This window comes from Cyprinus carpio, chromosome A18, assembly GCF_018340385.1.
Source record: "Cyprinus carpio isolate SPL01 chromosome A18, ASM1834038v1, whole genome shotgun sequence".
Lineage (NCBI taxonomy): Eukaryota > Metazoa > Chordata > Actinopteri > Cypriniformes > Cyprinidae > Cyprinus > Cyprinus carpio.
Window position 1 is genome coordinate 7,442,385 of NC_056589.1, and position 61,298 is coordinate 7,503,682.

Consider the following 61,298-nt stretch of genomic DNA (forward strand, 5'->3'; position numbering starts at 1 on the left):
GATATGTATAAATCACAGCTCATACAGAAGTTACTTTCAAACCAAGCCGGTTTCTATTGGTCAACATGGCAAATCCGTATGACTAACTTAAAACCCGTCACAAAATATGTGTGGGAAAATATTCTTAAATGACTGGATTGTGCCAATGAAAATTTATCAAACAATGATAAAACTATGTGACTGAACCTTTACTCTTTTGTCTTTTTTTTTCACTTATGCATTTTAATCCTGTATTATTATTATTCTATGGAACACAACATGAATTAATAAGATGAAATTCAATGAAAGTCATGTGGTCTATTGTTGTTCTGACTTTGAATCTGTCAGATAGAAAGGATCCTCTTCTTCTCATCAAACTATCCACTGGAGTTCTACAGGGTTCAGTACTTGGACCTCTTTTATTCTCTCTGTACTAAGCAACATCAACTCTCAAAAATGTCATAATCCTTATGCAGATATTACTTAGCTCAATCATTTAAAAATGAATTCGTTTAAAAAATCATGTTGTTGGTAATTCCAACCAAAGAACCTGAAATTGCAACACACAATCAAACCAATAAAAAACTCAACAATCCCACAACTGAAAACTGACAATTAAACCAACATGCACCCCACATGCTAACCAGGAGACCTGTTCTTACTGCTACAACTGATTCCTGGGCCAGTCTCCCAGCATATGAGGAGACCTGTGCATCTTACCCAAATACTACAGACTGGCTGTTCAAGTTTCCCATGTACTTCCCCACCACAATGCATGTCTGTTTCACGTCAATGGCTCCCTATCACTGCTAGAATCAGGTTCAAACACTTCTAGAGTACAAGGCAGTCAATGGCCAAGCACTGTCTTACATTTGTAGCCCTATTATGATACCTAGGACTATAACTAAGGTTGCCAGCCATCACAGAATAATTATTTCTGTATTTGTATAATACAGAATAATCTTGTATGTAAATATTAAATGCTATGTCCCTAATTGAATCGTGTGGGACTCAATTTGTAGCCAAAGTGAGTTTTTTCAAAAGTATTTTAGGCCATGCACCCCTCAATTCACTGACATATCTTTTGGATTGGTCCAAAAGAGATTGTCCATGAACTGATACAAATTTTTATTACACTTTTATTATACAATACACCAATTTTTAAACTTAAAAACTATTCCAACAATTACACATCAACTAAGTATTACAAAATTTCTTCATTTGTGTCATACAGGTTTGGAATAAACATGAGTAAATAAACGACAGAATTTCCCCCCATTTTTATGAACCAATCCTAGTGAACCAGTCAGTGGTTGCATCTTAGTAATACTCAAACTTGCATTTTCCCAATTAATGAATTGCATTAGTGACTTCATCTATGAGCTCAAGGCTGTTCAGACATTATAAACAAGGGCTTCTTTGTTGATACAATGTCAAATATTATTAATGGGTTCACAGCAGGAAAAAGAACACAATAAAATCAGCCTGACAGTGAGAAGTAAACCGCAAATGTGTTACCAAAACATCTCTTTTCCATATGTGAACTTGGATGGTCTGTGAAACTTTCCACAACTCCTGCAGTTACCCTGCTGGAGACTTGGACTATGAGTATAGCTACAGTGTGTCACCTCTCATAAGTTGATGGCCATGAAGAAGTTTTGCATCCAAAGTGATTGGATCTTCCAATTAGTTATCAGCATGATGTTGAGGAGAGGGTAGGTTATGTGTTCCACAACACATAAGGATCTCATGATCCTTGAAATATTTTGGTTTCAGACTTCCCCTTCATATTTTCTTGTCATTTAAGCTGGAAAAAAAACATCATAATTATTTTCTCTTTTTTTTCATAGTATTTTGCATCATTTGTTTCTCTTTTTTTTCATGTTTCTTTCTCATTTTACATTCACGTCTGTCTACTGATTGCAGTTGGCGTTTGGATCATTCTTGGGCAACGAGTTTCTTGGACTTGCCTGGAGGAAAACCCGCCAAGCAGCTGGTAGATATCACAATGTAACATTTCAGTAGGGTTTGTCTTCCTGTTTTATGATCCTGATCAGCATGATACCTTGTCATCCTGCCATGGTCATTTCTAGTTATGGTTTACAAAATATGTACTTTTTTTTATTTACATTTTTCTTTGGTCTGATTAAGAAAACATTCTAATCACACGCTTCCAATGTGCAAATATGTGAAGCACAAGTATTTAAAAAACACATATTCCTGTTTTTTATACCACAGATCCGCCAAATGAATGTTCAGGGATTTTCATAAATTGGTTTTAAAACATTCATAATTTTTATTGACTTGTGTTTAAATGTTTTAAATATATGGAATTTTAAAAAGACACAAACTCTATGCAAAATAATCAGAAAGGAGACTTCTGTGTATGTCATTTACAGTATATAGCTAAGAGTACGTACAGAAATTTCACACTGGTTTCAAATGTTTGATAAGACCAGACCTGCCTCTAACCCTTAACCCTCACACAAACCTATAGCAGACTTAATGAAAAAACAGAATTTGTCCAATTTATGAGGACCTATTAAATAGTGTGGACACTTTAAATGTCCTCGCAGTTGAGTTTCTGACATGTTTCTATCTTTGTGAGAGCATATCGCAAAAAAATTGGCCCTCACAAGTAATCAAACCTGCAACACACACGCACACACACACATCGGGATTTGGTGGATACTTTCCATTGACTTTTATTGTTTTACACTTAGCTTAGATGTTTTCCCTCACCTAACCCAACCCAAGAATGCTGCTGGGTTAATTAAAAAAAAAAATTTTCAACTGCTTACACACAAAATCTTTACTTGTCACACACAATTTCTGAAACCTGACCAGAACCACACACCAAATCTGCAAAACCATACACTATTTCTCGCACTTTGATTGAGTTTTCAATTTCATAAAACACACTTTGCAAAACACAAACACACAATTCTCTGTGTAACACACAAAAATATAACAGGAATTAATATTATGGCAAGGTGTTTGCAAAATGTTTGCTTTTGCAGATGTGTTGTGATATTTTGAAAATGCAGTGCTTCATTTTGCAAGAAATGTGAGCCATTGTGCATTTACCTGTGTTCACGAATTCTTGGATTTGTTTTTGTTAAAGTTTTTTAAAAAAATAGGCCATTTGAAAAATTTTTTTTAATAAGCAAAAAAAAAAAATAATATTTCATAATACCATCATAAAAAAACCATTTTTTCATATCAAATACAGGTGGAATCTGATTTTAATGTTGTCATTGTCTAATGTGTTTACTGTACATTTTACATGGCATGAGAAAGTGATCATAGGCAAAAAGCTACACAAAATCAGATTTCACATACTTTTGCTGTTCACAGTCACTAGATAAATATTATCAGACTTACCAGTCAGATTATTCACAAAAAAAAAAAAAAAAAAAACCTGAATGGACAGTAACATCTGTGTACAAAATAAAAATCATTGATATCAAGGTCTACATTAGATCTGCCTTGAGAGGTATAAAGGAATAGTTCACCTAAAAATCAAAATTGGCAAAAAAATTTAATAACCCTCAGGCCGTCCAAGATGTAGATGAGTTTTTGTTTAATTCATGTGAACAGATTTTGAAAAATCAGCATTACATCAAGTACTCACTAAATGGATCTTATGCAGTGAATGGGTGCCGTCAGAATAGGAGTGCAAAACAGTGGATAAAAGTAATCCACCCGAACCCCAGACATTAAAAGGACATTAATTGGTTGACTGTAGTCATGTGGGTTGCTTGTGGATTATTGTGATGCTTTTATCATCTGTCCCGGACCTGTCATTCTGACGGCACCCTTCACTGCAGAGGATCCATTGGTGGGCAAGTTGGTGTAATGCTGCATTTCTCAAGTCTGTTTGATGAAGAAACAAATTCATCTACATTTGGAAGCCTGAGGTGAGTAAATTCTTTCAGCAAATTTTCACATTTAAAATATTTCTAAAATATCATTTGCTCTCACATGACACACTACAGTTAAAATTTGTAAACCACATCAAAAAATAAGTGTATGTCTTTAAAGTATTATTAAAACAATGAAGCCCATTAATTAAATGTTGCATAAAACAATGTCTATTGTTTGTGCTAAAAAATGTTTCCAAATTTTCCCTTTTCCAGCAGGATGAATTTAGTTAGTGTTGATGATCCCATAGACTTTCCACTGTACGTTTACTGTACAATGTTTTTTTGCTTGTTTTTACAAATTGATGGACCACAATTATTGTCTGTGATACATCATTTCAGCAGCATTTCAGAGGTGTGCCGTTGATAGACGCATAACCAGAACATAGAGGGTTCCTTATATGATTCACAGATGCATACTGTTTTGCAATGTAACACAATCCATTTTATTATTGACCAAAATATTTTTGCATGCATTAACAGAAAACAATAATGATGTTTAGGAAAATACACCAAATTAAGCAGAACCACCCCTATGTTTAATGCATGGTACATTGCTACCACCCGAGAACAGTGTATCTTTTGTAGCTGTGGGTAAGGTTTTACATATTTCACTAACCCATTTTTATCAGAACATTTAAATTTCCTACTTAAAAAACAATGTTTCACAGGGTGTGTAGTGGGACAGATACGTATCCAAAGCCACAGGATTTTCTCCAGATTGGTGTTCAGCAGGCCAAATTTGAGAATCTTGCAACTGTACTTTTGAAAATTGCCAGAACCATCTCTTCTTGTACTTGGGGGGAAAAAAAAGGGGGTGCACCCCGTAATAAACGGAGTGCAGACAAAGCATGAGCTGATTTCCTGCCCAGTGTTTATGGGCCTGGTGTCAGTCTGTCTACTCAGCTCAAGCATAAACTACATTTTACATCACTGACAGATTTACTGGGGTCACAGGAAAGACTTGATTTGTACTACAGAGAAACTAGATATTTAATATTTTTTGAGTGCTGCTTGCCCATGTTAAATGCCACCGTTCTAGGGCATTGCTGTGCAGTACTACTAGTTGGATGGTAGCTTCTTCTGGGTGGAGGAGGCATGAGAATTGACTGGAAAACTTCCAGGAGAGCCAGAAGGTCTGTCTCTGTACATTGTGTCCAGCTTCAGTAGCATACTGAACATATCTGGAAAAGATGCTACGAACATAAAAAACCCCCCCCCCCCCCCCCATTAAAGGATCGTTCACCCAAAACTATTCAAATTTCATGTTTATCATGCTTACCCAATTTGACCATTGATACTCCTAATTGTTAGATTGTAGGATAGCATGTGTCAAATGGTCCCACTTGAGAGACACGGTGGTGGTAATAGCACTTTATAAGTCTGCAAATCCGCCATAAAGCAAGAAGAAGAAAAGAAGACAACGTCAGCGCTGGCTGTTGAGAACACGCTCAGGACAGTTCGCCGACATTATGGTGTGAATCAGAGGTAAAAAACTATATAAATACTGTTCAGTTTCTTGCACAGACTGATTGTTTTTGTGTCTTTACACGTCAATGTATCATCACGAGCCGCAGGGTTTTATTTTGGTTTTGTTTTGTGTATATTTTTTTGACTCTCAAAGCCATGATGACCATCCCTTAACTTATATGACTGACCAGACTGCAACAGTTTGAGTTAAAAATTTTTGTTTTGTGTTTAACTACTGAAGAAACAAAAGTCATTCCTACATCTTGCATGCCCTGGGGGTAAGCAGATAAACATCAAATTTTCTTTTTTTTATTGGTGAAACTATCCCATTTAAACAAGATATGGACTGTTACATGTCTGTGAAAGAGGAAAACTAACTGCAGGGTGAGGTGGAGAAAGAACATTTGTGCACAGCATGAGTTGTCCAGACAGATGAGAAGAATGTTTCAGCGACAGGACAGATGGGAATTCATATAGCCGATTAATTCCAATGTATTGATGAAAAAGAAGATTTATAGTCCAGAACAAACATTTGTTATCCCAGGGAGAGTGTATTTAGTCTTTTAAAAAAGGCTATAGACTATCCTATGCCACAAGAGTGTTTCCTCTGGGACAGGCAAAAACCTGGGTTTTTTTGAAAAAAAAGCTGTTGAGATACTGCAGTTTATGAAGAACAGATAATAGGATCCATTAAATCTGTCATTCCTATTTATGGCACCCGTTCATGTTGTTTCATAGACTTTCTCTTTCTGCGGAACACAAAAGTGGCATATTTTGAAAAGTGTTAGTAACTAAAGCTGTGGTGACTATTGACTGCCATTGTTTGGGCGTAAAGGCACTGAGGCATTTCTCAGAATATCTTCTTTTATGTTTTACTGAAAGAAAGAAAGTCATAATGTTTTTAAGGATCAGAAATATTTGGACAAGGTTTCTAATGAGGACAATGGCTGGTGGTAGATGCAAAATAAGATTTTTTGATCTTTTACATTTCTATCAATTTCATGCTCCTGTATCCCCAGTACCAACTTATTTGTCTTTAAAAATGCATCATATTTAAATGTAAAAATAATCACTGCCCCCCACAGACAGTTCATTTGCAAAATGCTGTTCCACACTGAGCTGGATCTTTTTTGGCATAATTGTTTTCCTTTAGTTGCCTGATGACCATAACTGAATCGCATATAATTGCACTTCCATGTCCACCACTACTGTAAATAATGTTCATAGGGTAGAATACAATTATTCATTAGTGTTCCCGCCCAAATAACTACTCCTAAGTATACGAAAGGCTATATTGGAATCGCTATTTATTTATTATCATTATGTTCGCCAACCATAAGAGATAGAGAGAGAGAGATCAGAGAGAGAGAACAATATTCGTAGCCTAAGTGTATTTTGCTAAAAACAGATGTTGTGAGGTCTAAAAAAACTAACTGTCCCACTCCTGGCTACAAACTTGTATGGTTATTATTGAGTTTTGTTTCATTTGCTCCTGGGTTTGAAAATAACTTGAGTTCAGAGCTTGGATCACTGTAAGTTTGCTGGCAACCACACACACACCTTAGTTCTCATCTTAAATGAATATACACTCCTTAACAATAAATTCGGTTGTAATTCCTCATGCTTTCGGATCAAATGATGGGATAACATTTGATATCCACCAATAAACTTTTGTTTGTCCGACTGCCAAGAATTTGTTTTGGGAGACCATATGTAAGAAATCACATAATCAAAAACAAATGACACATTTGTAGCTCTAAATGACAAATATCCTTCTGCCCTGAAGAAATCTTAACCCTGACAGACATTAAAACAAGCCTAATGTTGTGATAATGTAAAAACTCCTAGGGAAATATTGCATGTAGTCCTTCATAAGTTCGGTGGCAGTTATAGAACAAAAACAGTTGACATTTTTACAATGATGCTTTCAGTGGTTGTCCATTATAGAAAAAAAAAAAGTTTTAAATGGCCATCTGAACAGTTCTCCTTTGAGGCAGGTTGGTTTTTGCTGTGGCCTGCCGTACTTTTAAGAGCGACAACCATAAAAGGTTAAAAAATTCAAGATTTAAACAATAAAAGCAAGTTTTGAGATAGGAAAAATTTTTAATGAAAATGAAATGCCTCATCCTCAAAGCAATCGTTTGGTGTTTCTTTAGACAATGTTATGTTTCCGGATTTAAATTCAACAATCAAATTAATCAAATTCAAATTTGCTTTTTGTTCAGATATTTATTGTATGAAAATGATTTAATGTTCATATTCAATTTCCACCATTTCCACATTTGCTCCTACAACAATAAAGTATAACATATTATAATATTTTGAAGAGAAATATGGTGCATCTGATATGCGAAGACAACAAACGTTAAATATCACTTTAGAGCAGACAATTTTTTTATTGCATGGCGCAGTAAAATTCTTTTTGTATCAGCAGCCAATGAGCTCACTGCTCAACATTCAAATACTTCTTGCTAGTGCTTGCTGTAGCACGTGCTTAAGAAACCCTACACCTTCCCCAGCTCCACCTGTATAGATCTGTTACGGGGGGGGTGAATCATATATTCTATATATGGGGATACTTTATGTAGGTAAGTATACAAATATCAGGGACTAGTTAGTATAACTTTGTAAGTGTACTATTTCCAAGTACTCATTGGGACTAAACTGGCTAAACTAACAATCGTATCTGTGTGTATTAGGAATCAAGACAGGTATAAAAAAAAAAAAAAAAAATATTTATATAATACATTCATATAGATAGATCATTGGAGCTACATTCATAGGGTAGAATGTCCTCTATATAGATCATTGGAACCGTATCCGGTCGGCAATTTAGCAAATTTCAGCGCGTACTTCTGGCCTCTTTTGAATAAAAACCAAAGTCTAAAGGCCCGTTCACACAAGGACGATAACTATAAAGTAACGATAAAGATATAGTTCTAAAAATCGTTTCCAGTATTTAAGACAACAGCAGCGGCCACACAACAACTATAACCGATAAAGCCAAAGAAAAACAATATCGTTGGAATCACTTTCAAAAAAAAATTTTTCCAGCTGGTGACGATTTAAAAAAACTTGACAGCCAATCAGAATATTCCGTGAACGCCTCGAGAATTTAAAAGAGCCAGACGAGCGTGCGGCTTAGAATAAACAGAAGAAGCGTTCCTGGTGTGGGACGAATCGCGGTATCTGTAAGTAATCGTTCTTGTGTGAACGGGCCTTACATCTTTCATTGTCATTCTATATGGATCTTTCAGATTTAGGTCGGGATTCCATGCTTATGATGTTGCAATGCGTCAAAAATATTTATCAAAAGCGACAGTGCCCCCCGCCGATGATCCAATGACTCCAGTAGATCTGCTCTGGACGCCGCTCTGTATAAAAGTATCACAAATAGTGACTTTTGAGTACACTACTAGTTACATATATGTTTAAATTGGACTGCAACTATACTAACACGTGAAACTATATAGGTAGGCCTATTACTGATAGCTTTATAATAATCATAATTATAGTAATAATAAATCATTTTGTATACTTTGAAGTATTAGTCTCAGTAAAAACTACGAGTGTAGTAGTTTAATCTGAGGTATACTCATAAGTTTCTTTACGGAACTGACATCATACTTAAATATACAACTATGTCCATATTTAGGTATTAATTTGATAACTATTTGTTAAGTATATCTGACATACAAAAACATCAAAGCACAGGCTATCGGCTTATCAAACAAAAATTTACGCTAGCTTCATGAATTGTTTTTTTTTTTTTTTATACACACTGAATGTAGTGTAAATTTTATAAAATAAAAAAGTAAGAAATAAAACCGCATTTTGAACAAAAAGCAGAAAAAGACTCGTCGCTCAACACCCAAAGCAGATTGATCAGTCATATTACACTCTTCATTGGTCGACATTTGATTCCATAACATTACACACAGTTTTGATGCTGTTTTATGTCAAGTGATCATGTTAGGAGAATACATGTGAAGGCAATTGTTGTTTAGGTTTCTTCTTCACTTTTCACTCTTTTTGGAAATTATGTACAGAAGATGTGCTTAATAAAGGCCCCTAGCATTATAAACAATGAAAACACAGATTCTCTAGCAGGCATTTTATGTGCATCTGAAACACATTTATACCTTTTCTTAGTATAACTAAAAGAAATATTGCATCTGTCTCTCTTGGCTGTCTGTCTTTGATCAGTTGAGAAGAGATGTGTCCCTGTGGATATCACAATGCATGTTAAAATAAATACACTATGACATTTGGTTGAGTTACTGTCAGTAATATGTAATTTATGGTTCGTTTCAAAGCAAGATAAGTTTCTATTGTGCCCCAAGGAATCACATAAAATGTATTGGATTTTGGACAAGGACAAAGACTGTGTGTATGTGCACATATATGAATAGTACATTTACTAGGAAAGGTATTTACTACAGTAGATTTCATGTCAAATAAAGCTGTTTTAAGTAATATTAGGCCTGTCATGATTATTTAAGATGACTATGATCATTACCATGTAATAATATATTTCTTGTGGTGCAGTAGTGCCTTATGTGAGAGCTGCATAACTCATTTGGTATTCAGTTGAAGCAATAATGTGTTATAAATGTGATATGTTATATATATATATTGTAAATGCATTATTATCATTGTATATTGTATTATATTATGTATATTGAAAAATATTATTCATGTAATTCTATCCAGTTTGTTTATAAGGGGTACACATTTCACTGTATGACAGAAATAGAAAGTGAATAAATTACTTCTTAAGGTGTATGCGTATTAAGCTTTTTAAAGCGATAGTTCACCCAAAAATTAAAATTTGATGTTTATCTGTTTACCCCCAGGGCATCCAAGATTTCGGTGATTTTGTTTCTTCAGTAGAACACCAAATATGATTTTTAGCTTCAGGCGTTGCAGTCTCTCAGCAGTACAGTGCGTGACAATGGTCACAGAATCTATGAGAGAAAAAAAAAAAACATCCACAGAAAAATCCAAATTAAACCCTGCAGCTCGCAATGATACATTGATGTGTAAAGACACAAAACGATCGGCATGTGCCAGAAACTTAACAGTATTTATATAGTTTTTTTACCTCGCAGACTTATAAGTGCATTACTGCCACCTATCTCTCAAATGGACCATTGACACTCCTGATTGAGATTATAGATAGGTAATGCACATATAAGTCTGCGATCCGCCATAAAGCCACAAGAAAAAGATGATGCAGGCTGCTGTGAAGTGCGTTCACAAGAGTTCTAACAGTTCGGACATTGCGTGAATCAGAGGTAAAAAAAAAAAACTATATAAATACTGTTCAGTTTCTTGCACACACCGATCGTTTTGTGTCTTTACACATCAATTTATCATCACGAGCCACAGGGTTTAATTTGGATTTTCTGTGCATGTTTTTTCTCTCTCATAGATTCTGTGACCATTGCCAAGCATTGTACAGCTGAGAGACTGCAACGCCTGGAGATAAAAATCATAATTAGTGTTCTACTGAAGAAACAAAGTCACCGAAATCTTGGATGCCCTGGGGGTAAACAGATAAACATCAAATTTTCATTTTTGGGTGAACTATCGCTTTAAAAAGCTTAATACGCATACACCTTAAGAAGTAATTTATTCACTTTCTATTTCTGTCATACAGTGAAATGTGTACCCCTTATAAACAAACTGGATAGAATTACATGAATAATATTTTTCAATATACATAATATAATACAATATACAATGATAATAATGCATATATCACATTTATAACACTATATATATATATATCTCTATAACATATAGATATTGCTATATATATATAAATATTTTATAAAACATTATTGCTATTTATTGTAACAATTTTTATTATTTATTATATTGTTTTATTTTGTATTATTTATATTTTATTATTTATTATTACATTATTTATTTTTTAATCAAAAGGAAAAAAAATATTCCAGGTAATTAATATCATTACATATACTCATAAACTGTAATCCATTTTTCTTTTTCTGTCCAGCTGATTGCTGCCATTGTGTTCCTGAGTTTTGGTATAATTTCCAGTTTCCTGTGTCTTGTGATTGATGGCGTTTTCATCCTACTCAACATGGTGAGTACAGTAACCATGAAACATTTTTACATAGAAACAACCTTAGCAACTGCCTAGCCACCATTCAGAGCATCTTATCAATGCAATAGCAACCAAACTGAATACCCGAGCAACCACTTTGATACTACTGTACATTGGAGGTCTAAATTAGTCTTACAATTTAGTCATCACTTTTCTTTTTTTTTTTTTTTTTTTTTTACTTTAAGACTGGTTACATACATAATGTAGATTGGTCTAATTTGATACTGAAAAGTATGATACATTTTACCCCTTGGCTAACTGTTATTTGGTCATACAAATTCCTAAGACACAGTGTTGTTAACCTAATGACTATGTTTATGCAGCTGGCAACATAACATGTTCAGTTTTCAGTGTCAAAATCCAAGAGCTGCATTTGAAGGGATGTGGAGGTCACTGAATTGTGGATGCTGGCACTGACTCATTTAGTAATTGTGTAAAAAGTCAGTGGTCAGATCATCTATCTTGACAGCACGAATGTGACCCATGAAGTTTGAGGGAAAACCCTAGGTGTGATCTGTCCTTTTTGAGCATTTACATTTATGAACTTTGTAGAAGCTAGAATCTAGAGCACCAAAAAGGTGTGCCTTTAGCTGAAAGTTGTGGAGGTTTCAGCAGTTCAGATGAAGGTTGGCAGCTCACTTCACCAGAGAGGAACAGAGAGGGTGAAGGTCTTGGAAAATGACTATCAAGCCTGGTTGTATAGGAACATCAAGGCTCACACATTCCGTGATAACAAGGAGTGCTGTCTTCATAAGATTGAGCTGGAGATGGTGTTAGTTTGTCCAAACAGAGATGTGTAAAAGGCAGGCAGAGATACAAACTGAGACAGTGGGACAGATTGAAATGACAGATGGTAAGAGAAGCCTCTCCAAACAAAAGGTATTCTATTGTATCTCTATCTTTTGTAATAAAGAAAAAACGTTGCAACACAATTCCAAGGAAAAAGCCAAGCTGAGGACATTTCTTACACTCTGCCAACAGGATATGCGTCCAGTGAAGGCTGGAAGATGTCAATTCTACACAAGCGGAAATGGTTACATCTATGAGAACTACTACGCAACAGTGAGTCAAGTCAGCTTTGTAAAATTTGTATGCCTACCTTTAATTACTTAATATATTAATAAAACATGCACACTTTAATAGATTAAATAACAAGGACAAAAGTCCTAATTTTAGGCTGATTTAGGTCCTTGATGGATGAACTGATGCAGTTATTTATGGATGGATGAATTGATACATTTATTTGGCATTGTAATCTATTATTATAATAGTAATTAATGTGAAGAGAGTTGAATGAAGAAGAGATAGGTGGATGAAAATGTGTGCACAAAAGTTTGTTTTTATATAAAAAAGAGAGAGCTTTGTGCATAATGTTTTATTTCTAAAATACACTCAATTGTTTTGTAGGTTCCCTGTCAAGGACTAACAGAGTCCTGTAATATGAAAGTTCGCAGTGGAACGTGTTACTGTTGTGATTTGTATGATTGTGCCAAGTAAGTAATTCATATTTGTGAAGACGTGTGCAGATACTTTAAGTAAACACTCAACAATAATGCAATAAAAGTTATTTGTCCACTGCATTGCATAAAAGAGATCAAAAAACATTTCACTCTTAGTGGCATTTTTGCTAGTTTTTGCAAGTATCTCTTACTATTACTCATACTTTGATTTAACAGTTCAAAAAGGAAAGTTTTACAAATAGCACATAACTCATTTCATACCATTTGCACTACAGTCAGTGAGTTTTACACAGGCATGAACCACTTAGCACTTTTTTCAGAATGTCAATAAGTTATTAATATGAAATAGCATATAAACCAACCTGTAGAGTAGACATAAACGTAATATCATGACAATAATTTGCCTGCTTGCTTTCTTTTCCAGTGGAGGATATCTGAATAATTACTATGAGTTTGTTGGTGTGCAGAGCTGTCAGGAGGTCTTCTCTCTATATGTTCTCCTCTGGGTCTTAACCACGCTTAACCTGCTGGCCTTCGTGTGTGGAATCTTGACCACTGCTGTACTGGGCAGTATCAAATACATGGTAAGTCACTGAGAGAGTGAGAGAAAAATGACTACTCCACTCTAACATTGTGAGCCATTCAGAATTTGTTTTTAAACTTCTACATTTTAAGAGTTAACAAACAAAGTGCAAATAAAGAGCAGTAATTAGAATTTTGGTCCATTGCTCCAAATCAGAATTTTGTCCATCACTGCTTTGCACATATCTGATACTTGCCGGATTGTATGATATTTTGACAAATTTACACTTTCCAAAATCCAAAAAGATCACCAATGATTTAATAAGCTGTTTTCATACTATAAAAATCTATAACACCCTGACGAAGGCTTGCTTGGGCTGATACGTGTTGGTGTCTTTTTAATATGTAGCCCTGTCTTAGAATAAAGGCTTTTTACCTTGCTGACTATGTGAGATCCACCTATTATTTTGGACATTTTGTTCCCTTTCTGGAGCACCCATAGTTCTGCCTGCAAGTACAGTACCTGATTTGCTCTTGGTCAAGATTTTTTTCTTTGATTATAAAAATCTGTTTGGCAGATATTGAGTTTTATTTTCAATTATGATTTTGGCTTCCAAAAATTATGACAAGAAGACAATAGAGATAAATCATTGTTTCCCATTTGCAATGATGCTCTTGTTTTGTCTTGTGTTTTAAATCCAGAGCATCCTTTTCATTTATAGCAGTGCACTTTTGCTCCTCCATAAAACCCTAAACTTAGTGCCCAAATTTCAGCACAGAGTCTGTCTTTCTGTGGACACACACAGGAGTGCAACAGAGTTAAAAGTTACCACACATTTACATTTACGCATTTAGCAGATGCTTTTATGGAAAGCAATTTACAACAGAAGAGGAACAAAGCAATTTGTCAACAAGCTGAGTGTGTAAGTGCATTGTTTTAAGTGTGTGGGGAAGTTAAGTTCTTGCAGAAGAGATGTGTCTTAAGCTGATTTTTGAAAGATGTGATGGTCTCAGAAGTTCAGATGGAGGTTTGAAGGTTTTGCAAAGTGACTTTTTGCATCATTATAAAGGAACAACAAGGTGTCACTTATTCTGTGACTTGAGCTGGAGGAGTGAAAATAAACTTGTAAGAGTGAATTGATATACTGCAGGGAGGTGCTGTTCCAGTGGTAGTCCTGACATCCAGCTTCAAAGCCTTAAATTTGATTCTGGCCAGTGGAGTGGGATCAGGAGGGGTGTGATGTGGGTCCTCTTTGGCTGATTAAAGACTATCACTTCGATAGACCAATCTTACTTCAGAGTGGAAACTAAATGAGCCAAATACACATTGGGATGCATTATTGCAGTCCAGCTGCCTCCTGATCACAGCATTATTATAAGTAATGCAGCAGGTGCATGCATACCCGCTTTTCCGCTTTGTGCTGAACGTTAGTATCGTTCATCCTCAAACTGTGTCTAGCTGTGAACTCGCGTTCCAGTCACGCTCTCGGAAGCTTCGTGTGTTGGCAAGACGGTGCTTCAGCGGTGGTCATTCCTGAGTCAAGTGGGTTGCGCACTTCAGGCTGCACTACCCCCTGTCGTGTAAAAGAGCATTTCCTAAAGAGCAAATTTGAATTGCCTAGAGTTGTTAATTGCCTAGAGTTGTTCTCCAAAAGAGCTTCTCACAGGTGCGTCTTTTGAAAAGATGATGGATCGTCCTTATAAAGGATGCCGTTTCACCCATGCGTTTCTGAGTGCGGTTGTTACCTGGCAACGGGTGATGGTCACGATCCTGCCTCACGTGTCTGGGCAAGTACGCTGAGGTGGCTTTCGTGGATGAATCATGTTCCCACTGCGGGAAGATGACCATCTCAAGGCTGTGAACCAGGCTCCGCTACCTTCATAGGGGCAGAGTCCGTTGCGCTGCGCTGATCTGGGGCCCGTTCTGGCTGCAGACAGATGAGAACCACTTCCAGCAGTAGCTGCGAGTGGTTTGAGGGGTTACAGTGGTGGCAAACCCCGCAGGGAACCCAGCCCTCTGGGGACCATCACTCCTGCTTACACCTCTGATCCAGTGGAGCAACCTATGGAACGTGCTGGGCCCTCTTCAAAGAGCATACCAGCTGGCATCCAGTGGTGCAATGCCCCCCTGACCAAGATGTCGATCTCAGCATTGGAGGGAGAGCTGTCCCGATGAAGATTTCGGCTGCGCACTTCCACGCCTCCGGGACGTGGCAAAAGCCTGAATCGACTGGAGATGACAGCTATGCTTTTCCCAGGCCCCCGAGAGGGTGGCTCGAGTGGAAACTCTCCACCGTTCCCCCTCAAGGCTGGATGACTGGTTTCTCAAAGTGGCTCCGCGCTGGTTCTCAGCCCCCCGGCCTTTCTTCCCGGAAGTGCAAGATGAACTCACCAGGTCGTGGGACCGGCACCTTTACTGCCAGAAACCGGCGGTGGGCTCTTCCTCCCCTTGACACCTTGGACGGCGGTGAAGCGAAAGGGGTGACCGGCGATCCCCCCAGTGGAGTGCTTGCGCGTAGTGACCTTAATTGTGTCCTTAGTCTGCCTCCTCATGGCGGGGGGACCGGTGCTTCCTTCCCGGGCCTGTAGGTAGTTGTCTGGTTTAACTGGCAGTGCCTGCCTTATAGCTTGCAGGAAGCTGTTTCATGCCTTACATACTATGGCGTTGCACTGCAAGGCACTGAAAGGACCTGCACGAGGGTTGTCACAATCTGGAAGTTCTGAAAGAACTCTGAACTGCCACTGACCTTGCGCTCCGGCGGCCGAAGGTCATCGCGAGTTCTCTGGGTTTTCGCGATATCCGCGCTTGTGGTCCAGGAGTGCCAACTCTGGCTGTGTCTGGTTGATATTGGGGCGCCGACAAAGCTGGGTTCCTTAATGCCCCTGTGTCCCAGACTGGCCTCTTCCGGCTGACACAGTGAGAACCTGGGCCCAGCAGGTTCTTGGCTGCGCAGGGGAGCAGACTGAGGTGGTCCGACCTTCTGCCCGGTCAGGCGGCTGCTGCGCTCCACCCATCCCACGGCCGCAGTGCCCCAGCCTGCTCGTCACCGAGGGTGGCACCCTCCATCCGCCCCGCACCCGCATCCGCACAGCAGCCTCCAGCAAAGTAGCACCGTAAGGGGAAGCTGGGGCGTAGGCAGCCCCGCCCCACCTGTCCTAGCCACTGTCAAACCTGGCGGTGAGCAGAAGAGCAAGAGAAAGGTGGTGAGGTTACGGCCAATCTTGGATCTCGCGAGTTTTGAACCGGGCCTGGCCATCGGTACCGGTCAAGATGTTGACACAGAAAAGCAGCTTCCAGGTGCGTCCGTCCCCAGAGATTGGTTTGCAAGAGTTCAGCCTGAAAGGCGCTTATGCTTTTCCATGTGTTGATCCTTCACGCACCACAGACCTTTTTCTGCGGTTTGCGTTCAAGGGCCGGCCATATCAGTACAAGTCCCTGTCTCACCCGTGTCTTGCCCAGAAAGTATGCGGAGGTGGCTCTTGTTTACCCTCAGAGAACAAGGTGTTTCTCATCCTCACCTATCTAGATGATTGGATTATACTAGCACAGTTTCGGGATCAGTTGTGCAGTCACAGGACCTGGGGCTCCGGCGCACCTCAGCCTGATGTTGCTGAGAAAAGAGCAAACTCTCCCAGACAGTGCCCCTCACAGAGGAACGTGCTAGCCTGCTTGAATACATTCAAGGGTAGGACAAGCGGTTCCACTGAAAGGCTCCTGGGGCATATGGCAGCAGGCAGGCAGCACTTACACCGCTCAGCGCGTTACATATGAGACCCGCTCCAGCACTGGCATTTATGGCCGAGTCCCAAGGTCGCCCAAGGCATGGAAGCACAGCACTCACGGGTCCAAGTTACACCAGCCTGTCCGCCAAACATCACCCCGTGGTCAGTTCTTGCATTCCTCCGGGCAGGGGTGCCTCTAGAACATTTCTCCAGGCATGCTGTGGTTTACACGGATGCCTCCACCCACTGGCTAGGGGGCCCATGTACAATGGGCTTCGCAGTCTCAGGGGTTTGACAGGCCTGCAGCTCCATTGGCACATCAAGTGCCTATAGTTTGTTAGCAGTGCGCCTTGCTTTGAACCGTCTCAAATGGCGGATAACACAATGACCTTTGCATACATCAACAGACAAGGTGGTCTGCACTCCCATCACAGGTCGCAACTCGCCCGGCATCTCCTCCTTTGGAGTTGGAAGGTTCTGAGGTCACTTCATGCTGTTTACATTCCGGGCCTGCTCAACCGTACAGCCGACGAGCTGTCTCGAGCAATGCCCCGGGAGAATGGCAACTCCATCCCCAGGCGGTCCAGCTGATTTGCTCAGGTAGACCTATTTGCTTCTCCAGAGACCTCTAACTGCCAGTTGTACTCCCCTGACCGAGGGAACACTCAGCTGCGGATGCACTGGCACACAGCTGGCCGTGGGGCCTACGCAAATATGCATTTCCCCCAGTGAGCCTTCCTCGCACAGACACTGTGCAAAGTCTGGGAGGACGAGGAGCAAGTCTTGCTAGTGGCACCGTATTGGCCCACTCGGACCTGGTTCCCCGAACTAGTGCTCCTCGTGACAGCCCCTCATTGGCCGATTCCTCTGGGGAAGTATCTACTGACTCAGAGACGGGGCACCGTTTGGCACCCGTGTCCAAACCTTGGAAACTCCATGTCTGATCCCTGGATGGGACGCGGAGGTTCCTAGGTGACCTACCCCAGGAGGTAGCGAACACCATCACTTTGGTGAGAGCACCGTCTATGAGATATGCTTACGCCTTGAAGTGGAACCTGTTCGTTGAGTGGTGTTCTTCTCGCCAAGAAGACCCACGAAGATGCCCGATTGTGGTCATGGTTTCCTTTCTGCAGCAAGGGCTGGAGCGAAAGCTGACTCCCTCCACCCTAAAAATCCAGGTTGCTGCTATTGCTGCTTACCATGACCCCGTGAATGGGAAGTCTTTAGGTAAGCATGACCTCATCATCAGTTTCCTTAGAGGGGACAGGAGGTTAAATCCTTCCTGCCCCCCCTCTAAACACTCTTGGGACCTGACTCTAGTGCTAAAATCACTATAGCAGGGCTCATTCGAACCTTTGCATTCAGTTGAGCTAAAGTTTCTTTTTGTTGAAAATTCTGCTCCTGCTTGCACTGGCCTCCCATTAAGAGGGTAGGGGACCTGCACGCATTTTCAGTCGACGATTCGTGTCTAGAGTTTGGGCCGGCTGACTCCCAGGTAATCCTGGCTATGTGCCCAAGGTTCCAGCTACACCCTTCAAAGACCAAGTGGTGAACCTGCAACCGCTGCCACCGGAGAAGGCAGACCCAGCCCTTGCATTGCTTTGTCTCGTCCGAGCATTGAGATGCTACATTGACCGGACACAAAGCTTCAGGACCTCAGACCAGCTCTTTATCTGTTACGGAGGCCAGCAGAAGGGGAATGCCGTCTCTAAGCAGAGGATGGCCCACTGGATTGTGGATGCCATCACCCTGGCTTATCAGGCAGAGGGTTTGCCCTTCCCATTCAGGTTGCGAGCTCACTCAACTAGGAGTGCATCCTCCTGGGTGCTGGCTCATGGCGCCTTGCTGACAGATATTTGTAGACCTGTGGACTGGGCGACCCCTAACTCATTCGCTAGATTCTATAGCCTTCATGTAGAACAGGATGGGGCTTCTGCAGCGTCCCTGTTCCAAGTGGAACGGGTATGTTTTCCCAGTGTTATCCAGTCTCACCCAGTGAGGTATTGCTTTGACAATGGTGAGTGGAACTACTTGTTCCGAGGCCCGGCCTACACCAAAAAGGGGCACAGGCGGCTCGCACAGGGCACTGGAAGGAGTAGCACCCATGGCGCTTTGGTAAGGATCCCAATTCGTCGGTCCACTGTGGTGACGTCGAGAGTGACTGACTGAAAGGGAACGTCTCGGTTATGTATTGTAACCCTCGTTCCCTGAAGGAGGTCACGTCCTGTCGCCACGGTTGCTGTACCAACGCTGAGCGGCCAGGTCACCAGCTCGGCTCCTCAGTGAAAACCTGGTATGCATTGCACCTGCTGCCTTATACTCACACTGTGATCAGCGGCAGCTGGATGCAATAATTGCATGCCAATGTGCATTGGCTCGGTTAGTTTAAACTCAAAGTAGAATTGGTCTATCGAGCGATATCCCAATTCGCAGTCACCAACGTGACATCTCCGTTCCCTCCTTCAGGGAACGAGGGACCATACGATACGTAACCGAGACGTTCCTCCTACAAAAAGAAACTGTCATCCTTTTATATTTTATAAAATTATTTGAAATAAATAAATGAAAAAGTAATTATTAGTGATATTTATTAGTAATGGTAACACTTTATTTTGATGCTCCCTTTTGAACACATATCTGCTAAATCTTCTTGTGATGGACTCCCAACAGACTTTCTAAAGACTATAAGTAACTTTGCAAGTACATGCTAACTTATTCTAACTCTAACCCTACCAGTCTAATACTCAGCAAATAAAGGGACCATCAAAATAAAGTGAAACCCATGTAATAATTACAAGTGTCAGAATAAAAATTTAAAACAAAAACAAAGAGTGTTTTTAATAATTCCTTACATTTATATAGCGCTTTTCTGGGCACTCAAAGCGCTTTACATAGAAGTGGGTAAATCTCCTCAACCACCACCAGTGTGCAGCATCCACCTGGATGATGAGATGGCAGCAATATTGCGCCAGAACGCCCACCGGACACCAGCTTATTGGTGGAGAGGAGACAGAGTGATGAAGCCAATCAGTAGATATGGGGATGGTTAGGAGGCCATGATGGTCAGAGGGCAATGGGCGAATTTTGGCCAGGATGCCGGGGTTACACCCCTACTCTTTTTCAAAGGACATCCTGGGATTTTTAATGACCACAGAGAGTCAGGACCTCGGTTTAACGTCTCATCCGAAAGACAGTGCTTTTTGTCAGTATAATGTCCCCATCACTATACTGGGGGCATTAGGACCCACACAGACCACAGGGTGAGCAAACCCCCTGCTGGCCTCACTAACTCCTCTTCCAGCAGCAACCTAGTTTTCCCAGGAGGTCTCACATCCAGGTACTGACCAGGCTCAGCCCTGCTTAGCTTCAGTGGGCAACCAGTCTTGGGCTGCAGGGTGACATGGCTGTTGTTGACATGGCTGTTGTTTTAATAATTCAGCCATCACGGCTCTGTTTTCTGGTTCCAGTATTGCTGTGGCAAATCTTGCATTACATTTTTGGCATTTGCATGTACACTGCAAGACTTAATGCAGAGATCTATTTTGACATGTGATTTTCTGTCCAATCTGTTGCTATGATTATCACTCTCAATCATCCCAATTTTGGGAGTGACACAAGAAACGATAATTCATTGCTGCTGATTCTGTTAAACATTACAAGGGCTCCCTTTATAATCACTAAAGCTGTCAATCACTTCACTTAAGAGTTAGCTCAGTTCCGGATTTCCAGTTAGTCCTGTCACCTGTCAATTGCAAATTCATGTCTTACAAAAAAAAAATACTTTTTTGGATTCTGACTAACTGAATAACCTGACTTGCCAGTTCATGTCTGGTCATAATAAGCTCTAAAGTGGAACAGACTTCATGGGAAATTTGTGTTTTACAAACAAATTTTGTGATTTTTAATCCTATTCAAATTAAAATTGTTTTGCCTCACACAACCTTGGCATTCATCGAAGACTAACTTAAGCTAAAGACATTTTGCTAACCTAAACTGAGTAAAATAACAATTGGTTGTTCAAGGTAATTATATTATTCAGATTTATTAATATTATAAATCTTATTTCAGTAAATTATGTTTTGCACACATCCTGAGCACATGACCCTCTGTAACACCCACATCCAGACACGTCCACCCTGGTAATAACTACAAAGATTCCAATCTTTCAGAATCCATACATGAAATGAAGATGACAGATGAAGTCCAAGTTTGTTTTAAAGGCTACTCTCATTGGATTAGTACTGAAGGCACAGATGTTCTTCTGGAAATGCTTCTGAAAAGAAAGGAAAACAGTTACCTTATTGGTCCAATTTTTCACAAAGGTCAAAATAGAGTTGCTTTGAAGACTATAAATGGGACAAAATTGGACAGCATATCACATAAATCAATACAAATCTGTCGGACCACTGGAAAGGCTTTTTGAAATCTGACAGCAAAGTACAATGAAGAGAAACTTCTGGGCTTATTTTTGGCATAATTTATCAACTGGAAAATCTGTGTGAAGACATTGTAAATGTTTGGACATTTTCTGCTGATTTAGCTAAATATCTCTGACACTTTCAGTGTTGTCTTTCATCACTCAGATCTTTGCTCTTCGTGACCAGTTAATCCATTTGTGTGTCCGGCCTTAAAGTTACTAGTTGACATGTTTATTCTGTTTTCTCAATAGCCAATACACAACAAACTATGACACTATAAACACAAAAACCACAACTGTAAACAGAAAATTCCTGATATTTATATGGTCTTGTAGAAATGGTATACATTGAACATGATATTGCAGATTCAAGATATATACATATTTCTTTGACCAACCCTATATTCATTTCAGTGTCCTTAACCATTGTAACTGTTTCGTTTAAACAGATCTCACTGTGTTTAATTTGCGTTCAGTGTATTTGATGGTTTGTGTTTGAATTGAACATTTTTTAACACAGTGTTTAATTTTGTCTTAATAGTTTGAGGTTCCCCGTCCAAAATCCCACAGCATTCCTTTGTAAAACTGTGCCTAAGTACACTGATCCTTGGGCTTGACCTGATCACACCCCTGAGCATTCCTTTGTAAAACTGTGCCTAAGTACACTGATCCTTGGGCTTGACCTGATCACACCCCTGCCGTGCCGAGAATGCCAGCCAGAAGTCCAACCAATCCCAGATCATGGATCTTCCAGCACTCTCACCCCTGCTGAGTGACCTGAAGTTGCTTTTGGAAGCATCACCACAACATTTCTCTGACCAACTTAAATATTCATCACTAAGCATCACATCAGCTATGTTCTGTATTAGCATCAATGGCTCCAAGAGAAACCATTTAACATTCAAGGAACCTTCCATTGCACAAAATGATCTTTATAGTGGAAAAAGGTTCTTTAGATTCCCAAATTGTTCTTCACACTAAGAATTTAATTGTAAGGTTCTTTGGGAAAACCAAAAAATGGTTCTTCTAAAGCATCGCTGTGAAAACCCCTTTAATTTTTAAAGTGCCTCTATTATGCCATTTTTAAGGTTCCTAATATTGTTGTGGGAGGTTCCTACGAAAGGTTTACATGCATTCAAGGTCAAAAAACATATTTGTTTTCTCAGAATATGCATTTAATATCACCCTTCTAATCCAGTTCAGTGTCAAGATAAAACAAAGAAGTCAGGGATGGCGAGCGAAAAAAAAAAAACATTTATTAGACGTTCAACAAAACAAAAGATGAGACAAATTCCTGTGAGGCTCCCTGCCATACACAGTCTCCCAAGCACCGCAGTTTGTGGTCCAAAAGTCCTCTCTCCTTAACAGGTGAGCGGGCTGCTATATCCGTCTCTCCACCAATTACTAGAATTAAAGACAGGTATTAGTCATCATTCACTTGACCTCCTTATCACCGCTCGCCTCGGCACTCGTTCCCCCGCTGCAGACTCCGCTCTACCATGCCCCCCTCGCCACAACCTCATTTTCCAAAGATTCTCAAATGATTTGTTCGAAGCAGTTCCAAGATTCAGTCTCTCTAAACCCCTCCTATCAGTGAGCCTTCTCTGCTCTGATTGGTCAGCTTGCCCAGTCTGTTGTGATTGGTCTACATCGTAAAGAGTGTTTCAGAAATGATACGTCCATTGCCATAGTTCTGTATTTTGAATGCTCGGTAAAAATATAAACATCTATTATTTAGCATACTTACAGGTTGTGTTCATGTTAACCACATAAACAAGCTACAGTGTTTGAGGTCGGGTCAAGTTGTTTGCAGCGCGGCTGGCCAACGTAGAACTTAGGCGGACATTATGCAAATGTGGTTATAGAACAGAACTGAAGACAATAGTCTGCTGGAAAATGAGCTGACAAAAAAAAAATCAGCAATTTTTGCAATTAAAAGCTAACACAATTTTAACACACATTCTTTTATTCATCCTTCTTCCAGAGGGCATCACTTTATGTTTCTCCAGCACCACCTGCAGCCACAGGATCAAGTGTATCTCCAGAAGGGTCATCAGGTACATCCCATGTACAGCCCAACCCTCCTCCCTTTGCCCCCCTCTACAACCTGCTACCCTACAAGACCTCCAGCTTCTCAACTTAGAACATCTGAATCCAAACCAAAGACCTTGAGACTGCACTCCCCTTAAACACAACATTAAATCAAAATGGACTGTTTGCTTTCTGAATAAATGTCCGTGGTATTATTGTGCAAGATTCATCCGAGCATGTTCTCAAGAAAACGATTTGTTTTCATAATCTTTAATCAAAATGTCTTTTCTCTTTCTTCACCTCTGTAATGGTGAAACAATGACTTTTCTAGTGCAAGCCTGTATGGATGGGAAAATAATGTTCATTAAAATGCTTTTCATGACCAAGTCAAAAACTGATGGATAAATGAAGCCCCACTCTACCTTGTTTTTCTTTTATAAATAAACCACATTATAGACATTTACTTAAGAAATGCATTGCTAATGCCATTTCATGTTGTCTTAATTTCATGTTTGTAATATTAGGCAGCAAAGTCTAGTTCTTGCTATGGCTGTAAAATATATAGTAAATATAAATCTAATGTATTACATTATAACATAGAGGGCTAAATGAAATACAAGAACAATAACACCAAAGACTAATTACAATCAGTTGTCGACTATGACGCAGTTTGAACTAACTTCTCCGAAGAATAATGTTAATTATCATCAAACTGTTTAATTCTGCCATACTTCAAAATCACAGCTGAAAATTTCATCAGATTTTCACAACTTGAGATTTTCTTGAAGCAATTTTTGAAAGCAAGGCCTAGGAACAGACCTTCAAAATGTAATTTAGATGTTTGTATATGATGTGTGAATATGTATCACTTGATAAAGATGAATTGTTGTTTCTATGTATTTTTTTATGTCTTTTATACTTAAAAGTATTACTTTAATTTTAATTATAATGATATATTTTTTGTACAAGCTCTGTTAAAAAAGTTAATATTTTACACCAAAGGCAATGTACATGGCGGCAAAATAAAAACGAAGCTTCACTCTCATAAGGCTGAACATAAAATTTCAGGCTGTTTTATCTACACACTGTTTTGCTTCTGACTGACACAATCACATATGATAGTAACGCAATATAATTAATACTTTGAAACATTACATGACTCAAAACTCTTCTACTGTAACAGCACTGAAACTCTACAGACTATTAGTAAATATTTGACATCAATGCCTGATTATAGACAATTAATCAAATAAGACAAAAATTAAAAGCAGCAAAAGACTCCAAATAACTGCATTAAAAATATCTTTTATTTTTAGAGAGTGCATATACAGAAAACAGGACTCGTACATATTGAGCACAGAACAGTGCAGTGTTCAGTTAGAGGTTTCAGAGTCTGTCAGCAGGTCAGTGTTCTGTTCACATATGGACATCATTTGCTGAGTTCATGCATTTTGAAGCATTACCTGCTTCAATTAAAATGTTTCCATTAATGTCAGGTTTTTTACATATTCAATGTGTCCACTAGTCTCTCTAAAAATATCCTAACATATGTTACAGTTATCAATACAGGACAGATTTCCATTAGACTGGTTGTAGCTAGGCCATGTGTTATGAAAACCAAATGGTTTGTGTTAAAGCAATGTTCCAGGTTCAAAACAAGTGAAGCTTCATGGACATCTTCTGCGACAATCTGTCCGTTATACTACAGAAAATAATGTAGTTCCTCAGTTTGCAAAACAAAACAAAAATCCCATTTACAGTGATGCAAGGTTTAGATTTAGAGTTTTCAAAAGTATAGTCTTAAATCTATGCGTTAATATGAGACTAGAATTATAGTCACTTAGTAACCCTATCTGTGAAATAGCAATATTTCACTCCTGACATGAGCAAATAAAGTCTGCAAAGCTTTTATATTTTCTAAAATAGCCCCCCCCCCCCCCCCCCCCCCTTTTTTTATTTATGTTGCAGCGTTATGGTTTATATAGCTTTGTGAACAGAAATGTTGTAAATAGGCCTACAAGTCCTATAAGACAACAGAAAAGTTTTCAACCTCAGATTCAGGAAAAACCTACCATCCAGGCCATTGGTGGATGGGTGATAAGGCGCAGATCTGATGTGTTGAATCCCATTCACACGCAGAAAGGACTGAAACTCAACAACTGAACACAGATCTAAGCTCTTCGATGGTTGGAGGCCATTATCGCTTACAAGCTGCTGTGGTATCCCAAAACAACTGAACACAAACATAAACCCATCTATCATTTTTTCCTACAACACCACCCAACACTCCCCAAATAAACAATCCACATATTAATCAGTCCATCACTGTGCCAAACACCAATTTTCCAAACAACCAAGTTGGAGGCCACAGATGAATCGTCTCTTACAAGCGTGCTGTGGTAAATCCCAAACAACTGAACACAAATCTAAATGCTCTTCGATGGTTTTGAAAGCAAAATCTTTCAGAATGATGTGGGTGTTTGGTGCATAACTTGCTGCAATCCAGTCCTTAAATTTGCTGGCTTAGCGTCGACAATCACCAGTAAATGTGTCGTGGCTCCATTACACAGGAACATTGGTCCTGATTGCTATTCCATTAACTTTGACGAAATTTAATCTACACCTGCCCACTCACTCTTTTGAAGCTGACTCTTTCCTCACTATTGTGTTGTCTTCATGAGTGCAACACACATCTAGGAGTGTCGCGGAATCAGCATTTATCCTCTCGCCAATTCATTGTGAACATGTACGTTCAACAACGACACTGTGCCAAATTCCCTATCTGTTTACTGTATAAAAGTGACCATACAATCGTGTTCAATAAAACAGAGCACCAGTATGTCGTGTGTACAAAGCTTGATTGCAATACCACAGATCTTATCATTAACATTTATAATATGATATTATGTATTGCATGCTACCTATTATACAAAAAGCAAAATCTTCAGCAATGATGAGGGGTTTTTGAAACTGAAAATTAAGTATTATGTTCTTGTAATCTTGAGCAGAATGCTACAGACATGAGGTACTTATTTAAAAAAAAAAAAAAAAAAATCTTAAACCAGTGTCTTTGAATACAAACTTTGCTTTGTAGCTACTTTAGTAAGGATCCAGACGAAATGTCAACCGCTGTAGTCATTTCAAAGCATCAAGAGGTAAACTCACGCTCTTTAAAACTCGTAATAAACCAGTGAATTCTAAGACAGAAATGATCCTGACGACAGAAACAAGTTTATATTCCATCAATCTATTTTTGCAATCAAAAAAATGGATTACTCACACAGGTAAGTAAAGAGTACCCAGTGTTCAGGCCTGTCTACACTAAACTCAACTTGACACCAAACCCAGTACATGAACACAAAATTCCCAATAAGACCAAGACCCCCAATACGAGCCCCGCCTCAAGAGAAGGCCCTAGGCAATACCCTGCCCCTATAGGAAGCACCAGCTCTGGGCTTCCAACAGTACTTTAACAGTAGGGCATGAGGCCCTGCATCAACCAGACGCAAAGATGCCCCTGGGAGTCTAGGTGGTCAGATCCACCCCTTATTGTGTGGTGCAAGTGTCCTGAACGAGCACTGGGAGACTTGGATAAAGTGGACCACACCATTGTACTCCCTGGGACAGCTCAGAAGCTCTGCTGAGCAGTGGAGCTCTTTGTCTGCTACAGAGGCCAGGGAGAAGGGGGGAAGGCTGTCCGCATCCCTCTGGGCATCCCGGCAGAAGTTCAGAATGTCTGAGCCGCTTATTTTCAGTGTTGTGGATAGTAATGATTCAAACAGAGAAACAGACGTTTAATATTTTCTGGTGGCACCAATACTAAGGTGATCCCTTATGCCTCCCCTGGGGGATGAAAACCAAAAACTTGTTCAAAGACTCCACCTTCAAAAATCTCCTTTATGAAATAGATTCATGCCCCACCAATTATTTGTGTTAACAAACACGCACCTAGCTATCCCACCCATCTGATTCACTCACTGAAATCAAACACAGAATGCATCCATCCAACATACACACACATACGTACAATGATGTTAACATGGCCCGGAGACACCATAGGTGTCCCTCTATCAGTGTGATCCTTCTCTGAGGGTAATTCCCTACCCAGATGTTCGAGCATGGTGCCACCCTTAGTGTATGTACCCATAGCACATACGGGGCAGTGGCTGGTCCCTGAGCAAGATCATGCAAAATCCACTCTCGCCAATTTTCATTGGCCCTTTTCTCTTAAACTTAAGATCTCAGAGGTGATTGGGGCTCCCCAAAGTAAAGACTTTTCTAAGTGAGTATCCCAGGCCTGTCTACATAACTTCTCCATTCCCCTTCCGGGATCAGGGCAAAGAGGTTTACGATACACATATATGCGTAACCGAGACATTTTTCCCATTTTGCAACCCTGACCAATAAAAGCATGCCTCCTGCTCTCTATCACTCCACTCCGAGTGTAGCCTCCTCCTGAGCTTTGGCGCATGGCACCTCTCTAGCAGACATCTGCAGATCTGTGGGCTCCTTTAACAGAAATTCCTTTTCTGGAGGAGATTGATGCCTGGCCCAGTATTTGTGTTAACATGCCCGGAGCTAGGTGTCCCATCATCCTTTAATTATGGCGCCATCTTTATACCCAAATGTACGGGGAAGTAAAAAACTGCCAATTTTTCATGGCATTTTCTCTTAAACTATGATTGGGGCTGCAAAAAGACTCCTAATGCTATCACATAACGCTCCATTCCCTCCATCAGGGATAAGAGGTTTACTGGGTAAATTTTCAAATTAGAAGCAATTTATTATCCTAATATATATTCATCCTGAAATGCCATTAAAGTTTAACAGTAAATGCTCACTGTTCTTAAAATTGTCCCATCTTTCCTTATATTAGTACATATTGATAAATGAATCAATTTATATGAAATAAGTGATGTATTACTATTGATAAATGAATCAATTTATATGAAATAAGTGATGTATTACCCAGCTGCATTTACATATTCTGCAAAAATCTGATCACAGCTATTAAAAACCCATTATAAACATAAATTACAAACTAAAATATCAAAATAAATAAACCCTGGGTAAATTTAAATTAGAAATTTATTTATCCTAATAATATATTGATGATGCATTATCATCATCCGGTACAGGCTAAAAGTTTAACAGTAAAATGTTCTTATACAATCTTTCCTTATATAGTATATTGATGAATAATCAATTTATATGAAATAATAATGATGTTTGTGTTTGTGTGTGTGTGTGTGTGTGTGTGTGTGTATATATATATGTTTTGTTTTGTTCTGATCAGCCTAGAGTTAGGTTTTTAAAACACCCAATGTCCAGTTGAGAACACATTCTCATTCCCTAGTCAAATATCCCAATGTCCAGCTGTGGGGGTCATATTTGTCCTAGCATGATCCTTACCCTTTTAATTGGTTTCTCTATCATTCCCTCATTCATTTTTCACTCACTTCTACTCAATATTTCTCAAAATACAAAAATGAACAACCAGTAAAAAAATTTCTCAAAATTCCAAACTGAACAACCAGTAAAAGACTGCCGAAAATAAAGATGATGGTGTGCAGCTCAGAGGAACAGTGTTTGGAGAGATGCTCACCCAATCCGAGGTTAAAACTTCCCTTATATCCACACATAAACATTCATCCAAACAACAGAGAACACACGCACTTCCGATTAATCTATAGGAAACATTGAAACACATGCTGCAGACAAAGTGAACCCACTGATTTCAGAGTATATTTATTGGAGTTCTCTGGTATGTAATCACACATTTCGAACACTGCCAAGATGTATTACTGTAGTTCATTAAACTCATGTTTCATGTCTCCTTCCAGGAGTTTCTCTGTTACTCGTTTCCTGACTCAAGATCAATAAATCTGCTGTACACCGGGACACTCACCATGGCAGGAGTCCCAGTTTTAGAGTAGAAAGTTTCAGTCAACAATGTATTGTGGTTTGTGTTTGTGGCTGTTGCTTGGTATTTAATGTTACATTATTTTCTATACTTACTATGCATTCTTTCACACTTACGTCATTACAAATCCATATGATTTTCTTGCTTGAGAGCAACACAAAAGAAGATGTTTTGCAGAATGTCCAGTTTGTTCTTTCGCACACAATTAAATCACATCCCTCGGGAAGTGGAACAAATGCAAGTGAAGCTTAGATATCTTGACTCATCACAATAAGCGTGTAGCACTGAACACACGTGTTCTTTGCCAAGACAAAAAACACAAAAGCAGAATAAAGCCTCGAGTGTTAGAATAAAAACACGGAGGCACACATTCCCTAAGGCACGCTCGACTCATTATAGCGCTATCCATGGGATTCAGATAATCTTTAAAAGAGCATCTGAAAGCCGCAGAGTGCATAAGCTTGCAGTGGAAGCTTTCAAAAATTTCAGACCCTTCTCAAACTTCTCCGCAAGCTCGACCTGCAAACCCTCCGATACGAGTCTTCAACGTGCTTCAGCAGCAGCAGGACCTGAACCGTGAGACACAGAGGCTTGTCCATTATCTCTCGAGAAGAGGGACAAACATAAATTAAGCTTTCTCATTGGAAACATTTACAATGACCGCATTCAGAGCCCTCGATCTCCTAACCAAGACACATGATACATGTCCTCGGGCATGGAGGCTCACACTTTCTACAAAGCTCACCTGCATTGGTCTTTCAGATGCACTTCAAACAGATGGCTCCTGAAGACAAAAGTTGGTGAGGTATTCAATAGGTGCCCTTTTCATCAAAGGCTATGTTGACCAGTAAGATTGATGTTTTTTCACATGTGCTTCAGACAGCGGTCATGCTGGCAGCATTCTCCATAGTGTTCACCAAAGGACGCAGCATGAGTTCCTTAAAAGGGGAAACATTTTACCATAGTGCAATTTGCATTTGTAAACTAATACATTATGACGTTTGCATGACATAACCAGCTCAATATGTGTCTTTTCTGACATAGGCCTACTAAACTTGCATGGTGGTTTACTTGATAAAGCACTGCCCTTTTTTTTTCCAAAGCTTGACTGTAATTATTACCTCTTCATCGGTCAACATTTTATTCCATAACGTTACAGTTTTGATGCTGTTTCATGTCAGATGATTGTGTAAAAATTACAATAATGCTGTGGAAAAGTTGTAAATGATGTTACATGATGTAATAAGATTTTTTTATTTTAACAGATGCCAAAATAATGACGTTATGTGAATTTGTGGGAGACAGTCGAGAAGGTCAAGATCTCTGCAGTGGGACAGACCAAAATCAACATATGGTTTTACAATCAATGAGACTTTCTATTTATTCTCTGCAATGTTTAAATTCGACTGATATCACTCGAATTATTCTTGACATCAAATGTTTGAGATGAAAACGTTACTCTGCCATATGTTTTCATTTGCACTGGAGCAGTTCCCAGTCTCTGATAATACACAATCACAGTTCATGTAAGGAGAAGTGGGGAAATTCAGCACATACTTTCCATAGACTGAAGGCCGCGGGAAAAGGTCGGATAAGAAATCTACAGAAATCTGGTATTTGGAAGTTTGGGCACATCTCCAATTCAGTCCAGTGAAATCCACATGCAACCACCACATGCATTTGCCACAAGACAATTGCCACAGTTCATATTTTACAGGTTTCGCAGCATCTCTTTGAGAAGCTGAAGATAGTTATGTGATGACGATCTTGTTCTTTGCAATTTGCTAAAATGTGCTGTTCATACATGTACTTTCTTTTAAACATAAATCAACTGATTTTACACATCTTATTAATTCTATGATTAGTCGGTCAGTTGTGATATTAATTGAAATGTGAAGGTTTAATTGTTTTCTTCTGTCTTTTCTTTCATATATATTTCTTTTTAAATTACGACTGAGGTGTCCAAAAGTGGTGTTTGATTTGTTGCATATTTCTAAATAAACAAAAGTAATTCAAAAGTTATTACAGCATAAATGAGCTATTCCAATAATAGTGTGCCACAATAGCTCAATGTGCTATTCATCTGAATTGTGAAAATCATTGTATTTAAATCTAAATTTTGGTACAAAACCACTGATATCACACACACAAAACAGATTCACACAAACAATATTTTTATTGTAAATTAATACCACAGAACTAATAACAGAGGAATTATGTGAGCTTGTACTGTGAAAATAATGGTATAAAAACATTTAAATAACAAAATGAAGCAAGCATGTCCAGTACAGTTAGTAATACATTGGAAGAGGAATGGGAATGGGCAGACAAAAAAAAAGTGGTCAAATTTGTGCAAATATTTATAGCAGTTTTACAGACCTACATTACTGATCTAAAAATATAATAATTTAAGAAATGCATTATTTAAACTACAAGGTTTTCAAAAGGCGACTTGCAGACCCAATTATGGCAACGGGATGGAATTCGAGCACAAACATTATAACAGGAGCACATAATGGTTTGAAACATTCGTATGATATGGTGATTGTCTGCATTGCTCCATAAACTCAAAGATAAGTGCTAAATTGGGAATGTTAAAGAAGAATATTTAGTTCTGGGGAGGATGGGGCATTCTAAAAGGCCACTGGATGCTGGTTGTAACGGTTTCTGTATGTTTACACTAGATGAGAATATGCCCCAGTTCAGAGATGGGTGGGTTGGGGTATTACACAATTACACAGAAACCACTTAATTCAGTCCAACAAGTCTAATGAATGGAAGAGGTCTGTGGTATCACCACAATGCTAAACAAGCCCACAAGGATCTTTGCTCTACCACAGTTATGAAGGGAGGATGATCAGTACCACATTTCTACTGAAGCTCACTGGAGCCGCAGAGTACCAGATGAACATCTACGTACCATTCAACCAATGCATCAACATATCATGCCAACACTCAGTTCACAGTGTGCTACAAACATCTACACATCACACATGAGAAAAGATAAATACACACAAATTACACACATCTGATGGACCTAGAGTAAGTCAAATATATATATTCTGACACCGTAAACGAAAGGTGAATGTTGCATAATCGTTTGTGCTAAAATGGCAAATTTTGTTTCAGGCCTCTTCATCAATGCTCAGTACAATCTTTCAGCTTTCAAAATTTCCTGATTTACAAAAATATATATCTGGTTGAGAGGCACATCACTTAAAATTCACAAATGTAGACTGATGTCCTGTAGTCTTGTGTTTTCGCCAAAGTTTGTTTAGAATGGAATGTTCTGACATCGAAAAACTTTACAATGGAGTTTGAGGTATGACAGAAATCGATTTGCTTTCTCTGATATGCCAAATTCAAAGAAAGCAACACTTGCTGGTTCCTGCGGTCCCCATTTATTTTTCACATATTCTTCTCTCATAGTGCTAAGGTGTCTTTTTAAAAGAATGTAAAATGGTCACATTAACAGGTTAGATTTTTTTAGTTTATCTAGATCAATGGTTCTCAAGTGGTTTTGCTTCATGACCCAGAGTTTACATTGGACAACAGCTGGTGACCCAACATGGTACCAAAATTGTGTATTGTACAATATTTCATTGGTTTCATGCTCTCAGCTGCCAATAATTCTCAAAAACACTGTGGTTTCGACAAACCATGTCCTCACTGCAGCCTGTATTTGATGTTGCTGGGAGTTTTTTTCTCAACCCATCTATATTGGCATCTGCCTGATTTGATGAGCTTCTGTCAAATGACAGATGCTATAAACAAAGGATATGGAAAGCATTTTCTCCTCACATTTAAGGAGTCATATATCCATATCCGGACCAGACAAAGTCATTTCTGGACAAGATAACTATTTGGGGGATCTGTAATGTAACAGAAAACTATACGAGTGGCGCAGGTTTGCATACTTATAGAAAACAACGTCTTCAAAATTCATCAGTTCTATACACTACTGCAGTGATGTATTTACGTAAGCCAAAACCCAGAAATTAGTAACCAATTTAGCACTTTTAATCTAATTTTAATACATTAATAAAAAACCCTTAAGATTTTTTTAGAGCTTTTAATTGTCTTGAGAAAGGCAGTTGGTAACAACTGGCTCAGTGGGACTACAGAGGTTGTCGGGAACACTGAAGTCATGTGACTGATTGTGGTGTAGTGCCGTTATAGCCTACATTAAGCTTTTTACTTCAGGTAACTGTATTTAGGGTTCAAAATTGAGAAGACCATGATGAACAAAATGTGCAAGCATCATAAACTTTTGTTGGTCAAAGTGCTTATTTTCTGCAATAATCCAAAAGCCAAGAGAATAATCCTATATGGATTTTGTTGAGGGAACCAGGCCTCACTGCAGTACTCTATTGGTACTTCATTGCACGCGAGCTATCAAAATCTCAAAGACAATCAAAGGCCTGTGATTTTCCCCTATACGACAATAAACATTCTTTACAATTACAGAAATTGGTCTCAGAATGGAATTTGTGGATAAAATTGTTCTGTGTGCACTGGCCCCACAATGACACATAGACAGAATGCAAAGAGCTGAAATACTAACCCTAAGTTTTCAAAAAAAAAAAAAAAAAAAAAAAAAATGCCTTGATTGTTCTTCTTAATTATAGAACAATAGAACTGAATTATTAAAATGTTCAATCCCATGAATTTGTTATATCATTACATAGGTTGATATTTTTTAAGTTCAGAATTAAGCCTCTTTTCTTTTATTTATTTTGCTACCTGAACTTATTCATTATTATACGGTTAGTTCATCTTATTGTGGAACATTTTTAACCTTTTAGGAGAGAACCACTGATCTAGACTAACAATATATGCAAAACACAAGCATACCAAGCAGAACATAACAGTCTCCAACGTTATAGCAAAGACACAGAAAACCCCCTCAGTACAGTTGAGAACGGGGTCATTTTAAAACAAAACTGTGAATGTGTAGACCTGTAAAAAACAGTAGGTGGTTATCAGGAAATTACATGACAATTCCACCACGCAACTACAACACAACTGTGACACAACAAACATGATGCAGGTGATTGTTACTTCTCAAGCAGAATTCATACCAGACAATCTACGTTTATAGCTGCATTCAAAACACTAGTGAGCTGCCTTGTTGACACTGGCAGATATATTTTAAGACAGCATCCAAACAGAAGTTTGCATATCACACTTATTACATTAAATCCAATTCCAACTGATTCCAATTAGCATTTGCTGTTAGCATGTTGCTAAGCTAACAGCTCAACACTCAAGCAAAAATACACATAGCATACACAAATATTGAGAAATTAGTTTCTGTTCTGCATCAAACTAAAATACATTCATAATCAATAGGTATTTTTCTTAAATGCCTCTGGAATTGTTTTTGTTTTTTTCCTCACAGAGTTTGCTGCAGTGCATTATGGGAATTCATTCTCTATAATTTGATTTTGCTGAACAGCCTTTTTGTTTTTGTGCACAATTTTGCTGCCTTAAAATGTCATCTTTACAGGCATCTCACTAAGTTTTGGAACAGAGCTCATGACAGCGTACTATAAAATATCCAACCATTTGTCATTGTTTGTATGGGATAAAATTACAAAGATTGATTGAGTGCAATCTTCTCCATGTTTATCAAAATGTTTAATGCTCCCAAAATGTACGTCCATGAAATATAGATAGCCATTTTCCTTTTTTAAAAGTTCTATATTAAAAAAACTACATGTATACCATTTTCAAGTCAAGAAAACCTACAAAACAACATCTTTGGCGTAAGAAAAATAGCTAGTAAAAATCTACAGGATATGAACGTTATCTACAGAACATTACACAAGAGTTGATCATGTAACTGATCAATATCAGGAAAAAAGGTTGATACGACGTATCTAAAACAATCTCATCTGGAACATTCCAAATATCTAAAGTGCTTCTGCATTAGTCCCTAATTCATACACAAGTGTGGCACTGTAAGTACCTCCACAGAATTTATAAGGCAGATTAATTCTATCCACTACAGATAGAAAACCATGCACACACTCAAAGGGATGGCTGAGAGGGATGATACTACAAATATAAAGAACGATGGAAGATTCCCTTTGACATGGTTATTTTACTTGTCAAAACATCAGACAACCAGTAGCCTGAAAAACTGATGCTTTGTAAAGAAAAATGTGAAGGTTGAGTTCTTTCAAAGACTATTTTAGCAGCTATAATTTCTCAGACAAACTCTTGGTGTCTGGACTTTCACAGCCTGTTTAGGAATGGATAAGAGGTGATTGGAATCTTTTCTTACTGTGCGGACTGGCGATTGAGGTTACTAAACGATCTTAAAATCTGATATAAAACAGAGACCGAACACAGAGAAAAGAGCTTGATTTTTCCAATGATAGCAACTCACGGACACACCACTTGACTCTTGACTGGCCAAATTCTTCCCAGTACATTGCGACTCCAGACAGGCCATTACTGGAGGTAAACCTCAGTCACGAGTGGAATGGCAGCACTTCTCAGAGTGCTGTTATGCTCCTCTATGTCGACAAATACAGCGCCCTCTGCTTGTGTGGCTGTGTCAGTACCACATGGTCTTGCAGTCACAAGGTTACACTGTCTTTCCAACTATAGGATTCTCGCTATAAATAGAAGTAAAAAGAATTTCAAAACATTTTACTCCCCATATACACACAAGACAAAATTTAGTTTAATAGAATTTTGATTCAGGATTAAAAATGTTTGCTGAAAATTTACTTTTACAATTATTTGCCATCCAAGATGAAGATGAGTTTGTCTACTACATTTTAGTGGCACCATTTTCTTTCTTTTTTTTTTTTTAGATTCATTTAGATAAAAAAAAAAAAAAAAAAAAATCCTGTACCTCAAACCAGTAATAAAATATTGAAATAGACTCCAACTTGGTTAACTAACTGACTTTTATATATATATATATATATATATATATATTTTTTTTTTTTATTTATATTATGACAATAATAGAACTTTTTGGTAAAGTTATATCATTGTTATATTTTAAATTCATCCCAGCTCCCTTCCATATTTCAAATACAACACATCTTCACTAAAACAGTCCTAGAAGGAAACCTCTGAGGCCCAGTGGCCAACCCACCTAATATGGCCAAATAAAAGAGAATAACCTTAATAATTTACTTTTATTTTACAACCTTTTCTTCTTCTTGATATCTAGAGCTGTTCTTGCCAGCGCTGCAGAGTTGGGCAGCATTGATGTCATTGTTATCACTTTGATCACTCCGCTTGATTGGTGAATGTCCCTGAAGCAAAGCTAAATATAATTAAATAATTATCTTTAAAATTTAGGAAAAAATCTTTGGCCAGGTAAATGTCAAGTATTTTTAATACTACATCAAAAGTTATATGCCATAATTAGGTTATACAACGATGGCTGACATTTCGTACTTACGTACCATTTAAGAGTGTTTGTGTTTTCATTTTACCCATTGCATCTGGACAAAATATGAGTCCATAATCCATAATAATGCTTTCTCCAGTGAAAAAGTCCATCCTCTGTTGTCTTCTCACATCAAAATCCACCCACATATTTGTTTTGAAATTTTTGGACTGTTTTCGCTGGTAAATGGTACTTGATCTGTGCATATTACTCTCCTGATTGAGACAAGACTTTTTCACTGGAGAAAGCAATACTATGGATAGAAGACTCTTAGGTGGAAGCAACGGTTTAAGTTAAAAATGTCTTGATGTATTTGTTTGTTACAAACAGGCACCTTTTCGCTTCACAAGACATTAATTGATGGACTGGAGTCATGTGGATTACTTGTGGATTATTGTAATGTTTTTATCAGCCTCATTCTGACGGTACCCATTAACTGCAGAGCATCTACTGGTGAGCAAGTGATGTAATGCTAATTTTCACCAAATCTGTTCCAATGAAGAAACAAACTCATCTACTCAAACTCATCTTGAATGGCCTGAGGATGAGTACATTTTCAGCAAATGTTTGTTTTGGTTAAGTGAATGAAAAATAATAAGAAAATTAATTAATTTTAAAGATCTATATTACAATTTACATTTTACACTTTGTATAAAAATGTGATTTCTTAATTCTCTGCCAATTCTAACACATTTTGGGTGTCTTACATAGTGCCTGGTTCATCAGTTAGCGCTCCCTTTAAATCATGATGAGCCTGCAGATCGTCCAGTACTTCTCCGAGCTCTTTAATAGTACGGAAGGTCTCTTTAGGGTCCTGTATAGTAAAGGCTGAACAATCCTCCTGCTGCCCAAGATACACCGACATACCGGCACAGGCATCTGTAGACACAGACAAATAAACCAGCACTTTTTAATAAATACAATTAGACAAAGTGGAAATGCAAATAGTCATGTATTTTTTTAGACAAATTTTTTAATAAATATATTTAAATATAAATATTTTTGACATATATTATGCTCTTTTAATGGTCAAGTTGGACCAAATAATAAAACTAAAAGAGTCATATAATGAAATCATGGGAAATCATGGAACATTAAAAGCATGAAGTTGGTTGAGAGAATAAACAGAGTGTGCTGAAATCTAAGATATATTATGAAAACATACACTGATGAATCCCAAACATGCGTATTATTAAGAAACTACATTTGGCCAGTTTTGATTTTATACTGTCTTAGGCTAAACACACCCTCCATCTTCTGTAGTCTGGAGCGGCTGGAGGAGAAGAAGGAGAAGATTCGTTCTGTTTCTCTGTCACAGTCGATGTCCAGTTGAATATTAGCCAACGTCCTGTAAGAAAAAGTCAGACATCAAAAACAAGAACGTGTACACATTTGATAAAGCCATAAAATGTAAATGTATTAATAAGATGTCTTACGCAGTGCAGGGTTTGCAGCCAGGGGTGCTCTCATTGGTTTCCTTACAGCATAACCAGAATCCACCCACGTAAGCGGACGGGTGAAACGTGCTGAGCCGTCCCGGGTTACAGCGGCTGACCTGACTCAGTACCTCGATCCAGCTGTTGGTCTCCACGCAGTTCCCCGCCTGCACGTACAGAGGTTTCTCTGAATGGATTACCTGAAACATCTGCAAAACAAATAGTGGTAAAGGAGCATGTTACATATATGCTACAAGTCATACGTTTGGAATAATTACATTTTTTATTGTTTTCAAAAAAAAAAAGCTTTAGTTTGCAGACACTTTTATCCAAAGCAACATTCAAAATTTTACATTTCATTTGTATGTTTGTCCACTGGGAATCAAACTCATGACCTCTGCATTGCTAGCACCATGCTATAAAGGAACACAAAAACTCACAAATATGACTGAGCTACTCACGTTTTTGCGATTAAAGGCACTTTCTTCCAGTTTCTCGACACTGAGGATGTTTTTCACAGGAATGACACACAGTGCTTCTTTCCCTGTACACAAAAACAAAGATACATTTATCGATGCCATTTAAATAGAAAAATAAATAAATAAAATAAAACTTTGCCATATTTAGCACGTCCGTAAGGACACTGATGAATAATATGCATTATTAAAGGTGCTGTATGTAAGTTTTTGAGTGTTCCGGGCCGGAATCTCATTCTCTGTTTTGGTTTGTGAAACCCGCCCACTGCCAGTTTACCCAATTGTATTTCGGCACCCCGGGTTGCCAGTTGACAAAAAATACAGTGTATTTAATTTCATTCATCTTCAAGTGCGCTCGCTTCTGTTTGTGTTGTCAATCTGGCAACCTGCATGTGCTTCAAGTCTGAGGAGGAGGGGCCGGGTGAAAAAAACCCTCTCCAATATTTTGAATTGGGACTGCAATACCAAGTTCAACCACTCGCTGTCGATCCTACATACAGCACCTTTAAATAAATCTGCACTAAATGTAAATACAGAGCCCAGACCAGTGGGACTGTTTAGGTCTGTTTTTACATTCACACATCAACAAAACATCTGGGGACTGCGGTTCAGACGGACACTAAATCTCACACGATATTCTGTAATGACCCATGACTCAGTCTAGTCGGGCCAGGCCCGTGGAGCTAACAGCACACCAACTTGCTGCGCCAGTACAAACACACAGCCGTTTCTCAAGCACATTCTACACATTTGATAAATTCCTATTTTCATCGTTTTGACCACAGAACAGCCAGAGTACACAGATGCTTGAGAACTAAAGCCACACACACCATGTCAGCCCGTCTTGTTCTCTTTTTAATGAATCTTCTTCCCGAATATGTATATATTCCTAAACAGTATGTTGTCTTTCCAGTTAGAACACTTAAATTATTCTTAAAATAAGTTAAATGCAGATATTTTTGGTCAGAGACGAGACAAACAGAGATATCTCTGGATGCTGACCGGCCAAAACCAAGTTTCAGCCATGCTAAAAATACACATACACATAAAGCAAATTATTAATAATATTATTTACCAGCTACTGTTTATATCACTGCACAACACACATAGAGACCGAGTATTAACCTAAGTTTATATATAAGGCACAGTGACTAAAACGACTTAATTGAGCTGGATAATGACACTAACTTGCAACATCGACAGTTACTGTAACGAAATTGAACTGACATTGACTGACTTCAGTTGAATACTGACAATATTACCTTCTGTAGAGCTGCTTACATCTGAAATGTACTTGTTTAGTAACTGAAGAACATTGCAACATTGAAAGTTACTGAATTGGATTGAAACATTAAATAGAGCTAAATACAGACAATATTATCTTCTGTAGAGCTGCTTTACGGCTGAAATTATATTTGTTTCTTAATCAGTTAATTATACAATATTAACACTGTTACTTTCCTGGTTATCAGTGTGAAGCTGCTTTAAAGGGATACTCCATCCCAAAATGAAAATTTTGCCATTAATCACTTACCCCCATGTCGTTCCAAACCCGTAAATGCTCCGTTCGTCATCGGGACACAATTTAAGATATTTTGGATGAAAACCGGGAGGCCTGTGACTGTCCCATAGACTGCCAAATAAATAATAGTGTCAAGGTCCAGAAAAGGTAGGAAAGTCATCGTGAGAATACATCATCTGCCATCAGATGTGCAATCTGGGTTATATGAACCGAGGGGAACACTTTTTGTAACGAGGGTTTAGATGGGGGTAAGTGATTAATGACAAAATTACACATCTCGTAAACAATTATACCAATAAATTTCCATGACATTTGAGACAATATTCATAACCTAATATTCCATTAAACATATAAAATAAGAATAAAATGTAAGAATAAAAGCTCGTACACATTTTTACCAATAAATTTCCATGACTTTTGAGACAATATTCATAACCTAATATTCCATTAAACATATAAAATAAGAATAAAAATCTGTTAAAATTTGTCATAGCATATGTTTTTTTTTTAACTAATGACCATTAATGCTACGTATTTGCTTTCTATTTGTTTTAATAAGTACAAGCTGCTACTGTGCCAGACATTACTCCACGCAGAGAACATATCACATCACTGAATATTATTAGTTTTTAAACCAATATTATCAACTAAATTCAGGACCTGAATTTCATTTAGGAAACCATTTAGGTCTAACAGTAGTATTCAGGTACAGAAATATACAGAAATTGAATAAACTGTAAATTAAAAACAGATTAATCCTTAAAATTAAAGTAAAAAAGTTATTTAGTTAAGAGCAGTGATTTTTTTTACCTTTCATGTTTGATTAACATTAATGACAGACGGTAAAGCTTTATTAGGCTGCTGTCCCTTTAAGACCGACTGCATGGATCCAATATACTATTCCACAATGGTTTACTTTCTAAACAACTGCTTACATTCACTTAACACAAAACCAACTGTGTTTATGAGGATACTCGCCAGGACAGGCCGAATTTGGACAATTCTGTGTGTTTTTGGCCTCTTAAGCACAATAAGCTGCTAAAAATAACTCAATTTGGTACTCTTGAGGTGTTTGAGGTGGCTTTATGTGTAAACCATCTCTGGAGAGCGAGACTACCGAATGGTTTAATTAAAACTTGAAAAGATGTGCAAAAGATGATACAGATTTGTGACGATGCAACAGTGACACAATTAGGGAAGTGACAATTCTGTCAATTGTCCTTAAACGCGAGAGAAAATCTCAACGCGAGATGCACTGATGTAAAGCCGTTTTGAGAGAAGAGAGAGAGAAGACCAGGTACTGCTGAGTCACTCATGCTTGTTTTCACATAACTGATTTGATCTGATATTCTGTGTGGATTTATTTACACCTTGCAACATGCTATATTAAATAAATGTTTGCAGGAATGTATGAGAAACCTGTAGGAATGAGTAAAACTATGCAAACCAAATGACTGCCATAAGATCAGCTGATTCTGGGCATCTTTGTCTTTTAGTATCTTGATTTTCTTTCCAGTGAGATTTCTAATCCTTAAAAGGTTGAGTTTAGCAAGTGAAAAACACAGAGTACCTTCATAATATCCTATATATCTGATATCTGGAGGACAGTTACAAATGAAAGGTGCACGTCTACTCATTTAGTCCAGATGTTCAGTGGTCATGAGTCTAGAAGATGACCCTCCATTGATCAAATAAGAGGAAATTAAACTATGAGTTATTATCTTCTCTCTCCTCTTTTAACTGTGATGTGAGTACATTTGGTCAAAAGGCCAGTCTACTAAAAATGCAACCTATACTCCCTGATCCTGAGGTGAATTTCAAGCTCATGCTTCAGGAATAAAATTCAGAATAGTCCTGCATCAAAATGGTGAATACCACAGTGGCTCCTAACTGATTTTTACTGTATGAAGTCAGTTCTCCTCAAGTTGACACAGCTAGTGTCCTAGCAAAGTAGGCAAAGATGTGGAGAATCACATCCATTGCTGTTTGTTACAACACTTTTTGTCTTCCTTTTGTCTCCAAAGTGTTCTTGTACTATATTTCCAATGTTGTCTGTCTTGATATTTTGTTTTCTAATGCATTTTGGTGTCCAAATACTTTTTGGGGTAACTATATTGTACAGTCACTAAAAAAAAGGAAAAGAAAACAAATATATATATATATAAAAAAGGGCATTGTACAGGTACTGTTACAGTCCACAAAACTCTAAGTAAAACAAATATTATTACGAAAATTCCTTTTATTGGAAAAATTATGAGAATGGCTTGTTGTCACCAAAAATGAACTAAGAAAAGTCATATTTTAACCAGAAACAAAACTAATGTTCAAACATTATAATTATTGATATGTATGAACACACACACAAAAACTTTCTGTCAGAGTCACTCCCAGCATAAGTGTTTAAAATTATATGATAAATTGCAGTTACATAATAAAAAAATGTGGAAAATCTAAATGCATGGGGGAAAAAAAACTGCAAAACAATATGTTTATCAAAACAATTATTTTGTGTCAAAGTGACCCAGTTAAGCCTTCCTAACTCTGCTGGATACAGACACATCACATCTCCAACTGATTAGTCAACATTCTCATATTAGAATGATTTCTGAAGGATCATGTGACACTGCAGACTGGAGTAATTGCTGCTGAAAATTTAGCCTATCCATGACAGGAATAAATTACATTTGAAATAATATTCAAATACAAACCAGTTCTTTAAAACTGTAAAAATATATCACAATATTAGTTTTTACTGTATTTTTCATCAAATAAATCCAGCCTTGGTGAGCTTAAGAGACTTCGTTAAAAACAAAAAAATCTTAATTATTCCAAACTTTTGACCAGTAGTGTAGTTTACTTTCAGCAGTGTACATTTGTTCAGCTCTCCCGTAGAAAAGACAACAACAGCTTTGCTTACAGTCCAGCAGGAAGCGAAAGAAAGTCAAGCCACCATGCTGGCTTCCTTTGAGATTATTACTCTGAAGGATGTTTCTTATTACAACAGCGATAAACGTGTATCACGCACACCAAGATTTGCAATTGGTGACCTTGAAATTTGACCTTGGGAATAGAGATGGCTCTTGCTTCAAAGGACAGTTCACTTCAGGGAAATTAGTGAATTATGTAGTTAGAAAGCAATGAAGCCGATTACTGTAACAGCAGCGCTAGGACTGGGTGCTGCATACTGGAGTGCATTTAATTACATATTCTTTCATCAGTTTGATGAAACCAACACTGTAAAAAAATGTTCCTGTTCCTTTCATGTCATGACTCATAAGTGTGACAGTATTAACAGAGGTATTTGTAATAGTGCCCTTATTCAAACCTCAGTAAAAAATTACCGAAACAGATGGGAAGTTTGATTCATGTCTGGAAATCATTTCTGGAAATCAGTTAATAACAATGATTCAGTGATTCATCATCACTCCACTCAAAAATGTGGAAATGTATCAAATTGAAAAATGGAAAGGTATGTAAACTATATAAAATTAACTGTACAAACGCTTATGATTAGGAAAATTGAAGAAGTCTCTACTGCTAACCAAGGCTGCATTTATTTGATCAAAATACAGTAAAAATATTGTGAAATATTATCACAATTTAAAATAAATTCATTTCATATCTTAAAACGCCATTCTTTTCTGTGATGGCAAAGCTGAATTACTCCAGCCATTACTCTAGTCTCTCATGCTGACTTACTCAAGAAACATTTCTTATTATTATCAGTGTTGAAAGCATTTGTGCTATTTAATATTTCTGTGGAAAACATTATATATTTTTCAAGATTCTTTGATAAATAGAAAGTTCAAAAGAAGAGAATTTATTTTAAACAAATATTTTGTAACATTCTAAGTTTCTTTACTGTTACTGTTGGTCAATTCAATGTGTCCTTGCTGAATAAAAGTATAAATTTTTATTTATTTTTTTTTAAATCTTACCCACCGCAAACTTTTTAACAGTAGTGTTTGTAGGTAAATATTGCTGTTCATTGCAGTTTAAATATTTTAATAAATATATGAAAAACTATATGCCTTGATTAATCTAATACATCAGTATATAAATTGAATAACCTTACTGTTACTATATAATAACAAAAACTAACTCCCATTTACATACACACACCAAATCAATGCATAACACACATCTTTTCCCAATTATTTTTGAGAAAATATTGTGTAAAATAATTAATTTCAGCAATTAATTTGATATCTCACTGGTTTTAACTAATTAATTAAAATGTATCACATCCATTATATAAGTATTATATATGCCACTCTCCATTCTATTTTGGCAGTGGCCACTAATTTAAAACACAACACTACAAAATGAACATACACATATTCAGTACTCATACACATTGCTAAATCCATGGACATCAGTGAACACAAGTGCACACCCATGCCATAAAGCTAACTGCATAAATCAAAAAGGGGAAAAAGAAGTTTTCACATCCAGAACTGGCTGACTGTACACACTAAATGTACAGGAGCTACACAAACAAGAATGTGAAACTGAGGACAAGCTACAAGAATCTAGGGATACTTGCTATTCATGCTATTTCAACTCCATTACCATATAAAAAAAAAACTGCCAGCAAAAACAACTGTCTGGACACCCACGTTTTACCCCTGAACTGGCTGACTGCACACAAACAAAGCTCTTTGGATCATAGACCAAACTGGTCTGCAGAAGAAAAAAAAAGCCGGGATCACTCACCTTTCTGCTTGTGATAGGACAGCTCTTGATTGGTCACTCGTAACCAGCGTTTCTTAAAGTTCTTCTGTCCTATTCGCTTTCTTCCCTGGGCCCGCTTATGTACCTCTCTGTTAAAAATCATATGTACACATCTAACTGTTAGGCTTCCTGGATATAATTTGCCACAGCCACACTGAACTGTAATTATCTGAGCCACTCAAAGATGTAAAAGACTGGACTAATCAATTTAATCAAACTCATTTGAGAACTGTGGTGTCTTTCACTCACCCCTCCTTCAGCACAAAAGAGTCCTCCACTCCACTGGACTCCTTACTTACATTAGAGGAGATCTCATCTAAGAACTAATGAGAAAAAGATGAAAGAAGAAAAATTATATTTAAAAATGAAGCCCAGGTTTAAGGCACAAAATGTTTTATAATAAATGTACAATGGCAGCATCTTCATGACATCATACACAATACTGCAATGACAAATGCTGTTTTTGCTTGTTCTTAGACATGTACAACCTTTGTAACTTAAAAAGGATGTACATAATTATATATGCATTATTAATAAAGTATGAGTGTTCAGGGGTCTTTGTAAAAAAAAAAAAAGAATAATAATTGAAATTTTTTTTAAAATAATATTCATTATATTGTATTACGCTCATATTTTTGTATTATGCACCCCTAAAAATATACGAATTGTATTTTAATTTAGAAATTAAAAACAAACTCATCACAAAACTGGATAAATTAATAGATCCAGATCAAAAAAGAAAAAAGAGCATCATGTCATTGACCCACAAGCATCTACAGTATCAGTCCAATCTATTTAGAATCTGAAACAATCAGAATATAATGAAATATGATTGTATGGACACAGCTCAAATGGTTAGTTAGAAATACTTACCTTTTTAACTTTTTCTATACATTCATCTTCTTGGAATAACTTGAAGAAATCATACATATAGGTTTCTTTAAAGCTCGACTGGAAAAAAAAAGAAAAGAAAAAATCCAAAACGTCACAACAGAAACAAGAACAGCTTTGGTTCTATATCCAGGGGAAAACTTTTCAAAAGTTGGTTCCTTCAGCACACCGTATGACGAACAGCTGACGTACCAGTTTGTTCTTGGAAAGGCTGCCCCAGCTGCCCAGAGACTGGATGGTTTTAGAGATAAGAGTAAGTGTGCGGGAAATTTCAGGCTCCTGAGAGAAAGGAAGTAGAAATGAGGTGATTTTACCAACTCATTTTTAATTCAAAACACTTTCATTCACTGGTAATTACTTTATGCTCTTACAAATAACACATGTATTGTTGTCTGAAAGCACTCTCATTCTTTAGACTGGAGTGTCTCAATGGGTATTTCCTGGCATAAATAAATTAGTCACATGCTTAAAAAAGGAAGTAAATCATGTTTGTTAGGACTAGGTAGTTTGTTTTTGCTGTGGTGTGATGTGGCTGTTTTTGTTGCACACTCACAGGATGATGGGCTCTCAGCTGGAAGGTGTGTGGAGAGAGAACAGCCACCGCAAAGAACCTCAGAAATATGAAACTACTGACCGCTGAGTACTGCACATGAGGATCCGCTGTTGAGAGAGACACACACACACACACACAGATTATTAGTCATGACTGATTATCTGGCTCCTCCTAGTGGTGAATCAACAAACACATTCCATCAATAAACAAAAAGACATCAATCAGTATGATCACAAAAAAAAATAAACTGAAAATTAGCTGAAGTAAATACATGCACAAGTAAATGAGAGTGAAAGTGTGTTTGTGTGCATGTGCCGCCTGACCTGGAAAGCGTTTAGACGCGAGCTGTCTGAGTGACCTGAAGACGTCACACATGAGGGGAGAACAACTGGAGCTGGACTGTGTTATAGACGTAAATACCTTCTGCACATAACCCTGAAGATTCTCCTAAGCAGCACACCCAAACACATGCACATGAGAAAGTACTTTTTGTTATGGAAGATGCATTTTTTAATGAGAATTTAACCTCTAAAATGAAAGCAACATGGGTTTATTTATACCTGGACATATATTGGTCAAATTATGTACATAAATTCAACCAAAAAATAAACATCTTCTCACCTTGTTGACTTCCACATTATCGCCCTCTTTTAGTTTGACAGGATCGATCTCACAGGTTTTATTTGATTCAAAGATCTGTAAAAGCAGAATGAAAACAATAAACCATTTTATATATTTAATGCAGCTATAAACATGTCCAGTTAACATTAAAAGAAACAAAAAAAAGTAATAGTAATAATATTGTGTCCTACCTCATTTAGAACAGGTTTGAGAGTGACGGTCAAGTAACTTCTGCCCACAATCTTCATCATGTCGTCTATGCAGCGGGTTGCCAGAGAGTTCCCTCTGAATATGGTGTTGGCCTCTCTGCACAGGAAGACAGAAAAAAATTGTTTTAACAAAACACATATGCATATTAATAAAACTAAAAGAAATAGTAAAATACATATTAAAAACTATATGCATATTAACAAAAAAAAATTACATTTTTTAAAAAATAAAATAAAAACTAAATAATTGTTTGTGTGTGAATGTGATACTAAACTGTGTATTCTCCAGCTCCAGAGCAGCAACAGAGGTGAGAAAGGGCAGCAGTCTGTTGTGATGGAGCAGCAGTCTGACTACAGGAAGCAGTGCTTCATACCCCACACTCTCTCTGCAAATATCTCCCAGAACATGAGCCGCTGACGCTGAGATCGGCTAGAGATACGCACAAAATTAAGAATTGAAAATAAGTTGTTTGTTAAACAGTCCACCCCAAAATGAAAATTCTGTCATCATTTGCTCATCCTCAAGTTGTTCCAAACCTGTATGGATTTCTTTTTTTCTGCTGACCACAAAAGAAGATATTTTGTAGAATGTGGGTAACCAAACAGTTTCTGGTGCCCAATGTATTGAAACAACTTGGTTTGGAACAATGTAAAAGATGATGGAATTTTCATTTTTGGGTGAATTATGTCTTTAAAGCTTGAGTCAAAGTGCATAAGGTCTTCCAGATAAAAGGGGGCACTATTGTACCTTGACATCCGGGGATTTGAGCATTAGGTTGCGAAGGGCCGTGTAGCAGGCAGAGGGCAGGACGTTGTCCTCCGTGTATGTTACCTTCAGACGTAAAGAAACAATATCAACCGTCTCATACTTTCTACAGCAACCACCTAGCATAAACAAGCAAAAGCAAACACAAGGCAAAAGCAATTTGCCCTTTTTAATTAGCTATTTTAACACAGCTTCATCATTCAATATGCTGTATTGTTAGATTATTAGATTACTATATCTGAAATATTCACAATATATTCACAATGATTTAACTGGTGATATAAAATAAAGCAACATTCTGAGTATTACAATGATTTGAAGCCATTTTTATTTACTCATTACGTTATTGCCATTCAATGTGTCATTAAGCTAAGGAGTGTTGAGAAAGTGACATTTTAAATGCAAAAAGATTTGTTAAGTTTCCATGAATCAGTTCCAACTATTTCTATGATTTGACTGGAAACATTGCATCAGAAAATTCTGGATAAATATTGCGTCATCTGCCAGAAATGTTCACAAAATAATTTTTCATGTAGTAACATTGTTTTAGCTGTAGGTAAATCTTGCTGTATATTACTAATTTACTATATACACACTACTGGTCTAAATCTTTGGAATCATTAAGATTTTTTTATGTTTTTGAAAGAATTCTCTTATGCCCACCAAGGCTTTCTTTCAGGACTATTTGATGAATAGAAAATTCAAAAGAACAGCAATTATTTGAAATAATATCAATGTAACATCATACAATCAAACCAAAATTTATTCAGGCACCTTCAACATTTCACACATTATCACAGTTTATTCGCTATAGTTTAGAAAACAGTAATAAAATATGACAAGAACTCAAAGTTACACCATGTCAGAACAAATTCATCTTGATAATGTCAGATGACAATTAAGCAAAACATGGTCAGGTGAAAGTGTCTAAATTATTTTTGGTCCCAGTTTTATTTTTATTTTTTTCAATTTTACTGGTAGTTCACTGTATGAATACTTTTTGGGTATAATATGTCACAGTTTATTTTATTTTGCTATCCTCACTTACATAAAGTAACTATAGTGTCCTGCACTCACTAGTAAAAAAATATAAAAAAAATTATATCTGTTGTCTGAATAATTTTTGGTTTGACTGTATTTATGTATGTAATGTATCTATTGTACTTTTGATCAATTTATTGCATCCTTACTGAATAAAATGATCCATTTCTTTTTTCTTATTACCCCAAACTTCTGAACAATAGTGTATCACTGTTTCCACCAAAATATTAAGCAACTGTTTTCAAAATTGATAAAATTAAGAAATGTTTCTTAAGCCGCAAATCAGCATATTAGAATGATTTCTGAAGGATCACGTGACACTGAAGACTGAAGTAATGGTTACTGAAAATTCAGCTTTGCCATCACAGGAATAAATTACATAAAAAAAAATATATATATATAATATAATATATATATATATATATATATATATATATATATATATATATTATATATATATATAGATATATATATATATATATATAAGCATAAAAGACTTCTTTCAAAAACAACTGCACTGAGATATATTAAATAGAGAATAGTGTTAAAAAGCTGAACATTTTTGAGATATAATTTTTCTTAGCTCTGTTGCCCAGTGCTAATTTATAATGACAAAACCTGGCAGCGTTTTTTTTTTTATTTATCCTTTCTATTTACGTGTAATTTATCCTTTGTGTCATCTGCATTGCTCAAACTACGAAGTACAGGAATTAGTGTGGCAAGATTGTATTTAAGAGTGTCAGTGTCTGTGCGAGTATGTGAGCTTGTTTTATGCTAGATTCATGCAAAAGCTCACCCACGCAGTAGACTCACTGCCCTCATTCAAAACATGCAGATCAGTATCAACAAGTTCCCTCTCAGTCTACACACACACACACACACACACACACACACACACACACACACACACACACACATACAAATGCACGCACATACAATGTTTACACAACACTACTGGTAGGACGCTGTGATCCACATTCTGAAGACACAAGGGAAGCGGGCAACGGAAGGAATCCGCCCAAAACACACACACCTACAGTCTGTCAAATGCTTCTCGACAAAAACAGAGATAAGACACAATTGCATCTGAAATTTATATTATGGACGCTGCAGTAAGCGATCATCACAAATGTTGCAATGCGTGGCCTTGAATAATGGCCTCTAGAGTCAGTAAAGTAATGCTGAAGTATGTTCTTTTAAGCTCTGACGTCAGAGAGGTGGTGCGCTCATGCCTGATTGGGCAGATAAGGACAGTGCAGAGCTGGGATTGGCTGTTATCTTCCTTCCTCATCTGTTCATCAGTATACCTCACTCACACACTGAGATCAGCAGCACTGCATTAAAGTGTGTGCATGCACACCTTTATAAACCTTTTTTTATACAGTTTGTTTATTATGTGTATTACAATTAAACTGAAAAATTAGTAACACTTTACAGTAGGGTTCCATTTGTTAATATTAGTTAACTAATAAAAATAAATTTCTCAAGCACTTATTAGTCTTCATACCAGCACTTGCAAATACATATTAGTTGTTTGTTAATATTATTTAATGGACCTGCCCTAACTTGAATTAACAATGAAAAGTTGTATTTTTATGAACTAAAATGAACAAATACTGTAACAAATGCATGTAACAGTAAAAAAAAATCAAAGTTGAAAATAAAAAAAGATTGCTCAAGTATGTTTTACAAGAAAATACTTCAAAAAGTTAATGTTTGATTATATGTTACTGGCCATTTCTTTCCAATTATTTGTTAAATTTTCAGTTGTACCTAAATTTGGAATTTTGCCCTTCATTGTGTTGCGTTTCAAGGTAAATGGAATCGTCTGTAAAATAATGGATAATGTCCTGGCAGTCTTTTTTTTACTGTAAGTTTGCTGCTTTTTTTAATGAATGAACAAAACTTAACAAAAAATAACCCTCTAATTTCTTTTATTAAAAAAAATGAATAGTTTACGTAGTTGCATAATTTTATATCACTGACAAATGGAATATTCAATATATTGGCCAGTCCTACTTGTAAGTATGTGAGTTCTTACCATGCTCTGTGAATATGATCATTTCTCAGGATTTTCACAGATACCCGTGTCTCTCCGAGGAACACATCCTGTGCCAAGTTACCATTATTCCACAGCTCCACCCTGCATGGAAGAGTACAAGAGAGTACGCATTAGCTAAATGTTCATTTACGAACACACATGCACAAACAGAGCTCTGTTTCAGTGTATTTAACACACGTTTGAACTTCTCCCATTCAAACTGAATCTGAAATTCAGCACGCAGAGCACAGATGCAGTTGCATCAAAGTGGGTTAGTCATTTTTCTCTCCACTACTCAATGAAGCTTTTTTCTCACATCAAACATGCACACAAATAAATTGCCTTTGATTGGAAAATAAAAACCAACAACACACCAATACCATGCATAAACACCCACACCCACCCACACACACACACACACACACACACACACACACACACACACACACACACACACACACATTAGTGTCATGAACTAATGTGCCGTCTTGTGGTTTCACTTACTCTTACCTGTCAGCTTCTGCAGAGGGCTATATGGGACAATTCAGAGTGGCACATTATGTGTCAAATCAGATCAAAGCCACATTCATCAAAACATTTGTGACAGAACATACATTCGTCCAATCAAATAAGCACTCGCTCCTGACTATCATAATCATCCATAAACAGTCAATATGTGCAGTTATATGCTGTTTAAAAAAAGACTTTAAACAAAAACAAAAGTCTGCATCCAGGAAAATCCGTGTATCATTCATTCATGTGTTTTTTTTATTTAATATTGAAAGTAGAACAATGAGAAAACGGGTCCTTTTTTGTTTTTTTCTTCATTTTTTCCAAAAAGAACTTCCACTTAATTTTTCGTTTAGGGTTGTGAGAAGAGAAGAGAAGAGAAGAGAAGAGAAGAGAAGAGAAGAGAAGAGAAGAGAAGAGAAGAGAAGAGAAGAGAAGAGAAGAGAAGAGAAGAAGAACAGAGAAGAGAAGAGAAGAGAAGAGAAGAGAAGAGAAGAGAAGAGAAGAGAGAACTCACTTGATCTCTAGTTTCTCTATGTCCTCTTCCTCCACGTGAAAATGTGACCTCCCTTTGTAACTGCTTGACCTTGTGACCTGCCGAAACATTGTGAATTGTGAACGTATGGCTAATGCTACAGATGCATATGACACACTTTATTAAGTTGTTTAGGGGGGGTTCAGAAACATAATTTAGATGCACATAACTAATATTCAATAAATGGATGAGGTCCTACCTCGAAATGAAAGGTCTCCTCAAACTGAGGGTCACTGGTTTTCTTCTTCACTTTAGTTTTTTTCTGGTCAGACCTGAGAAAGAGAGAGAAACAGAAAGACACAGAGCAGGATGTTATTATTGAATCAGAGCGGATGTTATGTACTCATTTCTGCCTAGATCAGAAACAGAGGCTGAAACTCTTATGACTGATTTAGAAGAAAAAAATAAATCACAATAGAGCATTCTGAAAGTTTTCAATACTTGATTAGAAACCAACATATTTTATGCAAACCTCTGTTCCTTTACTGTAAACCTTGTGATTTTAGTGCACCATCAATATGACATCATAATGTTTATAAACCCACCTGGCAGGCCCTACAAGTGTTACTGTGGCGTATGGATCGCAGTTCTGCCCACTTATCAACGGCAAACCCTGACATGCAATTATCCTGCAACAAACACACAGATGTCTTAATGAGAATTGAGTTTTAAAATGTGACATAATTCCAAGTGAAACAGGATACTTAGGCTACTGCTTTACGCTATAGTCTAAATAATGCCTAAATATATATTTAACCTTTCCCTTAAAATACAAAGCACCAGTATCACTGACTCGTTCACATGAGCATGTATCAATAAAGCAAATGAGGCCGTTTTGATTTTATGTTTGCCAGTCTGCCCAGTACTGCAGATTTTCATTCATTCATCCATTCATTCATTCATTCATTCAATACTGTCAGTTTTAATCAAATTAAACACACACACAAGCTGGGTTTCCATCACCCTGCTTTTATGCGCATTTTGAAGTATCGCATTAGAATCGAGTGATGGAAACACTGAATTTCGAATAAAAATCCCTTAATTCGCAAAAATTCGGTGGTTTTTGACTTGTGCGAAAAAGGGTTGATTCGAATAATGGGAACTGGAAATGAGTTTTGCTTATAAATTCCTCCAAGTGCATCAAAAAAGTCATGTGACTTTGCGCTATCGAATGGCAAAACCTGACTAACCAGCAGAGCGATCTCATTCCACAGCATCTGAAATGCTGTTACGGTCATTCGGAAATGCACGAGCAAAGTCTGTCAAAGTATTTCTGTATAATTGCCTCCCAGAAATGTCTTACAGGACTGCGTTCCCAAACATCAGCATCCACCTCAGAAAGCAATGAACGCATTCATTGTGTTTCATCTGCTCACTCTGTGGCGCAAGTAATTTATTATATATGAAAATTATTATATTCTCCTACTTTTCTTAGTGATGTATAGTGCCAGTTTATCAGGAAGTGATGAATTTGTTCTCTTTGAATTGTTGGATGGAAACGGTGCTTGTTCGCAAATGTTTTATGCGATATTCCAGTTTTGCGCACAAGTTAAATTTGCAACTTTGGATGGAAACCCAGCTACAGACACACATAAATTAAACTGATCAAAACTGACAGTAAAGACATTTACATTGTTACTTTGATTTACATTTAAAGTTTTCAACTGTTTTCAAGATTGATGAAATTTTTTTATTTTTCCACATGCATAAATTATGTTATTTTAAAATGTTATGTCACAAAATGCAATGCAATATCAATTGCATTGCAATAATTCATTATGCAATTAATTGCATAATAAAAATATAGCCTATTTGTTTTGTTTCACTTTTAAAAAGAACTTTATGTTATGCAATAAATGTGTTATGCAGTTTAACAATAGAATGAATGAAAGAAGGCACTCAAATTCACACACAATGCACCCAAACCCTATCACACTGACCACCTACCTTAACTTTTTCAGAACCTACTCTGACTCACACATAAATACCTCAACGAAACAAATAATCTAGACTAGAAGTCATTCTTGACTCTTTGGCATCAGATGAAAACTATTTTAAAACAGCATTTTAATGGTGACATTTCAACCAGCGAGAATTTTCACAATCGTCCATTCAACACAGAAAAAAAAATGAAGAAAAGAATATCAAATTCTCTCACACTGGCCCTCTTCATGTCACTCAAATTCACACATAAAGACGCACTTCAATGAAAGAATAAGAAAATTAAAAAATAACGAAAATAAAAAAAGAAGAAATGTAAGAATAAAAAAAAGAAGAACGAGCATAAATGAAAGTGTCAGATAAGAATGCTGAAAACAGAAGCACTGTTATCCGAGACAGGAAGTAATTCACACTTGTAGTTGTCATGGTGACAGCCATGAAGCGGCGAAGGAAGGTGAGAAAGAACTACAAAGAGTGAGAGAGCATGAAAGAGAGAAAAAAGCAGTGTGACAGCAAAACAAAACCACAGGAACAGTGCAGTATGAACTTCCTGCCGTCACGGCATCACTTCCTCTTTCGTCAACCTGCTCTGTGGGAGAGTGTGAATGAACAGCGATGGCCAGCATTAAACACAGTGTTGAGTTTCACACCGTTAAAGAAAACACATAGACCCTGTAGAGGTGTGAACACGAATCTCACAGGTATTCTCCCCTACCCAGACAACACACTTCTGAAGTTATCCACACAGTATCCACAGCATACAATATGTAGTATTTCACAGGAAACACCATGAAACCACAACAGTAAACCAGATAAGGACCATTTTAAACCATGCCTTATTTAATATACAGAAAAACATGCATGAATAAGTAAGCATATAGCCTGGCATCCCCGTTATCTCAGTGGTAGCTCTCTAGATCAGGGATTCCCAAACCTTTTTGTCAGCCGAACTCTTTTGACATAAAATACAGTTTCCATATTTCCATCATTAAACAACACATTTGTTCACAGTTCTCTAGATATTGGTTAATAGTCACATGACTTGCAGAAAAATTGTGATTGTTTTTTAAAACATCATTTTAAAGTTATTTATTTACAGTATAATTTGGTTAAATAAGAAATTGTGATTAATTAACTGTGATATGATAACAAAATGTATCATGCTGTTGCTGAAACATCCAAGCAAAAAGAACAAAGATGATGATGATGATGATGATGATGATAATACAATAATAATAATAATAACAGCCTATTATTTTAACTCTAATTCTGTAAAAAAAAAAATGAAGACAGAAATCTAATATTATTGTAATAAAATAATTGCGCTTCAATGAAAAAATATATTTGCTCATTTTACAGAGATAGATAGATAGATAGATAGATCAAATTATATTATAAAGAATGAAGACAGAAATATACTACTATTGTAAAAATATTGTACTTTAAAAAAACTCTAAACTTCTAAATTAAATTCTAAATATTCTAAATTAAATGCAATTCTACATAATTCTGTTATAATTATATATTATTTTTAGTACATTCTATTTTTCACTAAACTTTACAATAAAAATATACTAAAAATAGTCTTAAAAGCTTGAGGGTTTAATGTTTGAGAGAATTTATTTAAGCAGAAAAATGCAGGGTGAACTTAAGCTCTATAAACAGGCTTATAAAAAAACTTCTGCTCACAGAAATGTTAAAAAAAAATTATGCCAACGTGAAAATAAATGTACAGCATGCAGAGATGGAACCCCCATTTGTCAAACCCTGGTCCTCATCATGAACGTCCCAGTTACACACTATCACTACTGACTACATTGAGCTGTGATGGCAGGGCAACAACAACAACAACAAAAAAAAGACATTTCACACTTTTAAAGGTCCTTTTAAAAAGACACTGAACACTACAATATGGATATTGTATTGGATAGTAAAACAACAACTAGAATATAATGAAATATAAGTGACATAGCCTATATGCCTTCGACATAAAAAAAGATTTTAAATAGAATACTATAAGGACACATAGTTACTTGTGAATTTTTAGAACCACATGGTATAGTTAAGACATCTACCAGCAAGGAATAAACCTTGACCTTTTAATTTGATATCCTGTTTCACTTTTAAGTTTGTACCGTTACAAAAGTATAATGGGTTGTGAATGCAATTCATGTTAAGCTCAAATACACTAAACTCATGTAGAAACACACAAACACATGCATTGACCGACAAGCATCACTTACTGAACCACAAGCTGTTGGCAGATGGAGCCATTCTCTGTGATCAGTTCATTCAGCTTCATCTCTAAATGAACCTTGCCCTGCAAAAGTAAAAAGACTTCTTTCACCAAATCCAACACATGTAATTACACTTCATTCAGTTGAGATATCTAGAGGATAACACAAGCAAACAAGACACCAGAACTCAGTGTGCTTTATTTTTCAGTCATGTCATCTTTAGATGGGACACTGCTTCTTTGTCTGTGTGCACTGACCCATTTATCAGCATTCACAAATTACATAAGAAAAAAACTATAATAAATATATGTTTAATATATATATTTAATGGTTTGATATCTTAGTGAATGCAATGACATTCAGACATTTTAAATGTTTAAGTTCATAAATACGTTTAGGGCCACTGTATATGAAATTCAGATGATAGGATCTCACCCACAAAACCATCATTCATACGTCTCCTTAAAACAAAAAAAAAAGTCATCTGAAATACAGAATGTGTTTTGAAGGCCGTGGCACTGTAGATCAACTACTGACATATTTATGATATGATATGATATATGTTGAAATAACCTATCCAGCCATGAGAAAGAGCGCAAATAGAGGAGAGGTTAGGAGGAAAAGACAGGGAGAGAAACATATAGAGAAGAAAAACTAAATAAAAACACCCACATACTCCTACGCAATATTCTGTGCAAGTTCCTTTCAGAAATGACACAGAGAATGCACCAATAATTCAATGTTAACAGATGTCCAAAGAAGATAAATACTACTTTATAAAAATAAATACTTTATTTAAATACTTCAAAATGCAATATGAAGTGCCAATCCTCAAAGAAGCTAAAATATATTCATAGAATCGAATCATTTAACCCTGTAGAAGACGTAGCTGTTGAGTAGATCTATTTGCAAGATACTTTACATCTACATAATCATAGCGCAATTAATTTCATACGTATGTGGAAACAAAAAAACTTGTTTTGTGTAAATAAGTTGTTTAAGGTTTTTTGGAGTACGCAAGGCCTTTTTTTAACACAGCGATGGAGGAACTTCTTGTGATTTCAGCCAGTTCTGGGCGGCTCTGAACATTATCTGACGGAACTGCCACCCACCTTTTTCTCGTCCTCAGAGTTAAACACACATACACCACAGTGTTTAACCGCTGTCGTAAAGTAACACTGCAATGTAGACTCTAGCGCCATTTGAAATCTATCAATATTTTTCAGTACAATTTTCTGTTTTTTTTTTTCATGATATTTATGTTTTTAATCTGAAATGAGTCCTTTTTTAGCTAAAAACACAGGTGATTGTTGACAAGCAGATTCAAAATTAAGAACTGCAACATGCAGTAAAACAAAAAAATAAAAAGTTTAAAATAATATTTTTCTACAGTATTTGAATAAATGAAAGCTGATACGAATATCTCTTTTATTTATATGCACCAATACAACCATACGCTATAATAATCAGCAATATTTTTACAAAAATATTTTCATATATGAAAAACGTTACACAGAGACTTTCCAGGAACAATTCTGTGCGACTGCAAACAAATCTCTGAATCAGAGTCTGAACCTAGTAAATGAAAAAGACAGTTTGAACTGATTCACAGAAAATAATCGGTTTCTTTCTACTAAAAAAGTCAGTGAAGTCGCAAGTCAGGAAGAAGGAAGGATTGCGAAACTAGTCTGTAAACATGGCTGCTCTGAGGAAAGCTATGCAAAGCCGAAATGTGATGATCAACAATTTTATAATGAAATAGTCTAGTTTATTAAGGCTTTTTCATTTTTAACCATGCGAGTGCCTTGGAGTTTTACATTGTTTCTCTAGTCTGTAAAAATGCTCTGTATTTCAGGTGACCTTTTTTTTTGTTTCATATGACTTTGTGGGACATATCCTGTCATCATATACAGTGGCCCTAAAAAGTTTATAGACACTTAAGAAACACAGTTTAAAAAGAAAACAAATACAAAGGCACCTAAAATTTTCAAAATATTGCCAAATTCCAATTTAAACTCTGGGACCCTGGACCACAAAATCAGTCATAAGTATCAATTTTTCAAAATTGAGATTTATACATCATCTGAAAGCTGAATAAATAATCTTTCCATTGATGCAACTATTTGAAAATCTAAATTCTAAGGGTGCAAAAAATTAATCGCCTTTAAAGTTGTCGAAATGAAGTTCTTAGCAATGCATATTACTAATCAATAATTAAGTTTTGATATATTTACAGTAGAAAATTTACAAAATATATTCATGAAACATGATCTTTACTTAATGTCCTAATGATTTTTGGCATAAAAGAAAAATCAATAATTTTGACCCATACAATGTATTTTTTGGCTATTGTTACAAATATACCCCAGCGACTTAAGACTGGTTTTGTGGTCCAAGGTCAGATATTATCAATACAAATATAAAACAGAAACACTCATGAAGAAGCTTGCTTTCTAGGTTAACTTTCCTCAGTTGGAAAAGTGGCAAATCGCTATTTGTAACTGTCTTTCCATTGTGTGTGTGTGTTTTTTTTTTGTTTGTTGTGTTTTGTTTTTTTACAAATTCATTGCAAAAATATTTTTTCACAAATACTTTGCACTTATTCTAAATATGTCTAAATTCCAATTAAAACCAATGTTATCAATACACGTATGTAGAAACTCTTCTTGCTAGGTTTACTTTCCTCGGTTGGAAAAGTGGAAATCTGCTATTTGTAATTGTTTTACCACTGTATTTATTTTTCTTTTAAAAAAAATTATGCAAAAATATTTTGAAAAAAATTACAATCGCAAGTATTCCAAATGTTGCAAAATTCCAATTAAAACCGTTGTTATCAATACACATGCAAAACGTAGAAACTCCTATGCAGAAACTTGCTTGTTAGGTTTACCTTTCTCATTAATTTCCAAAAGTGGCAAACCGCTATTTGACGTTGTCTTTCCGTTGTGTGTGTATGTGTTTTTTTTTTTTCGAAACACACTTTTTACAAAAGCAAATGCGTTTACATAAACACTTTTTGTTTCTGATACAGTCTACACCCCCAGCTCTGCTGAATAGTGAATCATACTTGTGTACAAAACAGATCCGTGCATACACCATACACAAAAACAGGATGTGGAGTTGGGCCTGCATCTGCTCTCAAGTCATTGGACCACATATAAGAGCTGACTAATCATACATTGATCTCATTGGGTACGGTGAGGCAATGAGTAATCATAAACTCACCGGATTGGTCCAAACCACGGCTGGAGACTAACCACAGAAGGGAAGTAAGGCTGTGTATTCATGTATTGCTCTGTTGGGTGTGTGTTTGTGTGTTAAGTGATAACGTTTATGCCATCTAACCGTTCACTCACCTGAACTTCTGAGTGTGGATCCACGGGCTGTAACTGAAACCAGTTCTCTTTCCCGCAGTACTTATAAAGATCTTCCTTCCTGATGGCTACTTTCCCTACAAACACACACGCAAGCTTCAGTTGACATGTACACTGTTTATTAGTCTTGAAAATGAGACAAAACAAGGGCGAAAGATACTGACCTACAGGTAGATCCCTTATTTGGAACATGCTCTTGGCGTATACGTAGAAGGACAGGCATTGGAAAGGCCGTGGAATTTCAAAGTAGAAGTCCTCGCCATAGAATGGACTAAAGCACAGGACAGAGCGTGTTAAATACAAGCACAGTGACTCCATAAACAAAACCTCTATTTCTGATTAAATACAATAAATATCACCAATTTAAGTTCAAAATGTAAAGCATGGCTCTAGCATCTCAATGGGTTTGATTCCCAGAGAACGCAAAGACTGATAAAATGTGTGGACACTTTGAATAAAAGAGTCTGCCACATACATAAATGTAAACGTAACTTTAAACATTATTTGTTTTGCAGTACAGTAATGAGAATGTGACCACAATCTACTATATTAACATGAAGGAATATTTTCCATATTTATTTATTTTACCTACATATTTGTGTTTTACTGCTTTTACTTACAACAAACAAATACACAAACGGCTGCAAATACTCACAACAAACAAATACACAAACGTACTGCAAATACTCACAACAAAACAAATACACAAACGCATAAAATACTCACAACAAACAAATACAGAAACGCGGCTGCAAATACTCACAACAAAACAAATACACAAACGCACGCAATACTCACAACAAACAAATACAGAAACATGCTGCACACTACAACACAAACAAATACAGAAAACGCTACGGTAAATACTCACAACACTAACAAATACAGAAACATGCTGCAAATACTAATAACACAAACAAATACAGAAACGCGCTGCAAATACTCACAACACTAACAAATACCGAAACGTGCTGCAAATACTCACAAACAAAAACAAAAACGCACTGCTAATACGCACAGACCACATCGGAAATGTTTAAGGGAACTGCAAAGTGACAAACATGATTGAGACATGCTCATCAATGTTTGCTCTAAAATGTACGATTTTTGTTTATATTATCATCCTGATCATATGATTCCTTAGCTTTTTTTTTTGATATTTTAAATAAGCTAACGAAATACACAATTTCTTCAAACATATGAAAGGTTATGTAAGCTGGCTAATTTACTTTTACAACTTCCCATACAAAAATTAACCTTGGCTTTACTATTAAAACAAAACAATTAATAAATTAATAAATTAATTAATTTATTTTTTTAATATGTACAAAATAAATATAAATAAAAAATAGTTGTACAACTGTGGCTATACAAATGGTAATCAATATACAAAAAAAAATAATAATAAAA

At 36.9% G+C, this 61,298-nt stretch overlaps 2 protein-coding genes across 2 annotated transcripts; one reads left to right on the top strand and one right to left on the bottom strand.

The window, feature by feature from the left end:
* Positions 1-11,356: 11,356 nt before the first annotated feature.
* LOC109087876 (transmembrane protein 255B-like) lies at positions 11,357-13,966 on the top strand. Its single transcript, XM_042774922.1, has 4 exons — positions 11,357-11,487; positions 12,490-12,570; positions 12,916-13,001; positions 13,393-13,966. The coding sequence occupies exons 1-4, from the start codon at positions 11,485-11,487 to the stop codon at positions 13,562-13,564; spliced, it is 342 nt and encodes a 113-aa protein (XP_042630856.1). The 5' UTR covers positions 11,357-11,484; the 3' UTR covers positions 13,565-13,966.
* A 17,775-nt stretch (positions 13,967-31,741) lies between these two features.
* On the bottom strand, positions 31,742-60,395 carry LOC109087896 (ras GTPase-activating protein 2-like). The gene is made up of 22 exons (XM_042774923.1): positions 60,053-60,395; positions 59,871-59,965; positions 56,521-56,597; positions 52,882-52,965; positions 52,536-52,608; positions 52,319-52,395; positions 51,289-51,393; positions 48,192-48,342; positions 47,719-47,873; positions 47,426-47,540; positions 47,235-47,309; positions 46,937-47,060; positions 46,614-46,720; positions 46,253-46,339; positions 46,043-46,120; positions 45,419-45,492; positions 45,152-45,258; positions 38,899-38,981; positions 38,438-38,646; positions 38,249-38,349; positions 37,709-37,880; positions 31,742-36,210 (listed from the first exon to the last, which is right to left on the bottom strand). The coding sequence occupies exons 1-22, from the start codon at positions 60,204-60,206 to the stop codon at positions 36,180-36,182; spliced, it is 2,334 nt and encodes a 777-aa protein (XP_042630857.1). The 5' UTR covers positions 60,207-60,395; the 3' UTR covers positions 31,742-36,179.
* Positions 60,396-61,298: the final 903 nt, after the last annotated feature.

Coding starts and splice junctions, on each gene's coding strand:
- LOC109087876 (XM_042774922.1), top strand. Junction 12,571..12,915: donor ATGAGAACTACTACGCAACA/GTGAGTCAAGTC, acceptor ATTGTTTTGTAG/GTTCCCTGTCAAGGACTAAC. Junction 13,002..13,392: donor GATTTGTATGATTGTGCCAA/GTAAGTAATTCA, acceptor TTTCTTTTCCAG/TGGAGGATATCTGAATAATT.
- LOC109087896 (XM_042774923.1), bottom strand. CDS start 60,206: ATGGAGTCACTGTGCTTGTATTTAACACGCTCTGTCCTGTGCTTTAGT. Junction 52,966..56,520: donor TGCCAACAGCTTGTGGTTCA/GTAAGTGATGCT, acceptor TGTTTGTTGCAG/GATAATTGCATGTCAGGGTT. Junction 46,121..46,252: donor GCCTTTCCAAGAACAAACTG/GTACGTCAGCTG, acceptor TTTTTTTTCCAG/TCGAGCTTTAAAGAAACCTA.